This window comes from Pangasianodon hypophthalmus, chromosome 23 (assembly GCF_027358585.1).
Source record: "Pangasianodon hypophthalmus isolate fPanHyp1 chromosome 23, fPanHyp1.pri, whole genome shotgun sequence".
In the NCBI taxonomy this organism is placed as follows: domain Eukaryota; kingdom Metazoa; phylum Chordata; class Actinopteri; order Siluriformes; family Pangasiidae; genus Pangasianodon; species Pangasianodon hypophthalmus.
This window is the reverse complement of record NC_069732.1, coordinates 5,573,274-5,645,362: the sequence shown is the minus strand read 5'-3', so window position 1 is coordinate 5,645,362 and position 72,089 is coordinate 5,573,274. Positions and strand designations below refer to the sequence as shown.

At 38.5% G+C, this 72,089-nt stretch overlaps 1 protein-coding gene across 2 annotated transcripts; it reads left to right on the top strand.

The window, feature by feature from the left end:
- Positions 1-38,321: 38,321 nt before the first annotated feature.
- s1pr2 (sphingosine-1-phosphate receptor 2) lies at positions 38,322-67,758 on the top strand. Of its 2 annotated transcripts, XM_053228428.1 has the most exons (3): positions 38,322-38,900; positions 59,159-59,286; positions 64,681-67,758. In XM_053228428.1, exon 3 carries the CDS (start codon positions 64,788-64,790, stop codon positions 65,889-65,891), a length of 1,104 nt encoding a protein of 367 aa, XP_053084403.1. In that variant the 5' UTR covers positions 38,322-38,900; positions 59,159-59,286; positions 64,681-64,787; the 3' UTR covers positions 65,892-67,758. The 2 variants fall into 2 exon arrangements, with proteins under 2 accessions (XP_053084403.1, XP_026785704.1); XM_026929903.3 differs by lacking the exon at positions 59,159-59,286 and having other exon boundaries at positions 38,327-38,900.
- The last annotated feature ends 4,331 nt before the right edge of the window (positions 67,759-72,089 follow it).

Below are 72,089 nucleotides of genomic sequence, written 5' to 3'. Positions count from 1 at the left end.
GTCCAGAATGGTGTTGCAAACTGGGCACAAAGAAGAAAGCTTGAAGAGAGGTCACATGATTTCTGGTAAGAACCCATCTTTCAGCTTGGAGTCGAGTCATGGGAAATTTCCCCCTCTTGCTCCCTCTGCGCTAGAGAAAAAAGTCCCTTCACACAGGCGAGACACAAACTACAAAATGTATAATACATAATTACATATAACCACAAAGTGAGAGTAATGGCTTGCTGTTTAGCCAGGAAACTGGTGTGATGAGGGAAAAAGATGGCAGGGGTGACAAAACACTGGGTTTCAGCAGAACGGTGAACACAGAGAAACAGAAACCAACACAAAATAATGACACAGACAACCTGTAAACAGCAACAACTTATGCTATTAAAACACAGACAGTAAAAACCACACAGTGATGCTAGCATTAAAAAATTCTAATTCAGATTTTATTTGTCACACACATAACCATACACAGTAGTACGGATGTGTAGTGAAATGCTTTTTATGACTGTCCATGACAAAAAAAAAACAGAATTTACACAGAGTTAGTAAATCAGAAAGTATTAAAAGAAAAAGTCTAAAAATATAATATAGGGATTTAAAGATGGGTGGCAGCAACAGGCTGATACAGTGCAGATATGTGCAGTTGTTTTGTGCAGTAAAATGCTTTGCAACATTATTATATTGCACAAAACCAGCTTCACGTATCTGCGCTTTATCAGACGTTTGCTGCCACCCATCTTTAAATCCTACAATACAGAAATAATGTACTTTTTACTCTACTACCTTTTGCAGCATATCAATCAATTCTGATCACACTGAAGTAAGAGAATACTAGATTGGCTAGAACACTGAAGCAAACCAAACATACTGCGGTACACCTTTTAAACGGCTGAGAAAGCTAGCTGTCTATTTACAGCAGCATGTCTAGTTGTATTTTTTTCAGCAGCATCCAATAACACACAATTCCACTCAGTGATTTTTTTTGACACTCCCTTCATAGACAGTTATGTGTCTTCATAGATATACACGTAGCGTGCTATCTTGTTTTGGTCTGAAGTCAGAGAGGTCTCTCGAAGCTGATCATCAAAATACTTTATTTTGACTCTTAAGTACAGTTAAAAGCTTTTATAGATGTCTTCTCCTTTTACTCTGAAGGTATCTCTACTTTCAAGTACAGGATTTTTGTACTTTCTGCACACTAATGATATCTATTGCTAACACTATGTATGTCTCTCAGAAATCATTAAAAATATGAAGGATCAATTAATTGCTCTGTTTTTGGTAACAAATATTAACCTGTGCTTATATTTTTTACTCCATTGTGTTAGCAAGTACTTAAAGGGATACTCCAGTGTTTTCAAACCTAATCTGTCACATCCATACCTTAGAGATGATGTTTGCCCGAGACCAGAACTGAAAATCTATTTTGGGAACATGGGAAGTTGTCAGGGCAGCAACAGACATTTATGTGAAACATTTTTGTAAACCGCTTCCATAATCTTTTTGTGCCAAAGGTATTGGTAAATTGCAAATGATTAATTTGTGGTAATATTTTACCAACATACAGTGTTAATTAATGGGATTAATTAACCAATTGTTAAGTTTTTGTGTTTTGTCTGTGATTTGGTTTCACATTCTGTTAAGTAAACTCTGCACTTGGACTATACACTCAAGTTGTGTGATTATCAAAAATTGCATATTTTAAATGTTTAGTAAAAACTGCCCTTAGTCTTCCATTGTGTGAGGTTAAAGTAAAGAGTTTTTCTTTTCCTTTCAGAGAAAGCTCAGAGAAATGTATCAAAGTTCTTGTCAGAGATGGTCAGTTTTGAGATTAGATTGAAAAATGTCGGAGTATTTCTTTAACACAAGTAGATGAGTGAATTTTATGGTGACTAATAAAGGATATTACCGGTTATATGAAACATTTTTCACAAAGTTTTTGCAACATGTTGTGTAGAAATGAGTCATGATACTACGTGTGCACTTCCCCATGACGCATCAGTGAGACATTTGAAAGTCTACTGCAACCATGAACGGTTCACAGCCTTAATGCTGCTCAAATTCTCTAGCTCTAGAGAAGCTCTAAAATTGACTGGACCAGTGTGTAAGCATCAATGTACAGCATGTCACCACACAAAGTATTTTTTAACACAGTGCTCCCCAGAATTATTGGCACCCTTTTTGAAATTACTAAATAAAAAGAATAACACATGAAATAAGGGCTATTATATTGAGCTCAAACACACAAGGGCATTTTTTAAAAAAAAAAATTTTTCCATAAAACACTGGTTTCCAAATTATCACTAGTCCAGAATAACAGCACTGGGTCTCTGGCTGTAGAGGGATCTTGATTCACTCCTGCATGCACAACATTTTAAGCTCCTTTATGTTCTCAGGTTTGTGCATGTGTACTTCCCTCTTCACTTCAGATCACAGGATTTCAGTGGAGTTTAAATCAGCTTATTCAGAGCTATTGCAAAATGCTGACTTTGTGTTTCTTCAACCATTTCTGTGTTGATTTGGGGGTCTACTTGGCTCATCAACTTTGAAAGCTGTGTCTATGGCCAAAATCTGAATCTCCTGTCAGAGGCAACCAGGATTTGCCATGAAAAATTCAAGTAAATAGCAGAATTCATGATGCCATCAATCTTCACAAGGGCCCTGAATCACCAGCCGCAGAACGTCAGAGATCCACCTCCATATTTTACAGTGGTGTATCAGGTGCTTTTTCTTGTATGCAGTCCCTTTTTTTTTGCCAAATACTGTGATGTTGTGCACAACCAATAAGCTTAATTTTGGTCTCATCTAACCATAAATCATGATGCCAGTCGGAGTTATAATGGTGCTTGGTGAAGTTCTTGATGCTCTGAAGAACAGCTTCATATTTACAACACTTTTAAACAGCATATTTTTATGAAAGTGGTGTTTATCAGTCGATTTTAAAACTTAACCAACCACAGGAATTATCTAAACTGTGATCTTTTCCACCAGATATCTCACTGTGTGAGCAGACAGTATGCTCTTGGGTTCAATTTCCCACCGTTTCAAATGAGTGAGACTTTCTGTCATGGCAATTAATTAATTAATGGTTTTTATTTTTATTTTATTTTTCTAATGAATGGTATTTATTTTTTCATATTTATACCCCAAGTAAACAGGACGGTTAAAGGTAACAGTAAAGGAGTAAAGGAGAAAATGAGAAATAATATCATTTTTTGTCAGGCACAGACAGGATTCAGATGCAAATGCATACAAAATCAAAGTCGAAAAGTATCAGGACCAAATAGTGCTGGAAAAAAAATGTGTATGCAAACACAAGGTTTAGTAATATCACTAGAGGAATGCTAAGAATGGGACTTTGCAAAGACTCATGGAAAGTCCAGGATATTTATGAGGAAAAGTGCTGATTGAAAACAGGTGGTTGTGAATAGACGTTCTGGGAACTAGACAGAGGTAGTGGATCATGTGATGGTCATGTGACTAGGTTTGTCTTTTGCTGTATGTCTGAAGATTCTGGTACATGGAGTAGAAGTGACATTTTTCAAGAATGACAATTTGTTTGCTTTTATTTAAAATATATCTCAGGGGTCTCAATAATTTCAGAGAAAATAATATGGTTCAAAAATATTTCAAATGAGAATGATTTTTGTTGGAACAAAGATTAACAATTTCTCCTATTGTTTGAGTGGAATTTTTGAATCATTGTGTATAACGTTTATTTTAGACAATCATTTCTGCTCATTTCTATGATATGGCACTCTGTGTATTTTCAATAAATGTCTACAGAGAAATGCAGCAAATCTCTGCATTACCTCACTACCCTAACCTACATATTCTATTTTTCTACTTGAATGACTTCATCCATCTGCTAATCAGCAGAGCCCTCCTGTTGACATGAGTGTATTAGAACAATGGAAAACACTAAAATATCCAGGAAGAAGGGACTTCGAAACCGGACGTAGAAAGTCGTGTGCTAGAGGAGATGAAAGCTTTTGTCCTGTAGTGTTCGGAATGTAAGGGTAATTCTCCAATGACTCGTTCTCCCTAGTGTGCATATTATTAGCAGAAATCATGTGACCTCTCAGAAGGCATGCTGATGTGTGCTCAGGCTATTCCACACCACTCCAGCCATAGTAAAAATCAACTCCAGAAAAGGAGATGTGTGGGTGATAGGGAAACAGAAGTGAACCATTATTGCAGTCATTCAGAAACTTATGATTTTTAGGGCAAAAATGTCTAAATTGGTTTCAATCAGGGAAAGTAAGTTTATCTTTTACAAGGTAAAACAAATTAACTGAAAACAAAAGACCCCATATTATAACTGTGTTGTTTCGGTGGGATACGTTTTGTTTTGATGTGCAGTTCCCGTTTCCTTGTTCACACGCTACATGATCTAAACAGATTTTTCCTGTGAACATGGACAGCATGCCACACTGGATTGTATAGCAGAGTCAATGTTCATTTGGGGATTTTCCTCAAATTCTCAGTATACAAAACTTGATCCTAGATCATTACGAACAGGACTGATCCAGAGGTAATAAATTACACAACTTCACAACTTATAAAGAGCATTTTAAACCTGAATCTTGATAGGAGTGGTGAAATATTGCTTCTCATACGGTAGCTTATTAAATGTGCCCCAGCCATCATGCTTTTACTGCTGACCTCTGGATTTGTAGAGGTACCAAAATTTATGGTTTAGCCATAGCATTTCTGATTTTTGGCTCCTTGCTATGGGGATACACTAGACACTTGAAAATGATGCATTTCTACATTTTTGGCTAAAGCAGCAGTCAGACCAAATACAAACAATGTTCCCCCAGTGGAAATGTCAACTTACTAAAAGGGAAAGGACATGGGATCTGAAAGAGGGTTATTTTTGCTTCATGCTGACTTTATCTAGGTAACCTTTGACCTGTGGCTTCATGAACATCAGGCTTATGAGGCAACAGAAAACAACTGGACAGGATTGTGGTTTCTGTGGTTGCTAAAATAGAGGAGCTGATCATTACGAAGTACTGGTAACTATTTGGCTTGCTGGTTTCATACTGACATAGCTGTTTCGACCTAACCACCAATATACATGAATCCTTTTTTTTCTCTCTTGTTAGCACCTCGGGGTTGGCACCTCTGGGTTTGGAGTAGTGTAAATGCAGATTTAAATAATGTGAGTCAGATTCCCTGTGTATATAACTTTACATCAAAGGTGCTTAGTCAGTGAACAATAACTCAATAATAACATTTTGACAGTAGCTGTAATGAACCTTATAACGCTCTTAACAGTATTCCACCCCAAAAAAAATTGAATAAATGAGTATTAGACTTAATAAAACCAGACAAAAACAGTTTCAAAATATAAATTTGACATATATGTACCTACAGAAAGAAAAAAAAAAAAAACAAGTGATTTAAAACAGTGTTTTCAGGCTTGGAGCAAACAAGTGGAGACATACACAAGCTAAATAATATAACAATGAGGTTTATTAGAAAAGAAAAACTAATAAACATCATGCAAACACATCTAAAAGCTGAAGTTAATCAATGAAAAATTGTAATCTTTAGCAAAATGTTGAGGCATAAGAGGAATAAAACACTTCGAGATGTGTTGTTACTTGAAAATAATCAACTTCGGGCAAGGCCACATCACATCACTTTGCCGTTGATTATATTCCAATAACAACATGCCCTGTAATGTTTTATTCTTTACTTGTTAAGTTTTGTAATTACATCAGTAACAAATAGAAGCATTGTACACTGATGTTAACTTGTGGGTATTTATTCTTGCCGTCTGTGCCAAGAGCACATCAGATAAAAACGTTTTATATTTTCTGTCCTCTCGCTGCAGTCAGGACAATGTAACTGTAGAGCACATACAGTCCCAGGGTATCATGATAACAGTAGCACTATAGAGAAAGAACACAAGACCACTGTTATTTTCTAACATTCTTGTTAAATATCAAGCAGTTCAATTACTATGAAGTCTGAATAGAAAAATACAGCAAGATCACAAGTCATGACTGTTGCCAGATTGGGAAGATTCCTCCCATATATATATAAATCGCATTAAGCCACAAAAGGGTTGTATTGCAACAACTTTTGCACATGTTCTGCAAAACAAATAAAAAATCTATTTATTTTAACATACACAGCAAGTCACCAACTAAAAAGAGATTTCTTATCAGGCTTTTCCTTTCTTCACTTGGTCCCCATTTTGGGAGCAGAGTATTCTGGGGAGGAGGGGTGTTGGGTGGGTCCTGCTTTCTCTCAGCCTGAAGATTCACTATACACAGTGTAACATATACTAATATTTACTTAATGCTTACCAAAGACCCCCTTACCTCATTACTTGGCAATGTTCCTACAAAGAACCAGATGTGTGTGAATGTGTTTTGTGTGTAATGTCTTATAAAACCCCATATCTGTATATTTCTTGTGTCTTGTAGCTCAAATGTGTCCTGATCAGATTTTAATCACATTCAGTTACACATGGAGCCAAAAGAGCCTCAGTTGGCTGAAATCTGACAGCTGCATACGTTTATAGATATGTCACACGAACCTCAGGGGTTGTTTTTAGACCCTTCATGTGTTATGATTCACACATTTACGGAATATATTGGACTTTTCACATGTAGTGCATGTGGTTTCATCTGTCATGACTTTTTTTTTCTCATGATTAGTTCTTTTTCCACATGTGATCACATATTATTCACATGTGTATTTAAGTGCAATTTCAAGTAGGCTTTGTTGTCATTTCTTCTACCACACGTAGATTTTAGTAATGAGCTAGAGTTCCCCCAGAATCACAGTGTTACACATAACAGGAAATGATGTCAGAAAAAAGGTGCGTAACACAGTGACAATGTAACATCAGAAAATACCAATACAGACAATAGACTATGCTTTAATAAACTTTTAACTAAAATATAGTATAATATAGACTATACAATAAAACCTCCATACAATAAACAGTAAACACAGTACTACTGATATATTACAGGGCATAACATTGTGAAATATACCTTTATATGTTTGTTTTTCACATGTGATCACAAATTACTCACAATCACATGTAAAAAACTTACAATCACATGAAATGTATGTGAGATTTTTTTGTAAGGGGTGTGTTAATATGCAAATCAGCTCATTCCTTTCTAACACTAACACCAAGTGCTCTTGATTTTTAGTTAGTTTTATTGATAATATGGTTACTGCTTCAAAATTTGTGAATTTCTGCACCATTTTCAAAAAAGCACCTACAAATGTTTCATTGTCACATGTGGCTTGGAGATACATATGCATTTAACATTGATATAAAATATGGCTAAAATGTGTTGTACACCTCCTGAAGTGTTTTAACTGAATTTAAATCTGCTGTAAATGTGCCTTTGGTGCATTTACGCTTTCATTTTTGATCCTGATACTCAAGGCATGTGACTACACTGTGCCAGTTACAAGCTGATCCCAGCAGACACACACTATACACACAATGCACTCATATGCCTTCAAAACAATGGTGTAGTTCAAGGACTCCTCCTAGTGGATAACAGTTGCATAAATGAATGGAGAGAAAGCAACTCATCTTGACACATCATGTTTTCCAATTCCAAGATAAATAACCCTGATTTAGGTTTAACATCAAGGTTTGTATAATATTTATACATACTTAATAGGTGATCACTTGGAAGAATGTGGATAGGATACCTTCAAGCATAAAGGTGAGCAAATTCAGGGTTAAGGTTAAGCGTGGGTGTCAGAAACTTTTAGTATCCAATGCAGAACATTCATGACGAATCTACCACTGATTCACAGTGAGACTGAGATATACCAGTGGATTAAAGGAAAACCAGTCACATGTTTTTTTTATATGTTGTATAAGTACCCAGCATATACACTGCCTGGTCAAAAAAAAAGGTCGCTGTTTGGGTTTAAATAAGCAAATTCTTAAGAGCCTATGATTGGATCATTACTGCAGTGATTAATATGTTTCAGCTGGCAACAATTCTTTTAACCTTAACTGATGCAGTGTGTAGCTTCTCATTTCTTAAACAACCATGGCAGATTACGTATCCCATGGTCGTGGAAAAGATGTTACTGAAGGGGAAAATTGTTGGCCTGCATCAAGCAAAGAAAACAACTAAGGAGATTGCTGAAATCACTGGAACTGGGTTATGAAATGTCCAGTGCATTATTAAAGCCTGGATAGTGGTGAACCGTCAACTTTACAGCAGAAATGTAGTCGGAAAAAAATCTTGATTGTGATTGGAGATCTTTAAAAATCTTGGTGATGTCACATTGTAAAAAAATCGACAGGAGAACTCACGGCTATGTTTAATAGTGAAAGTAAGAGCATTTCCACACCCACAATGTGATGAGAACTTAGAGGATTGGGACTAAACAGCTGTGTGGCCACAAGAAAGCCATTTGTTAGTGAGGCTAATTGGAAAAAATGACTTCAATTTGCTAGGGAACATAAAGTCTGGACTGTGGAGCAATGGAAAAAGGTCATGTGGTCTGATAAAATCAGATTTACCCTATTCCAAAGCAATGGGCGTGTCAGGGTAAGAAGGGAAATGCATGAAGTGATTCACCCGTCATGTATAGTGCCTACTGTACAAGCCTCTGGAGGCAGTGTTATGATCTGGGGTTGCATCAGCTGGTCAGGTCGAGGCTCAGCCTCATTGTGTGGCAATAAATTGAAGTCAGCTGAGCACCTGAATGTACTGAATGACCAGGTTATCCCGTCAATGGACTTTTTCTTCCCTGACGGCACAGGCATATTCCAGGATGAAAATGCTAAGATTCATCAGGCTTAACTTGTGAAAGAGTCATTCAGGGAGCTTGAGGAATCATTTTCACACATGAATTGGCCACCACAGAGTCCTGACCTTAACCCCAGTGAAAGTCTTTGGGATATGCTGGAGAAGACTTTACGGAGTGGTTAGACTCTCCTGTCCTCAATGCAAGATCTCAGCCAAAAATTAATGCAACTCTGGATGGAAATAAATGTTGTGAAGTTGCATAAGGTTGTTGAAACAATGCCAGGACGAATGCGTGCCGTAATCAAAGCTAAATGCAGTGCAACAAAATAGTAGATTGTGCGACTTTTTTTGGCCAGGCAGTGTATGTTTAAACCTATATTTAAACCTACTTTTGACTTAAGTATTTACCACACAAGTCTGAAAGGAAGATAATCAACAATGCGGTGTGGTGATGCGGAGTTACTGTTACTATCACAAAGGTGATTATTTTTCAGTAACTGCACTTCCTGAACAGTTTTATTCCTCTCACACCAATACAATCTGACAACAATTAATTTTTTATTATTATTTATTAAAGAGCATTTATAGTAACAATTAATGTTGTGGAACATCAGTAAGTTCCTGTTATCACTTACATTATAGCAGCTATAAACAGTCATTCCCTCACCACCTTGTTTTTTCCTCTTTTAGTTGATAAGACAGTAAAGCTTTGAGTTTAGTTAATAAACAGAAAAGCACAAAGCCTTCTGTCCTGAAGAGTTTCCTGTGTGGGAAAACTTACTGGCTGTTACAAAGTGCTCACACTGGAAACTCCGTCCATAAATGTTAAAAGTCTACATCATCATATCAACAATTGTGTGTTCTTCATTGATAAATAACACAATTTAAAAATCTATTTATTATTAAGCTTAGATCATTGTGGAGTATCTGCCACATAGGTCCCTATGTAAGTTGTTACTGTAGAAGCAATAAAATATTAGAAATGAACTATTGTTAGACGTACTGTTATAGAAAATTAATCAGAAACAGAATCACCTTTATTGCCAAGTACCATGGGTTTACATATACAAGGGATTTGTCTTGGTGTACTGGTGCTTAGTATTAACAGTAAAATACAAGAAATAAAAATAATATTAATAAGGTAAACATTCTAATGTAAGATAAGAAAGTAAAAGAGAGAAGAGAAAGTTATGAAATAAGAAGCATAAATATATAGAAACTATAAAGCTATGAAAACTATGAGGGTAAATATAAAAATATAAAAATTATCCAAAGTTTGCAAATATAAAAAAAAAAATATATAAACATTATCCAATGCTTGCAATTTGCAAAGAACAATGAGTCTTGCATTTTTATCCACTTTCCCCTACATTTGATGTTGTGGAAACATGTTAGTTTCTGTTATCACTTACGTTATTGCAGCGCCAGTCCTTGATAATATTAATAATACAAAAAATTGTACAGCTTGTCATTTTGTATCAGAGAAACTACTCTGTCCTGAAGACTTTTCCATGGTAGAAAACTTAGCTACAGCTTTACCTGTTACAAATCTCTAACTAAAAAATATTAAATCAAGTCAAGTCAATAAATAAATATCTCCTAACAGAAACTTCACCATATCAACAATTACACATTATTTAACCATCTGTTTACGTGGAACATCCATCATACAATATTTTTGGATGGATCCATCAACACCTTCTGATCAACATTAATTGAAAATTCAACAGCATTGCGATAAAACAGACTTTTACAGACAATTACAGATTGACAACACAAGATGGCAGTCTCACAGTAAAGGAGCATCATCTAGCTGCAGTCTAACTGCTGAAAAGTGACTCCCGGATTACAGGGCTCCTTCATCGCTGAAACCTGAGCTCTGTGCTGTTTGAAATGTTTGGCTGGTGCTGACAGATGGCCCGTCCAGTCAGGATCAGGCTGATCCAAGCAGCCAGTAGTCTCCAGTTTCTTGCGGATTTGGGAAACTAAACCACAGAAACCTCAGGAAGCCATTTTGAGGGTGAGCATGTGGCAAGGCTCACACGGCTGTGAGTAAACTGAGCTACTGCTATGCTCTCTGATGTGGAGGGCTCATGTTCCTGCAGCCCACCTTAGAGATGGAATGCTCGTGAAATTTCACTTCTACCCTAACAAGCATATCAGGGTTTTATAAAACCATTGAAGGAATCAAAGGGTAATCTTCCTTTCTATGGTCTAAGAATGAACCAGATAAGTGTTTGGCACAAACTCTAAAGCACTGGCTAATTTTGTGTATATGCACCAAGATTAACTAGATGCTAGACAGCTTCTAGCAATTAAGTGATTTACGCTTTGTGATTTTGTGCTGTCCAAACACAGAAGAAATGGGTCGTCTTTTGGTGTTAAAAGCTGGTAAGTACCATGAAGGTTGTACTCAATTTCATCTTCAAAAACAGAAAATTACATAATAAAGTACCTCATAATTGTATAATTATTTGGAGTAACAAGGTGGTAAGTAGAAACATGTTTAACATACTAAATTACACGGTAATACAAGCTGTTTAAGCAGTAAACTGTACAAAAACGCACCAGCAAGTTTGTACCACACACTTAATTAATCTTAGGGGGCTGTAAAAGGAGGGGATACCAATTAAACAACAGATGCTTGATGTACCTAAATGCTACAACCAGGAAAACCAACAAACAACAGTGGGGTAATTGGTGGTGTGATGCAACCCAAGAGTTGAAGCTGATTTTTTTCCAATAGCGGTACATCAATAAGTGCTTTTCCCCCATTATACCACAGCAATTTGCCAACTTTTTTTTTTTAATTAAAGAACAATGCATTCACTTTCCACTACATTTAATGTCTTGGAAACAAGTTACTTTCTGTTTCTTTTATCACTTACGTTATAGCAGCACCAGTCATTTCCTTTCTCTTGTAATTAATAATACAAAAAATTTTATAGCTTGTTATTGTGTATCATAACACTAAAAAATTGTACAGCTTGTCATTTTGTATCAGAGAAACTACTCTGTCCTGAAGACTTTTCCATGTCAGAAAACTTAGCTAGAGCTTTACCTGTTACAAATCTCTAACACTGGAGACTCCTTCTAAAAATATTAAATCAAGTCAAGTCAATAAATAAATATCTCCTCACAGAAACTTCACCATATCAACAATTACACACTATTTAAACATCTGTTTACGTGGAACATCCATCATACAATTGTAAAATTATGGTAAGTTGCTAGTATACAACTGATAACGTCTTAGAACGAGCACATCACTATTAAGGCATCACTTGGCTTGCAGGCAGCACTATTGTCAGAGCTGCTGTCGTAGAAAATTAATCCACACCTTCTCACCAGCCACATTTGAGTGGTGCTATGCTATTATATACAATAAAGCATGAAACACTGAAAACAGAAAAGTTTTCTGCAAGCAACACCTCTTCTTTTGCTTCTGTTTGGAGTTCATGTAATCAGAAGCATTTTGCAAGGCCTTTTGGTTCATGTGGTGACAAGTGAAACTGGTAACTGTGCTCAGAGGTAAATCTCTGATAACAGGATGTTAGTCATCAAAATTCATCAAAAATTTGTAGATCACTGGGCTAACTAGCTGTGATACAATCAGTCTAAAATGTTTCCGTTTTACTTCAGTAGCATATTAAGCAAATAAGAGAAATATGATGTTCTAGTTTTGAGAGCAGGTACATAGTAGGTATCAGTTAATTCATTTTTTAATACATGCAATGTTTTTTTGTGAATTCATTTTATCTAAGGAATTAGACTGCACAAAGGTTTCCGGGGTGAGATTATGCAGCTGCAGTTTCTCAGTGTGTCCTGTTATAAGTTGTTTAAAAAAAAACATTGTTTTTTTTTATGGATGATGTTAAAGGGCTATCAATCATAGACAAAAGATATGTGCTTGGTTTGTTGACATCATTGTGCTGATATATGATCCTCTTGAAAGTAAGTTCAAACTAATACCTGTGCTGTCATTCTAATAACATTTGTGATTCTGATGCATTCAAAGATTTGTCATTAAGTATTATCTTTAGTTCTTGAATCTGATTGGTTATAGTTCTTGAATCTGATTGGTTCGAAGGTGTTGATTGATTTTCTGTAAAAACAGCTCTGACAGGTAGTGCAGCTCCAAGACAAATGACAGGTTTATATTAATGTTCTAATATGTTATATGTTTTTGTACAGTAACAGCTAGATCATAGCAACTTGTATGGCAGAGATTCCACACAAACAGGTTTCATATGGAGAAGCTTTATATGAGAAGATCTTTATTTAGAAGGAGTCCCCAGTGTCAGCATTTTGTAAAAGTCAAGTAAAATTAGAAAATAAAAGTAAAGCTTATAGTTACATTTACATTTATAGTTACATTTCAGATATGAGATGTTGTCAGGTCAATGGTGGTTTCTCAGTAATATGCTGTATTTTTGTGTTATTAACTTCAAAAGAGAAAAAAGTGAGACTGGTAAATGAACAATTTGAATTGTTTGTCTATGATTTGTTTATAGCTGTTATAATGTAAGAGACAAAAGGAACAAACAAAATTTTGTGGACATGCCACAACATAAAATGTAACTGTAAATGAATAAAAAGCACGACGTGTCGTTCTGTAATTAATTAATTTAACGGTGACAAATTGCAGTGGTAGAAGAGAAATAAAATACCTCAGGACTTGATGATGCAAGAAAATAATCAACTTCATGGTGGTAACAGTAACTCTGCTTCTTGTCTGGCAAGTCATGCCACCCCGTAGTGTGCAACACTACAACAACACTTCCCTAAGTGTTTCATTCCTTACATAGCAAATTTAGGCATATTTTACATTAATAAAGAAAATCTTAGAGGATCTTAGAGGAAATTCCAATCGAATGTCAACGTGTTTTATGAACATGTTAAAAACTACTGGCGTCAATAACATTACCAGACAAAGTGTAGGATTAAATATAACCAGATGTTTACTTCCTTCCAAGCTTCACATCTGCATGCTGTAATTGTGGACGACTTGCTGTGTCTGAATATCCTAAATATGTTAATCCAGTGTGTTTTACCACTTTAAACATAAAGGAGGGCTATCTTTCTGTCGTGGAGTGGTATAATTTTAGCATGTTTGTTTTGGGTTAGATCCAGCCTATGTGTGTGTGTGTGTGTGTTATAGATGGACACATTCTCACAGAGGCGCTCCATCCTCTGGCTGTTCCCATTCCTGATTTGGACTCCTGCACTCATGCCCCTTCACCCATGACTGGGTTTCTAGCCAAAGCAGTTTTTATTTTTAATGTGATCTAACCCTGATGCCCCACTGCCCTAGATGTGTTCATTGTTTTTACTTGAGACGAGAATACTTTTTAATGAGTCTCACTAGTGTTGTCCATTGAGATACCAGGCTATGAGGTTATGTGACGAGCAAGTATTTTTCACCATTATTTCATTATTTCTTAGTTCGAGATTCTTTTGCCTCCCCTAAGCCATCACCTTCATCTCTGTCTGTATTTCATTACTTTCTTTTCTCATCATTTTTAACAATGCCATCTCTTTTTCTTTCTCTGTCTCTATCCCTTTGGTCTTCCCCCTCTCACACCCTCTCACTTTGTCTTATTTTCACATTTTCTGTCTCACTTCCCCCCTTCTTCTTCTCACCCTCTCTCAGACTGTCTTTCACCCTGTCTCCCTTTTCATCCCGCTCGCCTTCTCTCTGCATTAAAGAGTAGTTTGCAGCCAGGGTGGTTTTTCTCAAACTCCCAGATTGCAGCCCACCCTCCATTTTCCATGTGAGAACTTCATGTCTCAGACATTTGAGTCTCAGAGGGGAGATTTGAAGTCAGTCCAGTTCTGCACTACACTCTGTCCCTCAGAGGAGGACTCTGCTTGGCTCTCGCTACAGCAAAAAAGCACAGAGTGCCATGTGGATGGCACCCAGTTGTGGATGCAAGATGGATCAGCTTGTGGTTGTGGGCAATTAAAAGTGTTTATATAAAGCTTCTGGAGCTGGAGCTGGAGGACGAGGAGACAAGAGGATAGTGTCAAAGCTCTGAAAACTGAGCCGCTGGTGTCTAAATGCTCTGCATGATTCCTTCATTTCCTCTCCTGCTGGAGTTAACAACAGCTTTGCTTCACCAGTCCTAAGGCCTTAATAAAACAAACAGGGCCACATGAGTGTCATGAAGTCCCATGATACTTGATTTCAGGGATCATCAGTACATACATAACAGTCAAGCCATTTAAGAGCTAAGCATATAGAATAAATGTTGAACCAGATGGACGAGAAAGCCACGCTTGAATTCCTTTGACTTTCAGTAATACTGATTGGAGATCAGTGGCTGAGGAATGGATGTGTAAAGACAGTGTAAGTGAAGAGGGAAAGAGAAAAGGTGGTAGGGGTTATACGCTGAAGTCTTCCCCCATCAGAGGCCCTTGGGTCTGGTTAAGGCTACTAAGTCAGGGGCAGTTTTAGTGTTGGGCAAGGCCAGTAAATACAGCATCTGGAAAACATTAGTCTGTTGCTGCCCAGGGGTGAGAGAGAAGAAGGATGGTGGGTTCAGAGAGAGGGGGGACTGTGTTGGGGACTCGGCAGCCATTAGAGGGCCTGCATGTTTGATGCATGTATAGTATGTTTGTGCAAGGGCTTCATGACCATTCAAACTGAGAGGGGAACATGCCCCACTAGCTTTTCTTAGCTCTATGATTTAGGCATTTTCCTAAGTAAGAAGTTTAAGGTAAACTCTAGTTTAATGGTATTATTATATTAGAAAGTAAACAAAATTGGAAGATAATCTAAATTTCTTCTGTGTGCTGTAATGAAATGGCTTTGAGGGTTGCTGAATTTCTTTGATCAGAATGAGTGCCAGAACAATGGAACAGATTCTAATAAAGAACTGGTAAAAGCTATGTCAGGGAAAAAGCATTGCTGTAGCTCCTGGAGGATACTAGAGATATGCTATTCTAACACTGCTTTGAGTGTTTGTGTGTTTGAGATACTGTAGGAAAGAAAAGAAACTTTAAATCAGCAAGAATTAAATACTGCCAATATTGCCTTTCATTATATTATAATGGCTTTACCACAAACCTTATGAGCATGTCAAAGAAGACCTTATTGACAAAGGCCTGAAGCAGATGGGGCATTGCTGAGACCATATGGCATGATGTGATATTTGTAGTGTCCACAGTTTAGAGAGAAGACTGTTATCCACTTGTGTCCAACTCAGACAGAAATGAAGTTGCACTCTAGCTACTCCAGCACAGCAAGCACCAAAGATAGGATATACTGGTACTTGACCACCTAATGGAAGTTAGAAAAACTTAGCTTTTATCAGAGGGAAGCAGAGGTGACTACAAAGTTGTTTTTTTCTGTATTATGGATGGTCAGGCAATCTGTGTGTTGACTGTGGAGCTTCCCAAATCCACAAAAACATGCATTAAAGATATGGGGTGTCATAACCTCTAAATGACTTGATTATATTAACAACAAAAAAATCAAATTGCAATCATATCCTGAGATGCCTTTGTTTCAGGTACAATTGATTCATACTTGGAAGAAAGCTTTATTATGTACCTGCCCCTTGACTTCTTAGATCTAAATCTTGTTTTAAACCATGCTGCCTACCTCTGCACAGTCATGCCTTGGAAGGCAGCCCTTGGGGACTTGAGGAGCATCACCCACTAACCTAAGAACTGAAGCACATCATATGCAGACTTTCTGTAGATGCAAAAGCACAACCCCTTCTTCTCATACCACAGAGAGATCATAGCATAGTCCCCAGTATGTAAGGGCTGCTGTCTCTGTGAAGACTATTAGGCAATGGGTAACTCACCGTTGCTGAAGCACTATTGTCTCACCTGCAGACCTTTTCTCAATAGGCTTGTAGCTCCCCTCACAAAATTGTCAAGTGGCAGTAATGAGGGCATGATTGTTCCAGAAGAGTGCAGTAAATGAGTGCATAGTGCATGTTCTGAATTACCAGTACCCATTTCTGTAGCTCTAAAAACAATAAAGTGATAACAAAAGATACCTTTTAGCTTAGGTTTGACATCATGTCTATCTGGCTAGGCTACTTTGGAGTCACAGGAAACAACAGATAGATTTAGGCTTGCCTCCCCACACAAAGGCAGCTGGTGATTAAGTTTGTTGATGTCTGCTACTGTTGTTGCTGTAATAGAATTTGTTGTTTAATCTGATGTTGCTGGTTTAAAAATATCTGCTCCAAGCTGACCATCATTGTGGGTAAAGTGTGTCCTCCCTTGCAGGATCCATATTAAAGGCTAATTAAACCTTAGATTAAAGGCTTTGGCTTTAATCCTTGGAAGTTTTACAAATATTTGTATGGATGCAAATGTACATTGGTCAGAGACCGTAAGCCACTTTTGTCTATTTTAGGTCAGCTGTGCCACTCCTGTTAGCAACCAGGATCCTGGACACTTGTTCTATCAACTTACTGTTATAGTATTGAGTATGGCCGCTCAACTGACAACAAAAAGATGCACTGTCCCATTAATCCTAGGGACATGAAGAAAAAGGAGAAATCTCAAGAGGCAGATTCTGAGAAGTGCATAAACTAGCAAAGAGACCATCAAGGTTTTTACCAAAATCCTAGATGTTACTGCCTATAGGTGGCCTGGATATGTAGACAGCGAGGACCAAGAAGCAAGATACTATAGATGTTGGCCAAGACTGGTCATATATGGTAGCCAAGAAGTCAGATAGTTGCCTGGTTGCTCTGCTCGAAACAGTTATGCCTCAGAAGTTTCTAAAGAATGACCAATAAGAATTTCTGGTGCTCTCTTATAGTCAAAGTCAAAGGTACAAGCTATGTTATCACTCTCAACAACCAACACTACAGACTCTATGAAAGCAGCTTTCAGCTTATTGCCTTCAGGAGGAGATATTTCTGATAATGGGGGCCCCAGTCTGATCAAAAAAAGACACCAAAGCTCCTTGTCTGGGTACAAGATTTCAGAGAAACAGGGTTCAAGGGGATGATGGAAAAAAAATAGGCCCCCACCCTTTTGGTGTAAGAGTGGTTGAAGGCTCCTCATTGGCTCTTGTTTATTTGTACCCTAGAGCTAACTATAAGTTAGCTCTAAATTTGCTTTTCTAGCAAGCAAGCTACATAACTAATATTCCAGCCAGGCTATAGGGTAGTCTGCTGCTAAAACGGAGTGGTTTATGCAATCAGGCATGAAATAACATAAATTATCCAAGTTGAAAATGCCAGATGGTGTAAATGATGCCACTTCCCTTTATTATGCCTGTTTGCATTTGTGTATTGTTTTTGTGGAATAAATAATTTAATGACTCATGTTTGTATCCTCTTTAAAAGTTATTGCTACATGACACCTCAATATGTATGCCAATATTCCTACATTCACATGTTGTAGTGTATATATATGTCCACATACTGTATGTGTGGAGTATGAGTTGGTTTGTGCAAGATGCCTCAGAGTCAGTATGTGTGTGAAAGAGATAAAGAGATCCACTGAGTGGAGAAAGAGATTGTAGCACTGTAGGTCTCTTTGTTCATGAGCCTTGTTTGAGGACTGGCCTTTGCAGTCTCCGGCAGGAAGTTATGATCGGCACCCTTGGCAACAGATTCCTACCATCTGGCCCATGGAGTCTAACAACATGGCTTTGTGTGTGCAAGTCATGCACAAGTCGCAAAGGCCAGACGCAGACTCTAAATGTCGGGAGGTCTCCCTTCTAACCCAAGACATTAGACCAGCTGCAGCCGGCCAACTACACAAGTTGCTCACAGCAGCACCACATAGTATGTACCATTCACCAGTGGCATTCATGTTGGACTTTGTGTGGTTTTGGCTGGAGAAAAAGTGCTTTCAGGATCATAAAATCCCACAAAGTCCTGACTTAGTCTGGAGGAGCAAAGCAGCTCTGATCCCTATCTCTGCTCATCCATCAGCCATATAGATGCATATCTCTGCTCATATATCAGCAACACAGAACCTCCCCTCCAGAAATTCTGCCAAAACAACCCCTCGCGTGGTCGTCTGTAGGAAATGAGGATCTCAGCACATGACAGTCTTCCTTGCTCTGTTTCATAAGATATTCTTCACTTGTCTAGCACTCCACCCTCCTCCCCTCCATCCATATGGTTTAACAGAGCAGAGAGTCTCCATAACTTGAACTCATGCCGGGCATGTGCAAAGTGCCTGGGGTACGGTGGAGCTCTGGCAAGTCCCTCGACCATCTGCCCCTCCTTTTTTGCTCTCTTTCGACCCCTCTGTCTCCATCTTTTGCTGCTTACTCCCTCCATTCCACTCTTGCCTTCCATCTACCAATCTCCCTTCCAACCCCCACTCCACTACTCTCCAGATCTCTCTCAGCACCACCCTGACCCTGGCATTTCACAGACTCTCCCTCAGAGACTGGTGACCTCATCACTAGGCAGGAAGTTGGGAGGGGGTTCAAGTTCTCCTTGTGAAAGTAATCCCACACTTCCCTAAATATTTCATATGGGGAGAAAGAGCGAATGAGAGAGGTGGGGGTGTGGAGGCCCCAAGCTTACTTGTTTCTAATTCATGCCACATCATCAGCGCTCGGATGAACTAGTTCTCTCCTTTTTCCTTCATTAATAAAAAATCAGTGTTTGAGTAGTTCAAAATAAGCCGTGTGCAGAAGCCAAATGCTTTACCACACTGGTGGTAAAGTGGCAGTTGGAGATCATCTGTATGGTCTATGAAAGGTCCAGTAAGAGGAGAATGATAAAGAAAGACCTTCAGATGACATGGTGTGATGAAGTAATGGAGCATTATTCTCCACGAGTGTAGTTCAGTAGGCGTCATAATCAGCATGAGTGTACTCGGTGTTGGAGCAGCGTGCATGCTAAAACAGGTCTCTGATGAGAAAAACAGAGAGAATAAGTCACCGTTCCTGTGCAGTTCAGTGAACTGGATATTTTATCTGTCTTCCTGCATGGAAAAAAAGGGATGAGTCAAACATTTAGTTGACACTGAAGCAACCTCAATCCAGCTGTTCCTCTTTAGACTCAAGCACACCTATCTGGACCAGAGGCTGATTGAGAAAAGGGAGTAGAGGTTCTCACAGGCCTACATATCCCTAGAGATCTCTTTGTATAAAACACACACACACACACACATACACACATGCAGCCACACACACAAAAAAACTTAAAGACAGACACAGTATTACACAGTTTGGAAGGAAGAGGGAATTTTATGCCAGAGCCTGGAAGAGACCTTTCCTTGGCAAATTGAATGGAATCTAATTTGAGAGGACTGAGTGCAGCCCCTGACTCAAATATTAATGTTTACCAGACGGTCATGCGAGCTATAGTTTATCATGTACTCATCTATGCCGACTTAGTCCTTGTTTCAGTTCAGTTCTAATCATTTACAGATTCCTGTAAAGCTTATTTTCCAAGCCCAAAGAACAAAGAGGCTTCAAGGAAAGAGCTGACGAGAAATTATTAACTTTGTACTGTATACACCACAGTGCTAAATTCTGAAAGATCAGACGGTGTTGCTTAATTTAGTAGTTCTAACTGCAAGACTCATTCTAATAGGTTACTACATATTAGAAGCTACTACATATATATATATATTTATATATTACTGACTATATATATATATATATATTTATATATTACTGACTATATATATATATATATATATATATATATATATATATATATATATATATATAAATAAATGTAATGCATGTAAATGTAATCGTTGGTAAATTCGCTGTAGGATAAAAGGAATAAAACATTTCAAGATATGTTGTTATTGGAAACTAATCAACTTTGTGGTGGTAACAGTCACTCCACATCAAACAACACCGTTGTTGATTATTTTCCTATAATAGCATGGCCCCAAATGTTTTATTCCTTCCATACATTTGTTCTAAATCTAAAACAACATCAAGGTGAATGATGGAATAATGAAAGCTGACAGAGCATGAAATGCAGAGGAGGAGAAGTATTATTGATTTAAACCTATTTTCCAGCCACTCCGGAGGTAGATGGTTGAGTTCTGAGATGGATTGATGAGACATGAGACAGCTGGTACCAAGATCCTCAGGCAATTTTTTCCAGTCTCACCCCAAAGCTTTTCATGCACAAGCAAACTGAGCAAAATGCAAGACAGGCGTCTGACGCACCTGCCCTGTTTTTAGAGGATTAGCTCAATATTTCTGCTGACACTGCATAAAGAACCACACTGTCTATCTCTCTGTCTCTTTCTATGTCTGTTTTTGTCTCTCTCTCACATGCCAGGTTTCAGACTCACTCACATTCGTGCACACACAACAAGACTTTCCTCCAGAGGGGTGCGCCTAAGCTCAGCCACTCCTGCCAAACACGACACAAAAGAAAAAAAGCCTGCCAGAAAACCACACACACACACACACACACACACACACACACACACAGACACAGAGTCTTTTCTTGTATTGCTATCCTTGTGTGGTATTTCTAGTGACTTTTAATCAGTATTACTGACTAGTACCTACACCTAAGCTGAACCTTGAACTAGATACTGTCTTTGTATCTTTTTTCCAAATGAAAGCTGCATTAAAAAATGTTCATGAGCACTAGCCAAATGTGTCCAAGGTTAAAACTGTCACATGTTGTTATCATTGTGGGGACATTTAGTTCCCATAGTGAGATAAATACATGCCCACACACACTCACACTCACTCACAGAGATAAAGGAAAGCCTGCTAGCGAGGCAATGGGAATCTGGTGTACAGCATATTGACACTAAATACCCAATAATGACTTCTGTACCTCATCATGGTTTAGAAATAATTGACAGTTTATTCTACAAACCACTGAAAGACTGACACAAATACATGCACGTGCCTCAAAAACACTGCAAACTTTGTAAAACTAAAGTGACAAAAAATTTGATCTTTAGACCGGCAGGCTATAAAAGAGCATGGACCAATTAGTACGTTCAGTGGGTTGATGGCCAATCTCAGTGTCATTGCAGCACATAAAGACTTTCTTTGTTAAAGAAAAAAGAGAAAAAGCTCCTTCTATGTGGGTAGAGCTACAAATGTCGATGCTCACTGTGTTTTTTTGAACACTCTTCCTGCAAAAAAACTTGGTTTCCTCTGTGAAGTTATTCACGCTACGCTGTGGTGAATCAAAGCTTTAAAATTATGTATTAAATAAGGACTGGGTGAGAGATAAGCAGTAAAAGACAACAAAGAGAACTTTGAGTATGGCTACTTTCCCTAGTGATATGCACCCTTGAGGTTAATAAAATGTTTTTTTGGACATGGTATGAGAGCTTGGCTAATTACCTACAAATGGTTGTTTTTGAAAAAAATAAATAAATACAGTTTATAACAATTATAAATCAAATTATTAACTGGAAAAAAATTCTTGACCACAGTGTCACCTATAAAACAGCAGTTTAAGCAGGAAAAAGAAAGTGCAAAGTATGGGGAAAGACAAAGAATGGAAATAAGTGAGAGAAGATGACACAAACACATTTGAAGGTTAAAAAAAAAGATGTGGTCAGACAAACAAGATTGATACGTGCACATGTGCATGTGTGTGGATGTTTGTGGATGTGTGCGCATGTGAAACAGGAAGAGCAGTTGGTTAGGTATCCATATGATAGCATATTCTCCTTAAGGTGGAAGAGATGGAAATCCATCAGGCTTCTGTATGAGACAGAAGGAAAGGAAGAGGGAATAGTGTCAGGTCTGTTTGCAGTAATTAAAGTGCCTCACTCAGCTGGAGAACACAATGCATGTGTGTGACTGCATGCATGCCTGCGTGCATGTGTTTGTTTGTTAGTGCCTGTGCATATGTGTGTTTATACATGTGTGTTTGCCAGAGCAGGTCTGGTTCCCATTAGCCTAAAGGTCCAGGAATCGGTATGCTTTGAGAAGCCAGGCTGATCCCATAGGAGAGAAGAAACAGGCTGAAGTCACTCCACCCATTTTTAAAGGGTTGATAGAAAGTCAGCTGGAAAAGCTCATGCTCTTGTCCTTGTTTGCTTGGAAGGATGTGAGTCCCAAACTCAGAGTGTTTATGTATGTGCACTGTTTGGATTAGGATGGAAAAAGAGTCACCTAAAAAGGTTGTGTGCTCTGATGGATGTGCCATTCCCCTTCTGAACCTTGCACCACCGTTAATTGCCTATGTTGTGTTTAATGTGCAAGTACAGACAGGTTTTTGAGTCACATGGGCTTGGTGCTTACAAAGCAGTTACCAATTCGCCTAAAGCACAGACACACATCTGTTAATCACACTGCCTCAAGGCAATTAAAGAAAACGGTGCAGATCACAATAAAGCTACACATGTCAAGCAATTTAGTCATACTTGTCCACAGTATATATTTAGTCCATGTAGTCTGTGAGCTTGCTCGCCCCTCCTTCTTGTCAATGCTCTGAGACAGACCAGAGCCTTAGTAGGAACCGTTTCTCTCTCTTTTTTTTATTTTGATTGCAGGCAGTAAAGTGGGAATAGCACTGTGAGCCGCATGCATGCGGGCTCTAATGGCGAACGTTTGAAGTAGCTGAACGCTGACACCGCCATAGCCGTAAAGCCTCTCAGCACGATCTGAGACAGTGCAAGCCGAGAGGACACCTGGGGAAAACTCTCTGGGAGCGTCTAATGCATTTATCCCCCCCCACCACTTGCAGCATTGTGCAAAGAGAGAACGATGGAGGGACTCTCTGTCTCCGTTCACTCGACCCAAGGGGCGGCTGATTTATAGAACCCGAGTACTCCACTCCAGCTTTCCTGGAATCTCAAGCTTTTTCAAGGAGCTTAAGGAACTGGAGAGGGACTCGTTGGGAGACTATAGTCCGAGGACAGCGAAAAGGCCATATTTCACTGCAGCCATTAAATCAATTGACTTCCAGATGTACCAAGAGTTGGAGGTCTATTGACCTGCACAATAGCCTCGTGCGTTTGAGTTACATACCTGGTCTCTGTCGAAAGATTCATTTTCCTCACTGAGTTAAGCTCTGGAGAGTTAAAAGAGTGTTACATGATAGCAGAGGGCCTGAGTGCAAACTCATGCCTCTGGCATTGACCCACGGCACAGCAGGAGCCTGGAGGGGTCAAGCAGTCCTCTTTAGGCTGGATAGTTTGTGTGTTTAGAGACAGATTAAAGATTCCCTTGGCTTAGAGTCAGTTATTTCTAGAGCTCTCGAGTTGAGGAGATAAGAACGAGAGACAGCTTTAGCTAGAGGATGCAGTAAAGTGTTCAGTAGGGAGCCGATTAATGATATGACTGCGATCATATGACTACATCTGTCTCTTTTCTATTTAAGTTCAAAAGTAATTGTCAGCACTCAGAGCACAAGATGCCATTCTTAATGACTAACCCTCACGGGTTTTCCAGTGCTTCACTGTTTCACCATCGAGTGTTGGTCCATTAGGCGCAATCTGCTTTCAGTTAGCACCCCCACACACCAGCGTTTCAGGACTCATGTAAGCTGATGATTAAAAGCATCTTCCTCTCTCTCTCTCTCTCTTTCTCTTTCTCTTTCTGTCTTGCACCCTGGCCTTTTGTTCAGCTATGTTCATCGTTTTCTGGAGCATTCTTCCTCGCAGCTGCATCATTGCCAAACTTTGACTTTAAAAGATAAACTCTGGAATTTCTCCAGTTTAGCTCTTAGGTTCATAGCCATAAAAAAAAGGATTTGTACTCCCAATAGTTTTCCACACCAAAACACACACAGACACACTACAAACTACATATTTGCTTGTTGGGGAGACCCTGCATTCGTGGTATCTGACAGCATTACAATGTCAAAAGCAGCTTTAATCCTTTGTTTTCCTCCACCCACCCTCAGGCCTACAATAAGGGAAATTCCCATGATTCCTTGGGAGGCAATTTCTCAGTGCAATTTCTTAGCCTCAGGACAATTTCTCCTATTCTCCCAATGTACTTAGTACCTTATGTAAGCAATGTCATTTACAAGAGGCGTGCCACGAATTCCTGGGCCCCGTGGGCCTTCTTTGCATCCTATGAAAATGCAAACGTTTTAGTTTCAGGACCACCAGGTAAAAACTCTGCTATACACCTAGATTCGTGAGGATGGTGGCGCAGCTGGTAGCATTGCGCCCCAGGGTCTCACAGCTCCAGGGTCTATGGTTCGATCCTGAGCTTGATTTACTGTCTTTGTGATGCTTCACATATTCTACATGTATCCATGTAGGTTTCTTCCAAGTTCTCTGGTTTCCTCCCACTGTCCAAAAACATGCCTGTAGGTGGTAAATTACCCCAGGTATGAAAGAGGGTGTGCATGGAGCCCTGTGATGGACTTGCATCCCATCTAGTGTGTATTCCCTCCTTATGCCCAGTGTTCCCAGGACAGGCTCAGGATCTACAATCACCCTGACCAGAATAAAGCAATTATTGAAAATTAACGAATGAATGTATGAATACTGTTGGAAAAGAAAAAGTGTATTTAAGTGTACTTTTAAAATAGTACAATAGATATGAATAGCACATACATACATTAGTGTGAACACTTTTGCACGTATTTTAAGACATTCTAAATATATCATTTTGGAGAAACTCATGATAATTTAAGGGCATTTAAATTGTAATGAAGCTAATAATACACCTACAGTACAAAGTTGACAAGACAATTGCTTGCAAAACTTACATTTACACTTCAGTAAATTTCAATTTTGAAATCTACAGAAAGGGATCTTTTAGGTTTACGTATTTCCAGAAAGTACATGAAATAAAAAAACTTGAAAGATACTATTTATGCACTTCAGTGTGCTTAGTTTTCACAAGGGTATGGATAAAATCTAGTTTAAAAAAAACCCATAGGGAACTTTAATCTCTGTCACCTCAATATCTTTTTAATCTTGTGCACGATATATGAGTGGGAAAGACCCGTTTAACTCACATCGCCTGGTGTGGCTTCCATGCCGATTACCATCTCACAGCTGGATTCTGATCAGTATTTTGAGAGCCCCAGTCATGCGTTATTTCTCTACTTTGATTGCATGGTTCAACACACACAACTTCCTGCAATCTGCAGGCACATGCCATTCCAGCTGACAGACTAGTGGATAAGAACTGTGTACTTGTTATCTTCCAAAAACCTCAGTCACAGACAAGGACGTTTGGGGCAGCCATCTCCGCTTGACACTGTGGCTCATAGCAAATCCTCAAGTGGACGGGCCAAAGGACGACCACATGCTTAAGCCATCCGTCATCGTCTGTCCAAGATGCCTAAATGTGGCTGCAGTCTTGAGTGAGGGGGAGAAAAGTGCTCTGGAAATCAAGCCATGTTAAACCACCAAGCTGTGTGCCTCAATTCATTCTTGGCATTTGTGTTTCTTGGCATGCCGTTTAACTCGTTTCTGAGTGTCAAGCTGGTCACAAATGCCAAATGTTCGGATATTAAACTCTCGTCTCAATCACTGTCTATAATTCCTCCTTTAATCACTAGCATTATTGCACTCTTGATTGGCTCTGACTACCGTGTTATTTCAGTTTTGATTGGCTGTAGCCGATGAGGTCATACTGCAGCTGTATCAACATTTACAGCAAACTTTTCCAGAGCTCCTTCCACACCCTATTATACAGAATTCAATGCCAGTATGACACCCCCTCTCCTTCCAGAGAACTGTAAACCATATACAAACCTGTGCTCTGTAATCAAAAGCCATCAGCGAAACAGAAGAAAACAGATACGCGTCAAAACAAAACTCTCATTTAAACAGTCTGGGTGATTTTAACAGATAAAGCAAAAAAAAAAAACTGTGAAAAAGGGAAATGGTATCACATTTTTAATCAGAAAAAAACACTCCGTGCGATTAGCACCCCCACCGTGACGAAAGGTGTCATGGGAAGCAGTGGGAAATTCGAGGAGGCGCTCTATTGCAGAACAATGTAAGCAAATGTAGATTTTAGGTCTCCACAGAGAGGATAAAATGGAAAATGGAAATTCAGCGTGTGGTGCAATATCTCCAATTTCAAACTTCTGCCTTCATGACTAGAAAATTCACATGTACTTCACGTGTGTAATCCTTTGATTCACTTGTTAATTTTAGACAGTTACATTTTACACACTGAGGTCATGCGATCTTGTGATTTTTCTCACAAGATTAATTTCATTTCCACAGGTTTATTTTTCACATATAGGGGCATGTGGTTTTATTTTTATGTACTGTAGGTCATGTGTCATTTAATTTCCATGTCTGATTTACTAGCAAGATTGATTTATATTCACATGTAGGGCATGTGGCTTTATTTTTCACATGTGGTCATGTGCACTGCTGACATGCACCTTCACATAGTTTTTTTTTTCAAGTGAGCACATATTACTCAGATAAGCACACATGAAATGATTTTTCACCTGAATTTTTTTTTCTGTAAGAACCAAAAACAATGTAATATGACAAAACCAAGATATGAGTTGTAATAATTTTATTGGAATCATTGGAAACATCTGCACTTGTGTGCCAACGTGTCTTAAGCAATCACTTTTTTTTTTATCTTACATCACATGACAGCTAGGTGCTTCCCATTTGTGAAAAAAAAGCAGTGGTCTTTGTGGGAAATTTCACATTCTCACATATCTAATATAAATTGACAGGAAATAAAGCAGACAAAACTGAAGTCCACAAAGTCTCATTTCCCTGTCTGGTTGTCTGGCCCCGGGGATCCTAAATGTGTGTATTAGAAAAGTGTGACATTTAGAGCCTATTTGCCATCCTGTCATCTCCTGCCTCAGCCCCTTTGTTATTTTATGATACTAACAAAACGGCCTATTCAGGCTGAGTCTGTTTTTCAGAAAAAGGAGTCGCAATACTCTCAGGGTCATCACAGCTGCGCCAAAATATAATAAGGCTTGATCTGTAGACACTTCCCTCCTCACCTTATCATTAATTTCCTCTCCCTCCCTTAAGATCCATGGACCACTGCGTGACATCAGGTTGCCATCTGGTACCCAGACACACACACACACACACACACACACACCATGTTTGGGGCCTTTTCACCCTCTGTGTTCATCAATCTTCACATTGCTTTTCCACGTGCGCTTTGCGTGTCTGCATGTACGCAGCGGGCGAGAGATGGGTTATGTTAGCAGGTGGACACATGAAAGCCCCCGCTGAAGGACGACCATATTCCATGTTATCAGATGACCCCTAATATTGACCTCTGAATCAGCACTCTGCCCCAAAAGAATGCAAGGAGTGACTGATAAAACACACAAGAGTGTTGAACACATAAGCCTTTCTTTGTGTGCTCATGAACAGATAGTTAAAACGTGAGGTTTTGAAAAGGAAGTCATACCTCCCAGCCACTTTCACACAGTGTTCACGCTAAATATGTTCACATGAGAAGCCAACAGCAGTCACTGTAGACTCCAATATTCACATGCATGACCTGCTCTTCTAAAGCTTGTTTCACCCTCGGTTGATCTACTTCACTGCACTTCCTCTTCTCCTCTCCTCTCCTCCCCCCTGCGCACACACATCCATCCGGCTCCTCGTTCCACAACCTTCATCCATTCCTCCCTCCATCACTCCCCCTTTCCTCCTGACTCTCCATAAGCTCTGTGACAATTTGTGTTGGGATTCTGTTTAATCTCAATACACGCTGCACTGAAACATCTGCGTGTGATTTTACCTAACAGCATAATCACTGACACCTTCACTGCTTAAAAAAGAATTTTTGAAAAATCTCATGTTTTTGCACCTGCACATTTAGTGGAAGTCAAACTTGGTGTGCATGAATCCTGGGCTTGAATAAAAATCAAGATACTACACAAGTATACCTGAATTAGACCTGGATGCATATAGCTATAGTCCAAAAGTACTTGGATTCATATGTATATATCAAAAGTTAGAGTTATTCTATTTACGTTATACCAGAGCACTGTTGAATTCTCGATTGTGATTGGTCAGAATGTGTAGATTAATTTTCTGCAAGAGCAGCTCCGACAGTTGTTCCTGCTGTAATTCAAATGATGGTTTATGTGGCAGATGCTCATAATTTAAGTGCAAAAATAAACAGATTTTAAAAGAAAAACCGTTGATACAGTGAAGTTTTCTGTGAGGAGAAATGTATTTAATATTTATTGAAGGAATCTCCAGTGACAGCACTTTGTACCAGTTAGCAAGTTTTCCACAATGGGGTAATCTTTAGGAGTCAGTAACATACGCTGCATTTTTTTAATTATTATTAACTTCAAGAGAACCTAGTGAGGAACAACTATTTATGGCTGTTATAATGCAACTAAAACAGGAACTAACTTGTTTTGCAGACAATGCACAGCATTAAATGTAACTATAAACTAATGATTTAGTACATTAGTACATTAGTACATTTTAGAAATTGTAATCATTGACAAATCACTGTGGTGTAAGAAGAATAAAACACTTTGGGATGTTCTCTTAATGGAAAATAATCAACTTGAGAGTGATAGCAGTAACTCCGCTTCATGTCAGGCTGCATCACACCACCCTGTCATTGATTATTTTCCTATAACAGCACACCCCAAAGTGTTATATTCCTTACTTACTGTATAAAATATAATAACTATGAGACAAGACATGTTTTCCTGCAGACATGAAAAATATGATACGAGTTACATTATAAAATATCATAATTAGCTACTATAGTTATTGCATTATATTATTTTGACAAATACTTCCTATTAAGGAGTCTTATCAAGCTTTAAAAGCAGGTTAAATTTTCAATGATATAAAAATCATAAAAAATAAATATATATAACAATATAAAAAATATTTCGGAAGTATCCTCTGTTTCAGTTTCACTGTGTCTTTGCATTGATTGTACAAGTCTCTGGAACTGTACAAGAGAGGTTTAACACAATTTTTCCAAAAAAATATTCCCTCAGTTGGTGTTTTGATGATGGTGGAGAGTGCTGCCTAGCACATCGCTCCAAAATCTCCCATACATGTTTACTTGCTTTGAAATCTGGAGTCTCTGAAGACCATAGCAGAAAATTTATATCATTTTTAATCTCGTCAAACCATTCAGTGAGTCCTCTTGCATTGTAGATGAGGGTGGAGTCATCCTGGAAGAGACCACACCCATCAGGATAGAAATGTTTCATCTTAGGATAAAGGTGATCAGTCATAAGTATCAGCGCATTATTGATTTGCAGTGATGTTTCTCTCTAAGGGGACAAGTGGAACCAAACTATACCATCAATATAAATAAATGCCCCCTTCAGCATAACAGAGACACCGGTTTTCCTTTAATTTGGCTATAGGTGGTCCATAACTGCTATTCTGTAACACTTTGTAACTGTAAAATTATACAAAATCAAACAAGTGAGAGCCATGTGGTTGGATTTTGGTACACATAATACAAACAAAGTCAAAACAAAATGTACAATAATCCATCATCTTAGCTTTTGTAAATTTTCAATTGAGTCTTGCCAATAGTTATGGACTGGTATGCGTGATACCATACCCATTATGATCATTATGTTTTTAAAAATTTGTTTACAAAATTAGATAATAAACTAAGTCCAATTTTCATGCAATTTGCAAAAGATGCTGCTAAGTCTTTCAGCATTTGGTTGAGTGTCAACCATCATGAAAATCCGTGGGAAAGAAGTCTGACGTGACCAATTTGAAGACATCCTAATCCTATTTTACTAAAACGTCCTGTACACCCACACATGAAGACTGAACGCAGGTACTCGTCTTTGATCTGACACCAGTCACGCGATTAACGTCTGTCAGTGTTAGGTTTCCAAGTCAGTCAGGATGGCTGCCATATGGTTTCAGGTCAAAACAGCAGATTTCAAATTTGCCCCCTTCTGAGTTTTCCAAGATTAAATATCAGCAGCAGTTATGGAGTCACTTCACCCCGCCCATATGTCTATTGTTCTTGCTCAAATTTTTCTTTCAACAAGACAAGGGGTATTTTGAAGTGGCTTTTGGTAGAAGAAGCTCCTTGACTTCATTAAACACATGTTTGAAATCCCAACTTAAGTGAGCCGATCACATGTCAGTGGAAACTGAGATTTCCAGTTCGTGTTAAAACACGTTACAGGTCAGGGTCGGATTGCTGTGCAAAATTACCACACTGTAATAGATATTGATATGCAAGGAAGCAATGAGGGATGCACGCGTTAGGACATGTTTTGTTAAGGACTCTTCAAATCTGCTCTGTAAATAAAAGCCTAATCTCCAGGAAGTCACAGAACTCATGTCCTCCTGCCCATCCTGTGTCTCATTAAGGAGTGCTCTTTGGGGTCTCAAGCTACCCTCTATCTCTCTCACACACACAAATTCTCTGCCTGAACAGGAGGATTGGGGTTTCCAGAATGAAACCCAACACTAAGAACACACATACATAGCAATCAGAACGAAGACACAAATACACACATTAGAGCATGGGAACAGCTTTTTTCTGCCCTCACAGTAATTTGGGAACACTAAAGCCTCGTGAGAGGGACGAACCTCTAAAAATGCCAATAATTTAGCCACAATTCTCTTAAGAGACACTCAAATCTAAACCTAAGCAGACTCGTGAAGAATTGATAAACATCTTCTAGGAAGAGTTCGCTTGCTCTCGTTGACAAATAAACCTCCAGTCAGAGGTCACAGTCATGCCGGGGATGAGAATGTCCAGACGACACTTAAATTGAGAAAGCCGGACTTCAGACGAGGAAAGGAAGAGGTGATTATAGGTAAGACGCAGTAGGTGTGGATGGGGTCACCTCTGGAAAATTACCTGCAAGCTTTTCGAGATATGTGGCAGGACCGACACTTAAGCCACTAATGGGTGATTAGTGAGGAACAGAGATCAGCCATCCTGACTCCAGACACCTCTGTTTAATCTCTCAGGAAAGGGTGAAAAGTCTGGAATAACACTACAACTCCAAGCAAACACTCCACCCTCCACCACCACCGTCATCACTACCGTCATCACCACCATCACCCCTATCACCAACAGAGCAGTAACTTCAGTTGACTGAGCATATGCTGTAGATTAGTATCAAGTGTAAGCTGAGACTCAGAGTGGTAATGTGAGATTTATATAAGCTAGACTGTATAAAAATACTGTGCAGAAGTACTAAGCGCTGCAGTGATCTCCAAAATTATTGGCACCCTTCAAGAGAAACAATTGGCGTGGAGAAATGAATTTCTTATCCAAGCAATTGAAACTGTATCTCTAAGATTGATTCTCCTAGCAAGTTCTTTTTTGACCCTTTAAAACCTCAGCTAATTAATTACCTATTCATCTCAGACTATATTATTCATTAACTACAGTGGAACTGAAAAGAAATGTACAGTGGGGTCAAAAAGTCCGAGATCATTAGTGAAATCGCTTTTAGTTTGCATACTTTTTTTATTAGAACACTTTTATTAGGAATTCCAAGTTAAAATAAAAGGTTGGGCCCAGTTGTAAATGTGCCATAAGGAAAATGAATGGACTTAGGTTTTCCACGGGAGGCTTTACCTCATATAAATAGTAACAGTGCTGATAATAGAGTTTTAAGCTCAAAAGATGCATTGCTTATTTGTTTTCATATTCATGAAAAGTACCAATAATTAAGGAGCTTACCCTTTTTTCTGGTAGAATTACTCCCACTGTTCAGGGAAAATACTATTTCAATTTAACAACTTAACAATTGCAGGAGTTGTATCACGTCAGTGACTTTTGTTCCTAATAACGAGGCAAAGGGGTGAACAGACATGTAAATGACATTTTATCTTCATGGAAAGGGCGTGTCCTCATCACTGTGTAGGTGTAAATTATAACTGAAAAACAAACACTGGGATCATGTGACACAAACGCACCTCTGCTGCTTGTAACAGGATAAATGAATGTGAACAGTTCAGGCCTTTGTTTAAGCTCGTATCAAATTCATGGGCATACAGTAACAGTTTAAAAACATCTGCTCGTACATTTATACACTGACTTGAAAGAACTTGACTTCAGAAAGCTCAAAAAGGTTGCTCCAGCATCATTTACTCATTCTGACAATATAAGAATTTAAAAAAAAACTGTGAACTGGCTTCGATTAAATCACATGATAGCAAAGCACATGATACTGGAGAATTCACGAAATGTTCTAAAAATGTATTTGCGTGGCAGAAAGAGGAACGCTGTTTGTGCTTTTGCTCCACTTTCTTCTGAGAGGAAATGATCAGTGATTTAGTTCCTCTGCTTTTAAACTGCACAACTGATATGTCTGCGTGATATATCAGGTATCAGTGTACATATATCCTCATTCCCTTATGAGTTATAATGTTCATTTCCCAGAAATGTCCAAAGTTGAAATGTAGTGTGTTATCAAAATAATGACTTGAATGGATGGGGGTTTTTTTCTTCAGAAAACTGTATCTTCCACTGTTGGAATTGGGTACCAGTTTGGGCATGTACTGTGTAAGAAAAAGCTGTTCAGCTAAGGATGGGAGACTACTTATACAGAGCATGAGAAAATCATGGGTCAGTGCTATAATAATTCCCAGAGTGTACACAAAGTATATTAAAAGTAGGCACAGTCATTCTCATCTATTTTAGTCTTCAGGACACTGTAAAAAAAAAAATCCTGTAAAGTAGAGTTAGACCATAGTATTTACAGCATTCTTACTGTAATGATACTGTAAAAAAAAAATTCATTTAAAAGTTTTATTCTTAAAAGTTTTCATTTTTAAAATGTATTCATCCTAAAAATCCTAAAAAAAAAATTTTTAAAAAGAATCTTAAATGTGTTTATTCAAGCATTTCATTTCCGTTCACATAAGAACAGTAAATTACACAGCTGCTAAAATGAACAACAGGAAGAGAATCAGCCGCAGTCCTGAAAACCATGAAGAAAGTAAGCTATTTAAAAAATCAGGCTAGCTAGCAAATATTAGCTACCTAGCACTGCCTAGGTTTAGCTCCAGTTGCACTTAAACTGCTTTGTTAAAAAAAAAAGTGACGCTACGTATGTTTTTTTTATTTAAATCATATTTTAAGATGACAAAAAATGGAAGAAATGAAAAGTGAAAAAAATAGCCAGGGGAAGTTCCTGTGCTGCTTCAGGTAAATGTTTTTGTTGGATAGTTTTACAGTAAAGATAATGACACTGTTTGTTTCTCTGTGTTATTACAAGACTCACATTTAGAGCATTTGGCAGATGCCCTTATCCAGAGCAACTTACATTTGTCTCATATTTTATGCAACTGAGCAGTTAAGGATTAAGGGCCTTGCTCAAGGGCCCTGCTCAAGGGCCCAGCAGTGGCAGTTTGGTAGAGCTGGAACTTGAACTCACAACCTTCCAACTAGAAGTCAGACAGTTTAACCACTGAGCTACTACTGTCCAACACAGAAGTGAAAGGACAGTACATCGGGATAATATAGTCACAGCATTGTTACTGTAGCTCTACAATGCAATATGATCTGCCAGTGCTGTAAATATTTTACCAAACTGTAAAACACATGTAAAGTATCATACTGTTTTATTGTACAAATGACAGAAATTCTTTAGGAAACTGTAAATCAGCACCCTTTTCCTTATATTGTTTTCATTATGTACAAAGAGCACATATTATGTGCAATAGCTCAGATCTCATCTACTTACCATTAATATGGTGTTGCACTCATCCAGCCACAGGACAGTCTGAGCCTCTGCTCCGCCCACAGACTGTCTGATGTATATTAAACACTTAGCAGGCCACAACTGTCTAAATCCTGCCAGTTATCTGACAGAATCTTGGAAACAAACTTTTAAACATCATGACAACAATGACCTTTCATAAGCAAGGTGTAGTCACTGAAAGGTAAAACTTTCACAGCCTTCTCATTTCAGCCTCAGATGCTTGTAAAGTTGTGAAAATTCCACCTCCTACATGTTACATCATGGCATTTCAGTCTAGTGGCCGCTTCCTGTGAACACAAGAGATTACTGGCTACTGTGAGTGCTGAAAACTACTAGACTGTAGCTGAAAGTCTATTTTGTGAATCTAGACACAGTCTGACACTTTTTCTTTTTTTTTTTTTGATCTGCACTCTTTGTTTCGTACAGTCACATGCTCTAAGTATGTTGAATGTAATGCATGAATTATACTGCAATATGTTGTGGAACATCTGTGAAACAAGTTGGCTCCTGTTAGCCCTTAGCTTATAGCAGCTATAAATAGCTCCTTCATCATAACTACTCTTATACAATTGCTGTTATAGAAAATGAATAAATTCTGACCAAAATTGAAATTTCAAAATAAAGAACTAAATAAATAAAGTAAAAATAATTAAAAACATCTATGACATTGTGTATGTGGTCATATAGTTTCTAATGCTTTTTCTCTTTACCCTGTACATAAAGAGTGTCCAATTCTGATTTAAGTGATGGAATATGATCTTATTTGCTTTAAAAAAAAAAAAAAAAAAAAAACATTTTTCAAATACTATATGATATGTATGTAGAAAAAAGCAGAAACAAGCAGACTGGTGTTTAGAAACTTACGTCAGACTAAGCCACATCTAAAATTGGCTTTAAACTGATTTTAAAATGACTGGTTTACAGGTTGTTTCCCCATTTTAAGGGGACCATGCAATGCCAGCCACACCGTGAATCTTGATGAATCTTTGCTGCGTGGAGGACGGCACGACAAGGAAAGCAAAAGCCACATAAAACAAGGCTATGTGCAGTTAGAGGAAGCCTGGTGGTGGAAACCAATCTGCGGCAGACCGACCATGTTCATAACAGCCCCTCACTGTACAGGTGACAACTTCACTGGAATTTCCATCAAGTTAATACGTATGTACGTTACAGAAAATGGCTCTAAATGGAAGTATGTTTCCTGTAGAGAGCACCCAGTACATTAGGGACCTTCCTTCCTGACGATTGAAATGGCTGGTCCTCAAAACAGCTGCCAGATGTGTGGGTGTCCCAGAAGCCCTAACACATTCTCACAGACAATGCCGTGCCTGTGGGAGACGCGCTAACAGGAAGTGAGGTCATGCTTCCTGACCCCCTCCTTCAAGCTGAGAGAAATGCGGGGTTTGAATGAGAAGCAAACCAGAGCAGGATGGTCTGTTTGTCATAACATTTACTTGTGGAAGCTCCGGATCTACATAAAATAAGTCACACTGCTACACTCTCTAAAGCAGACTGAAGAGAAACCCCGACGTGATCTTTGGATCTCACTTAGTCATAGATATGACATCATCTCTGTTGAAAGTTTTACCAGAATGATTGCTCAACCCATGAACACACACCTACCAAGTTACAGTTAACTATTTTGGCACACTTGTCATCTCACATGTTGACCATCAGATCACGATCATAAGTCAGAGTGAGACAAATATCAAGGTCCTTCCCCTCAGAACACGCATCTGACTTTGATTAACGGAGCCTTGTCACGAGTGTATGGTTAGATTTTACTGTGTACTTGCAAGATTCATGGCCTGCTTCTTCATGACAGAGCACGATGTAACATAACCCTAATGAGAAACAAGCCCGGGCCGACCTGATCACACCTGAGGCCAAGCGGAGCCAAAAACAAAAAAAAAAAAAGAAAAGAAAACACAAAAGATTACGATTGCATAAAGATACCGAAGTGACTGCTTTGGCACATAAGAAAATATAAACACTGAAACAAAAACATATGAACACATGTGTACATACTTTACAAAAACACAAAAGGAGAGATCAGTTTGTCATCTTTTTATCATATCATTATCATTTATCATAAGATCAAACCTGAATTTATGACTAATTAAGGTGGGTGGATTTGGTTCGATTTCACTTGGATGAAAGCAAATGAAATAACTATTCCCATCCCTAACCCTAACCTTAACATTTGTAACTTTTCATATGAATACTGAGAATTATTATGAACAATGTGTGTGTCAACACAATCTTCCTTTGTGGTTCTCCTTAATTTTCGGGACAGTCCCAGGCAGACAGTCATAATCTAAAATGACATAACTGAAAATGAATAATGAGGTCTTCAAAGATAAAGATTACAATCCTTATAGCTGAAACCTTTGCTGAAAATGTTACTGTTTATGCAGTTTATGTTGCAATTATTTGTGTGGTAATGAAAGTCCCAAAACATCCCAGCATAGCTTGTGCTTTTTCAAAATTTGTAAGAAGCTGGGGGAATTTCAGACTGTACTGGCATATAGAAAACCACAAACACTGAAACAGAAATTTATGGACATGTACATCAGAAACAAGAGGCAGTATCTAACTGCTTTGAACTGTCTCATTTACAGATCTAAACTCAGATTAATGAGTATGAATGTGATTTAAAGGCAAAACGAAATGGATGATGTTCATTCATTCATTCGTTCATTCGTTCATTCATTCATTCAACTTTAGTAACTGCTTTATCCTGTTCACGGTCATGGTGGATATGAACAGACAAGCAGACGTTTTATAATGTAAAAAATTTATATTGAGGAAAAAGGTGGTCCTTCAGGGTTGGTCTCAGGGTTTCAATTCCAAATCTTGCATGTTCTCCTTGGGCTTGGGGGGGGTAGTCCAGTTTCCTCCAAAGACATGCAATCCTTTCCAAATTGTCTGTATTGTGTGATGGTATGGCACCCTGTCCAGGGTGTGCCCCACCTTGTGCCCCTATGCCCTGGCATAGGCTCCAGGTTACCCTCCAACCCTGTGTAGGATAAGCAGTATCAGATGGACAGATGGTAGTCATTCAATTTCATTCGCCTTTGCCTTGCTCAGGGGTCTCACCTCAGTCGTGGTATTGAGGGTGGAAGAGAGCGCTGGTCATTCACTCCCCCCACCTACATTCCCTGCCAGACCTGACACTCGAACCCACAACCTTCGGGTTACAGGTCCGACTCTCTAACCATTAGGGCACGACTGCCCCCATGTATATTGAGTCTATCCCAAGAACACTGGACATGAGATGGGAATACACCCTGGATGGGATGCCGGTCCACCGCAGGGCACCACACACACTCATTCCATGAATCCACCTGGCATGTTTTTGGGAGGTGGGAGGAAACTGGAGAACCCCGGGGAAACCCAAACAGACACGGAGACAACACGTACAGACACTCCAGGATACCTGGCAGCAGCGCTACCCGCCGCTCCGCCATGCCGCCCCAGAGATATTATGTAATGTTGAATTTCTGGCTTGAATGTTGTAAAGGTGAAGGTCACACAGTGATGAAGGCTGGTTTATGAACAACATGTTGCTTATAGCTGTATTTTTTTATGCAATTTATAATTTAAATCTGATTTATACTCTGTATGAGTGACTTGGATCTTCTTATTTGATTGAGATGAGATACCCTACCAGAAGATCTCCAGTGTTTATACCCAACAGCAGCTCTTTCCTCTGCTGCTTTGTGTTTCATTGATTTTTGTATACTTTCTTTTTTAAGCCTAGAAAACCTCCACACATCTGGGAGCTTCTTGAGAAACCAATTTTAACGTGTGAGACGCTACAGCACTTTCAGCAAGGAAACGAGCAAAGGGAGGAAGTGAGGAGGAGGTGGTGGAGGAACAAAAAAAAAAAAAAAAGAAAGAAGAAAAACATCTGGAGCTCATTTGAACCCTGGGGGAAAAAGAGAGAGCGAGAAAATAAAAACCCAGCAGTAAAAAGCGTTTTAAAAACGACATTTTAAACCTTTTACTTGGTTGATTAAAAACAACATATTCTAATGGCAAAAATTTTGGCACCCCATGGTTATTTGTCTGAACATAGACAGTTCAGGTAGCAGCTCGCGGCAGCTGGAGGTGTGTGCGGGGCGTGTACTTGTGTGTGTGTGTGAGTGTGTGTGTGTGTGTTTGCGCCTCCCTGATGTCTAGCTGACCGACTGTTCTCAGAGTAGGCTGCAGTAAAGCTCTCACTCTCCTGGTCCGTGGAGTTTCACCTAAGAAAATCTGTTTTACACGCGGAATTGTAACTTTTTTCTTTAAAGGAAGGACAATAGACGAATCTTCTTCAAGAGATTTTGTTTATTTGCACATTTTTACGCAAGGCCTGCTGTTGTAACCCCTGGCGGCTGTTCCTGTACGTGTCTAAACCCCAGTGCTCGGCTGTGCTGAACTTTTTGTAGTGTTATTGCTTTTTGTTCTATGATTCATTGACTGAGTGGCTGTCTGGAATCAGGAAATCACTAGGACTGAAATCACTCACTGACTGAATTTTGCAGAAGAGGAGTGTGTATCGTTTTACTGGCTCACTCTGTTCTTCTCTGCGCCAGGCATCTCACATGGGGTGAGTCTTTTTTCTATCATAAAGGGTTAGAATATAATAATAGTACGCATGAGAGCTTTACTTCTTATAGCAGGAATCATTTATGCAAAACAATATTTCAGTCGCTTCATGGGGTTTCAGTGTTGACAAACATCTGTTATGTGGAAAATATCCTCTGTCTCTTGCATTAGAATGTATAATATACACATTCATTAAATAATTATATAGAGAATTATTTATATAGAGAATAAGATATACTTAAATATAGACCCATATATAAGATATACATAAATATATACCCATATATTACCCATAAAATATATACCCATATACCCATAAACACATCTGTGTTATATCACCTGATCTGTTAGATTGCTTAAGATCACATCTGTCACTTTTATTTATTATAACCAGAGCGCGCAATTTGAGGTCCAGCTGCGTGAACGCGCGGGATTTAATGTGTAACGCGCCTGCGGTTAAACATCAACCGTCTAAAGGGGATCTTTCTAATGTCCTTTACTACAAACTGTTTATTGTAGTCATTCATTTGTCAACAGGAGGAACTGCGCTTGCCCATACATACATACATACATACATACATACATACATCCATCCATCCATCCATCCACACATAGCAGGGTGCTGCTCTACATTGTGCAGTCTGTGAAAGATGCCCCCCTTCATCCCTTCATCCTTCATTGGGAGTTTCGGGGGATTTTCTCATCTGCAATGGTTGCATTGTTCCTAAAGGATGTATTAATAAGACAAAGGATCTATTATACCTTTGTGTTAGGGTTAGAATGTGCTCACAGAGTGCTCCAGTGCCCCCATAGCTCTTTCCATGCATGCAAAAAAAAAAGTTAAATGTTGTTTTTTAGGCACGCAGAAATCCTTTCCCTAAAGATGTTCCCAATTTTGGTACAGCTGAGAGCTCTGGGTGTTGGCTGATACCTGATACTAATCTAAATCAGACATCTTAATAACATTCTGATGGTTTACTTCACATTTAGACATGCTCATATGGCTGATGCTTTTATCCAGAACGACATAGCAGATGAGCTTTTAGGGTCTTGTTCATTGACCCAGCCGTGGCAGCTTGGTGATGCTGGGATTTGAACTCACAGCCTTTCAATCAGTAGCCCAAACCACTGAGTATCACCACTTCTACCACTTCTTATAATTTGGTGGAATAAATTGCAAGATCCTTGTCATAAAATATCCTAAAATCAGCAGATCAGTTTGGAAAATCAGATCCGATACCCAGTCCAGCGTTTCAGTATCAGATCAGTAGGCTACATCTCTATTTTTTATCCATTTTCCCAAGGAGCAGCAGCAAAACCACAGCTTATGCTCTATGAATGTTGATTACAGAAGTGATCCAGACTCAGACAGATCCTCTGTGTGCTGTTTTGACGCGGACGAGAATTGAATGTTGTGAAATGAGACGGTGGAATGTCGAAGCTTCTTTGAGAGATCAGGTGTCTCCGTCTCCCTTTTCACTCGTACTTATTTCCGAGGAAACTTGTGTATTGGCACAGTTGAGTAATGATCCGCAGGGTTGGATGAAAACACTTCCAAGAGCTGGACAAAACACGTGACCTTGGATACACAATGTTAATCCTTCTCCACTGGTACCCCGGCATGTCAGTGAGCAGGAGAGTGCAAGAGGGCAGAGGAAGAGAGGGGGAGGTGTTCTTTTGGTACGAGATTCCACTCTTTAGTTTACAGATAAGCTGATATGGAGGAGGAAATACTCATTGCATTGTTGAAAGGTGTTCATCCATCATTCCAGGCATTACTGATTCCGGAGGAGAATGTGCTTGTGTACGTGCTGAGTGTGCAGCCTTGCCTTTCTCGCTGTCATTTTTCTATAAAGATCCGCATATGATTTTTTTTAAACAATACACTTGAGTGCTTGCAATGTATAGAAGAGCAAATAATGAGATGTGATGATAAGAGGCGTTCGAAAAGCCAGCGGGACAGGAGAGGACAGATGAAGCAAGGCAGAAGTGTCAGGTGTTGAATGAGGCTCTATTGATGGCCAGAGTGTCGTATTCAGGCATTGGCAGGTCATTCTGTGGTGTATTCTTCAATTTAATATGTCAGGTCTACTGTCTGGAGTTGCCTCATGTCACTGCATGCTTCATTAGAGCTGAATAAAGCCGCAGATGCCGTCTCCGCTGACTGCTGACAGCGTTCTCTACACCCACATTCACAGATTTCGTTGACAGAAGCCCAGCTGTGGATTACTCTGTGGTGCGCCCTGTACTCAAACTCCCACCACCAATAATTCTTTCGTGTGATTGCGCTGAAACATCTGGGTTTTCAGACAGAAGGTCCTTATTCCAAAGCCACATATAGCATCATTCATGATATTACAGCATCATAATGACAGTGTGACTCAGTGTCTTACTGTAACATCATGACCTCTCCAGCTGTTCTGACACTCGTAGAAAAAAGATGAACTCTAGAACACTTACGGGACTTGAAGGAACCTCTGAAAGCGCTATGTAAAAAATCTATAACAGTGGTCTCTATAAGAATAGTAGAGTAAGTAAGTAGAACACTTTTAGTAAGCAAATAACCCTTCGCTATTAAAAGCAAAACAAAACAATTTTTCCTGTTTTTTTTTTTTCTATGAGGTCTTGGCTTCCTACAGGGAAATGTTGTAGGGTTCTACATAAAACCTCTAAAAGTTTTAGAGAACTGAAGAATGCTTAAGAGTAATAAAATTTACCTTTTTTTTCCGAACAGTGTTGGAAAAGGGGTTTCTTGGGGTGTTATTTGAATAGCTAAGGCTCTTAGAAACCTAAAGATGGTCTTTGTGTAACCCTGCCTGACATCTAAGGGTTCTCTAAGGGTTCCCTCAAAGAAACAAACTGAAGAACCCTAAATTTAAAGTGTTGAAACATGTTTAAAATTTTAATAGTTTATTTGAATAATTAAGAGTTCTTAGCTTTCTACAGGGTTTCTACTTGTATCGCTGTCTGATAAGAAACCACTCTGCTGTAGGGTTCCACATGGAACCCTTAAGGATTCCTGCAAAAGAACAAACTGAGGAACCGTCAAGGGTTTTTAATTTAAGGAGACCCCTTGAAGAACCCTTAACTACTGCTAAATTCAAATTTGTGAACTAATAGACAGTTAAAACTGTTGCAGCAATTAAAAGTTTAAACAGCCGCTTTGCTACTGTTTACTGGTCCTGTTCGTTAGATTGATCCTTAGAGGAAACAGAGTGTTCTATTTGTCTTCTGTTCTTTTGTATACTGTCCTTTTGTCTGCTAATTTGTCATGTAACAGCTCTTACGCTAAGTAAATTTGTCATAACAAATGTGAGGAATGCTTGCTGCTCTCATCCATATCAAGGTCATCGATGTTGAGTTTCCTGTAGATTTTGATCGCAGTATTGTACGGCTGCAGATGGTGAAATAAAATGTCACACTGTCGGACAAAGTTTAGCTCTTTGATTAATAGGTGAGGCAAAAAACATCATGTAACACTTGAATAAATGCAACGTCTTATAAAATAATTTATCACAATATTATATTATTATTTACACCACAGCACTGTTGATTGGTTAGAAGGTATTGATTAATATTCTATACCAGCAGCTCTGACAATAGTTACGGCTGTGCTCGTTTCTGTATTAGCAACTCTTTTACAGGGAATTGTATGGTAGGCGATCCACGTAAACACATTTGAAAAAAAATGTGTTAAACCTTAAAACGTGTTATTGGTGGTGAGGTTTTCAGTGAGGAGGTTCATTTAGCATTTTTGAAAGTAGTCTCCTGTGTCAGAGGTAAAGCTGTAAGTTTCCTGATACGTGACAGTCTTCAGAATGCTTAGTGGTCTCTCTGCGATATGAAAAGCTGCATTTTTTTTTGAGAGAGGAAAAAAGAGAGGCTGTTGAGGGAACCGCTAGAACAGCATTTCTAGCTACTATAATGTAAGTGATAACAGAAACCTGTTTCATGGATGTTCCACAACATTAAATAGAACTATAAAAGGAGGAAAAGAATGATTTATTGTTTCTGAATAAATAAATATTGTGATCATTATGTAAGAAGAATAAAAACTCCAGCGTCAGGGTGGTAACAGTAAAGTTGTTGGTTATTTACCTATAGCAGCATGCCCTGTCTTGTTTTATTTCATTCCATAACTGAGCCCTAATGATCACTTTATGAACTACTAGTTATGTTGCACCTTAAGTGTCTGTGTTCTAACCTAACTACTCTCAACACTCAGGATTTAGGACAACTTAAAACAACTTTTCACACTGACCTAAGGGTGTAGTTCATGCCTTCTTTGGTTACTAATTAAAGATTTCTTGTTAAGGATTTCCCTGAATTTGTGTCACTGGGTCAACACCAGGGTTGAGATAGCTATGTTTGGTTAAGGTAAAGAAAGGTAAATGAGAAAAATGATTAGCCAAGAGTAAACAGCATCCTGTCGACATTTGCTCTTAGTGGCAGATATTTGTTGGGTGTATGCTGTGTGTGACATGGATAGTCTGTTTCCGAGAATTATGCTATACATTTAAGTCAAACTAAACACTCTACAGATTTCTGGTCACATTCTGAATCACAGTTACTGAAAGCGGTAAATGTAAATGATCACAAAAGTTTAGTAACCTGCGTTTCAACTCTTCTCTGACGGCACGCAGTTCAAGAGGGAAATTTGGTTCTTGTGATCAGGTCTGCCCAAGGTCACATGGTGTAACCAGACCACTTATTTTTCTGAAAAATCCCTACAACCAGTGCATGAGAAAGGAAGCTAAATAAACAGGCGAATAAATAAACATACGTACGAGTGAACGGAAGGATAAACAAATGGAGGAGGCGTGCAGTGGTGGGAACTGGAAGTGTGGGATTTTTGGGCTTGGTCACACGAGAGGTTAAGGGCGGGGTAATATAGTGGGCGGAGCTATCCTCTCTCTCCTCTCTCCCCTTTCTTTCTCTCTCTCTCTCTCTCTCTCTCTCTTTGTCTGTCTTGCAGAGTTCAGATCCAAAATTCTCAGTCAGTCCTGTGAGAATTTTGGAAACAAAAGAAAGTCATAAATCCTGAATGTGATGGAAAAAAAGGCTGTGTCTCCAAGCAAGGGAATAACATATTACTGTCTGAAGATGTTTATGCTTGTTTCTAGTGTGCATAATGCAATGACTGCAGTTATACTGTAAGCACTTTGGTCACTGTCCACTATATAATGATATCTGATATTCTGTGAAGCTGCAGGAATCTGTAAAAGCATGGCAGCTATAACATTCATCACATCGCTACGCACCATTTCTGACAGCGACGATGGTCCTTTGTCTGATATTAATTGTCAGCAATAGTGTGAGAACCATTAGGCTTTTACCACTTTGATGGTTTTGAGCCAGCATGCATGTCTGGACTGAGAAACACTTTTTTCACTGGGTGTGGCAGCTGCAGCGAAATAAACGCCTTCTGTTTCGTGAGGCTGCTCCTCAGCAAGTTACAACTCACAGCCGGCAGCGTGGCGCTCTCAAACCTCTGTGCCAAGGAATGGGTGTGTCCCAGAAACGCCAGAAACAGCCTCACCTCAAGCACCGTTCCCTCACAAAAACACACACGGCCTGTCTCTCCTTATCAGTCTCCTGCTGCCCCTCTGACGCGCCTGTCTTATAAACAGTAGCATGCTCTCATTTAGCAAGGGGACCATTTAAAACACGTCCCGAAATTTATGCTGTATACAGTACAGACACCCAGAACAATTTGTCTGGCTTCCACAGACAGATGTAGTCCAGGCTCCGTGGGGAAAACTTTATAAATATTTACTGAGCAGGGATCCAGCTAAGGAAAGACTTTAGCCATTTTAGGACAGGCCACATTTTCAACTCATGAGAAAAAGGGGAGAGCCTTCAATCGTCCCGCTTTCAAAGGTCTCTCTGGCTCTTCTGTTCATCGTATTTATACACTAGTTAAATTATTCTTGCCTAAAAACTTTGATCATGTAATCCATCTGGGCTTCCTACAGTGGTTCTATTTGTAACCTTCACTGATAAGGAAACACTTGCTGCAGGGTTGTACGTGGAACCATTATAGATTCCCCGAAGGAACAAACTAAACAACCTTTTTATTCTAAGAATGTTGAAAAATGGTTTGTTAAGGGTTCTTTGGATAATTAAGCATTCTTAGATACCTAAAGGGGTTCTACTTGTAACCTTCTCTGAAAAGGAAACACTTTCTGTAGGGTTCTACTTGCAACCCTTAAGGATTCCTCTAAAGTAACAAACCGAAGAGCCTTTGTTGAAAAAGGGTTCCTTAAGGGTTCTTTGGATAGGTTCTTGTCAACCCAAAGGGGTGCTACTTCTAACCCTGTCTGATATGGAACCTCACTATTGTAGTTCCTCCAAATAAAAAAAAAAAACTGAAGAAGTCTTAAGGATTCAAAAAACTGAAGAAAGCTTAAGAACAAGAGTTGTTCGGATGAGTTCTTGGCCACTGAAATGGGTTCTACTTGTATCTGTCTCATACCATCATTTTTTATATGGTTCTACATAAAACAGAAGAAAGGAAAGGAACAAACTGAAGAAGATTTAAGGGTTCAAAATTTAACTCTTTTTTTTTTAACAGTATAGAAACCTAAACCTAAGGCCGTTATACTTGTAACTGTGACTGATCTCTGTTGTAGGGTTCTAGGTTCGTTATTTAACTCCTTTTTTAAATTTGATAAGAGTGTTGAAATTGAAGGGTTCCTGATGTGTAATGTAAAATAACGGCTTGAGCTTCTGTTAAATTTCGTAATAGAAACAGAAGTCTCATGCTGTGCCACATGGACAGATTCAAATGTTGTGTTTTTTACTTTGTGGACATTTTTTGACTGAGTCATCACAAGTGAATGTCAAATGCTCGCAGTTCTCTTTTTTTTTTAGAATAAAAATGCTCAAGACATTCAACACTTTGTGTTAAAAAGTTAAACATCATGCATCGTGACAGCTTGCCATCTGTGTGACCACAGTTTTACAGTTTGAGGGAAGGAAAAACAGGTGCAATCTTTAAACTAGCATATAAATGCTTCATGTCTGGTTCTTTCCCACACTGTGATAATGTGCTCCACTTTCCTGGCCGCAAAGAGTCTTGGAAACCGTCTCTGGTGTTGCTGAAGCATGAAAACATAAAGCATTTTCTGATGAATTTGTGGCTGTATGTGCTCTATCTGACCCTGGCGTTTGTGGTTTTAAGGCTCTCTGCAGCTTTGAGGAACTAGTGCAGCAGTCTGGCTGCAGAGAGCCTGAAAGGCCCAAGCAGGTAAAGCAGTACAAGTGGAAAGGGGAACACACAGGGTCTGCATGTGCCCCTCCTCCTTTCTTCTCAGTGCATTGTTTCTGCTCCCTGCTTTTGTTTGTGCAGCTGGAGAAGCTAGTGCAGATCCCTCCTGTTGGGATGCAGAAAGAGAAGAAAAAGTTGGATGGTTCATGAAACGTTCCTGAGAGAGTCGGGGGTTTTTCCAGAGCAGAGACTTTCTTTCTGATCTGTCTCTGTCGAGCCCGTCCTTTCAGTTCAGCCCTCTGTGATGGGATTAGACCCATCCGCATGGTAATGAGAAGTCATGAATGTCCATGAGGGGCAGTTGAAGATGGATCCTGTGCTTTTTAACATGAGAATGCCTGGACTCTCGGTTTTGTGTTCTTCTGGGACATTGCTGCCGTTGACTTGTGTGGCTTAATCGTTGCATAGTCGCATGTTGAAACAGGAGATTGAAGATTACGCAATGTTTTTTGTGGGGCCTTTGCAGAAGACAGATGAGACTACAATGAATTTGCATAAAATCGTTTTAATGCTTTTGAATAAACTGTTTCAGTGTGGAAATATGCACACCTATATATTAATAAGAATAAAGACTTTTTAATTTAACTGTCTCTCTAGGCTCTAGTAATTTACCAGTAAATGGATTGATGGTGTTGTGTGTGTTTTGGTGTGGGTGATTCAGCTTTCTTGTGAAAAAGTGGGTAGTGGCAAACACATGGGTCACTGATAAGATGTACGCACAGTGATAAGAACCAAAAATACACATGTGCATGGATGTGAACGGGTATAGACAATAGGATTCTGCTGCTTCTTAAACATACAGCGAGGCATTCGTTAAATTCCAACATTTTAAAGCTCCTTTTTAAAATTCCAGCTGGTTCATTTGCTTACATTTTAGTGAGTCGCCACTTAAACTCCCAGGACCTGTTGATGGGTCCAGAATTAACATTCTTCACTCTTTTATGTGCATGTCGTTTCTATTAGTTTTACTGCAGTTGCTAAAAAATATACAGCAGGGGTTCTGCAGCCAGGGACCCCTTTAACTGTTAATTAAAATTCCACGGACCCCCTTAGTACAGATTTATTTAATTAAATGTGTACAATTAGTATATTTTTTCCCATTTATTAGAGCAATAGAGCTTTCAGTTCCTGAATTTTCCACTGACAGAACGCATTAGATTCATCAATATGTCAACTTGTTTTTTGAGTTAGTGAGGTTTTGATTAAACCTATTCGGTCAAATAGGCGAATAACGGTAAGAACTCAATAATAAATATAATAACTTTGATAAAGTGGGTTCACCACTGCCATTGCCATTGGTTTTAATTCCCAATTATGTCCAAGTGTTCTCTGTTTAGCTCTTCGTCAGTTTGTCTATTTATACCCTCATGTTCCTATGTCTACTTAGGAAGTCTTACCGTCCAATTAATTTATTAAATCCAAGCTTTGTTTCCATGTTTCTGTATTTCCTGCTTATCCCTTTATAATGTTGCCTGCATGTGTGTTGACCCCGGCTATTAGGATTTGTTGATTACCTTAATTAATGAACACACCTCTGCATCCCGCCTCTGATCGAACGTTACACTAAATACTGATTAAAAAAAAGGTTAATATCTGAATAATATGAGCTAGAAGTTTATAGGGTTACAAGTTGTTCCTATTGTTCTAGGCCTCTTTTCTACCATAAAATAGCACCATTGCATCTTTGTGTCTAAACAGACGTCCATGGGGAATTTCCCAGCAGCTCGTCAGACTCATATACAAAGTTAACTATACACGTTTCTGAGCTCATTCTTGCACTGACGATACAATATATTTGCTGGAACAGCCACATATCTTCTTGTTCTGATTATATGGTTACAATGTCTTTCTCAGGGGCCTATTTTGTTCACCAGTATCACTCAGCTGGTTCTCAGCTGACTTTTTTAAAGCACTCTACTGATAAGATCTACAGACCGAGATCTGCGTGGTTCTCAATCTACCTTCTTATTATACTCTTTGTGTTAAAACCAGTCTCAGTAAAGCAGGACTGTCTGAATTTGATCTGCTTTCAGATCAATAGCATGAACTGAATCCTGCTCTAACCACACCCAGTGTGAAAGTTAAAGGCAATCATGGGAGCGTTTGAGGAAGGACACAATGGTTCCCAAATCCTTTCAGTTTCCTCTGGGGAGCATGGTCTGTATTACTCACTAACAACATAAAGATCAGTGTAGGTGTGCGTCATTAAAGCGTTTTAAAGCTCACTCCCTTCTTTGAGGTAAAACATCGAACCTGAAAACAGATGATAAAGGAGAACATCTAAACACAACTCTATGACAAAGATATAACCTCAGATGACGATAAGTTGTTTGTATTATTAACCGCACGATGAACACTATTGTGTTTTGTGGTTTCTGTTTGGCCAATTTGCCCGCAATTTAAACTTCCAAGGCCTGTGGATCAGGATTCTGATAAATTGTCAGAATGCTCGTTTCTGAGATATTGTGGGTATCATTGAAATAATTTTTTTAATGTTTATTTAATAATAGTCAAAAAATCTGATAGTAAGCAGGTGTTTTATACTGTTTTGACCCTTTAAACAAGTTTAATGTTAAAGGTTAGGTTTAGGGCTATGATCATAAATTCTTTTTATGCCAAATAGCTGTTGAATTCTCAATTCTGGTTGGTCAGAAATCAGCAGTTTATATTAATGTGCTCGTAACGTTATCATTTCTGTAGGGACCTGTATGGTGGATACTCCATATAAAACTTTTTAAAGTCAGTTTATTATTAGACTTAGATTATTTAAGATAGAAAAATTATATAATCATATAATCGTTGCTATGGTGAAATTTTCTGTGAGGAAATGTTTATTTGTGGAATGTCTATTGATTTTTGAGTTTGTGTCATTAAGAATACATGTCACAGCAAGCAAAGGAAAAAAAACCCTCATATGTCTCCCCTGAAAGAGATAAGCGAGCTGCATTTTAGTTTCGCATCAATTTTTAGCGAAGTATGAGAGATATAATGCATGCTGTTATCAGGAGCTCAGAAGAAATGGGTGCTTTTTTATACTTTCAACTATGTGGGTGTCTGTATATGAGTGTCTCTTCTTCTTTCTCACACTGATAAGGCAGGAGAATATGACAGAGCATAGGTTTAGCATTATGGAGGCGATATAGAACTAGAATATGGCTGTCAAACAAGCCTGACCCTGACATTAACGGATGTGCCAGTTTGTGAGGGTGTGAGTGTGAGAAAGCCACAGTGGAGGAAATTTGAGAGGTGCCTAAAAATATTCACCAATAGACATAGCTCAGTTTTAGTGCTCTATATCGCAGGGACAAACCACCAAGATACGACATTATGAGTCTGACTGTGAGCTTTGAGCTCCTGTTGGCTGATGTATATCTACAGAGAGTGCTCAGCCTCAGATGTCACTACTGGCACAGGAAAGAGCGGCCTTGTCTAGACGTACTTAAATCAAGACATGGAGTAATGAGGTAATGTGACTTTAGCAGGTAATGGGATGATGTTGTGTTGGGTCAAGGGCTTCAGCTCTGTCTCCACCCTGCATCAATCCTTGCATCATGATGTGTTTAAATCGGTTCTTTGTGGTTGTCGGCTTTGATCTCAGCATTGACGTTTAATGTTGGATGAGTGTGTGTGTTTGTGTGTGTGGGTGGGTGTGTAGTGGAGAGTGGAGAGTGTAGTGGTCCTCGCAAGCGAATGAAAAAGAATGAAAAGCTACATTGACTGCCTCCCATCCCACGGGGCATATTGGAGGAACTGTCAATCACCATGGCCGCTGTCCATCGTTACACACCCATGTCTCTTTGTTCCTATTTCCTCTCACCCACATGCTAAGAACCTGGCACCAAATAAACAACAGCAATAAACAAACCATAAATATCACGAGTGGGTGCCCAAGTGTGTATGCATTCATGTATGAAAACCAGCAGCTAGTGCAAAAGATTTTACACCCTTACCACAGAATGAGAAATGTAATCGATAGTAAGAAGATTTGGTCAGGTTTCACAAATAATCAAATAACGTACAGTAAGATAAAAAGGATGTCACTTCAAAAGTCTGCATCCTTCTTTCTGATTGTGATGTAAATATACTCTAATAATTCTTCACTATCTCAGACCTTTTTTTTTATAACCGTCATTATCAAACCTCTTTCATATCCTCTAAAAAGCTTTCAAATCCTCTCCATTGTAATGTACAACCTCCAGTTCTTTATTTCTTGTACATAAATAGTAAAATGTAAGATTCTTCATTCTTTACTCAACCATAAAACCATGAAGGGTGAAGACTTTTGCAACCGACTGTATCTTAGAAGTACAATGTCATGAATAAAGCATTGTTTTCTCTCACCACTTATTTACTAGTAAGTCTAAGAGGAAACTGACGCTAAACTGAAACTTCCAACTTCACCACCGCTGAAAAAGCTGAAGAGTAAAATTAACGGTATACAATTTCAAAACTTTGGAGAATTACCACTAGTGAATTTGACCATAAAGTTTCAGGACATGGTGCCACTGCCTCTTTCCATGGTTTAGCAACATTAGGGGTAGTCTACGTAATATCAGTCCAAAGTATACAGTCCTTGGGGGATTAATTAATTCATGTGAAAATATATGTGTGGTGCAAGCTTGAGCAAGTTTTCACCTAAAGCCACAAACACATTTTTTTTTCAGATATTTTTTGGTTTCCTTATACTGCCATTTGTAGTTATCTCACAAAGATCACAGCTTTGAAAAATCATGTGTAGCAGATCTTCTACATCACGCACCACAAGAGTTGGTTTGCTTATAGTCTTGTCTTTTTCTCATCTTGCTACTCCTCTCTCTAGCTCTGCGCTCACCTTATTAAAGACATTATTACCATGGTGCAGAATCATAGCATGGATTTAAATTTTTACAATAAGCACAATAATGTAATCCTGTGATTTTGTCAGGACTGCTATTATTTAAAAAAAAACAAAAAACTTTTGACCTAAAACGTTCTCACCAAAACTAACCAATCAGATTCATGCAGTGTTGTGGTACTTGATAACCAGCAAGGAAAAGTGGTCAAAAGTGGTAGCTGTAAGTGTGAGCACACTTATAAACACATACACACACACACACCCAAACGTAGTAGCAGTGATGTTATCAAAGTCTTTGTGTCTCCGTAAATATCTATAAATAATGTTCTGGTATTGTCTGTGGCTTCTTCTAATACACTGTTAAACATTCTTTTTAACAATTATTATATGCCAGATGCATTTGTATTTGCTTTTGTGTGTGTAAGTGTGTGTGGCAGTGTTAATATTTGCAGTCTCTGATTCCTCTTTCAGTTTGTACGAGTGTGTGTACAGTATGTGAGAGTTTGTCTGCATGTGTTTGTGTTTGTGTGTTTGTGTTTGTGTGTGTGTGAGTGTGTGTATGTGTTTGTGTGAGCTCAGCTCTTAAGCCTGTGTGTATTATCAGCGTGTGTGGTAGCTCTTAACCGTGCCTTCCTGATAAGAGACGATAAAAGTGAAGAGAAGAGTAAAAGAGGAATGTTGTCTTTTGTTGTTGCTCTTATTTGTTAGAGTTTCCATTATCTAAATACTTTTTCTCCAACTTTCCAACTCCCTCTGTCTTCCACAAACGAGTCAAATCTGGGGAAATTATGTCGTTTATATGCAGTACGATGAAATGGAGGAAAACGCTGCACGATAGCGTGCATATAAAATACATCAAGTGTAAAACAAGAACAATACACAACGTTCCAGTAAACCAAACGCACCACAATACAGGAAATACATAGGAGAGCAGCAATACATACACAACCTGCACAGAGGGAGTCGAGTATGAATAGAGCATGCTGATTATCTCACGGAATATTGTACGAAATAATCAGATAACTGCAAAAAGTATAATAAAATAAAATCAGATTTTATCCAACATCTTTACTTGCACTTAGGATAAGTGATGATAACGAACTTCAAGCCATGACATGTTAGATAAGGAAAAGCAGAAGGATAAAAGATTCATCAGATTAACATTACACATGCACGGAAAAACCTGATTACTGAGCTACAATCCAATAATGGCTTTAATTAGATATCAGCTATGGTAGTATGTTGATTTTAGAAATATGTTAAACACTAGGTTTACATGCAGTTACCTCACTGAACAAAAGCTGATGTTTTTATTCAAAGTGACTTAGAGCTGAGACAGGATGCAGCTGATCAGACAGACTGCTCAAAAGCGGTAGCTTGGTGGTGCTGGGATCTGAACTCACGACTTTCCGTAGTCCAATGTCTTGACCACTGAGTTACCACATGCACTTGTGTAATGCAGTTATAACTAATTCTTAATACAAGTGTGTACCGCTACACATTGTGTACACATTGTTTACATTTTCTTGATTTGCATTCTTTCCTAGGGCATGTGGAAGGGGAAGTGGCCTAGTGTAAACGTGCCTTCTTTAAACACACAACAACCTCAAATATTTGGAGGTTTCTCTTCTAAACACACATATGTCCACCTCTGTGGTTAATTTGCACATGCTAAAAAACCTACTGAAGTAGAAAGATGGGATGTAAAAAACACATTTTTAACATTTGTAAGTTGGTTTACTGGTTAGAAGCATTTATTTTTGCTGAATTTGCCAAAAAAAAGGGGTTTCACAGTGATGTACATCATGATACACTTCATGAGAACATCACTCTCAAACCCCAGCATTACTGTAATAATAAATGAGTAATATTAAAAATGTAATTCAACACGTGGGAGGGAAAGTGGCTTAGGGTGAGCCCACCTTCTTAAACACACACCTCACACTGCAAATATGAGGAGATTTGTTTTGTAAATTCACAATATGGCTCAAGCAGGATTCTGTCTAAGTGGGTGTCAAGTTTTTAATTTCTAGTTTTTTTGTTTGCATGTTTGCATGGATTTTTTTTTTACATTTCAAGGTTTTTGTGGGTAAAAATTAATTTGAGAATTTGCTTTAAATAAAAAAGATGCTTTGTCACCATTTCTGAGATTTTGCAGTGATGAAATAAGTCTAACACCTCCAGAGATTCTGCAGTGTTTACGGAAAAATAGATTTTTTTTTTTTTTTTTTGATGCCACAGTTTTGCTGAAACTTTGTTATGCATGTGAATACTTACTGTGTATGATGACAATGCCTTTAATAAGTGCTATGTAGTTTCACAAGCCAGATTTATATTTTTTGTTAGAGAGGCTGGTACATTTTGTTACTAAACAAGGCCGAGATCCGCCTACACTCACAGGAAGAGGTGTTTGACATTGTAAACATCCAACCATTACCTTTGTTTTTCTAACAAAACTCGTTTGGACGTGATGCCGTCCAGTGATCATATGTTGCTCTGAAAGAGCTCATTGTATCACAGTGTTCAAAAGTTTGTATCCCCATTGGGAAAGCAGTGTATGGAAGTCCAACTATCCAATCAGATTGCATTGATTTACATTCTCATGTTGCATTACAGACACTTTTTAACTCATATACAGACTTATGTTGAGTCTAGCTATCATGCATCATATATATTAGCAGACTAGGAAAAGCAGAATATATCAGATTACTAGAATACATGCACTGAATAACCTGATTACTGAGCTAAAATCCAGCTGTCTTGAAATGCAATAATCGCTTAAATTGGATATCAGATATCTCAGTGTGTTTTTTTAATGAGCGTTTGACCAATGGTAACTGCTGAAATCAGATATGTAAGCCTAATGTATTATTAGTGAGCTGACCGTGGCCCCCCTGTGGCGTCAGTCAGGCAGAAGTGAACGAGCACTCACTGCAACCCTTTACACTATTTGAGCTCTTCTCTAACAGACTGATATAAATAGGCAAAGGTTAAAGGTCATTGCAAAATGCTGCTTCTTTTTGCCTATTGCATCACAGCTTCAAGGCTAGTCCATGCACAGCCATAATGTTGAGATGTGTTTTCGTGTGCGTGTGCGTGCGTGTGCGTGCGTGTGCGTGCGTGCGTGCGTGTGTGCATGGCTAATGAACGAACGGCGAGATGCAGCACGCACGCATCAACGGCTGTTGCTGCTCTGCTAAGTGTGCTAGACAAACACAGCGGATGGGAAAGAGACACTAAGCTAAACAACTCATTCTGTGGCCAATTTGCTGTGCATGTTGTGCATTTCTTTCTCTGCACACGTCCTGTCTCTCTACCTGTTCACTTTTCTGCTAATGACTCTCCATATTTTTTCAACCCAGCCTCCATGTCTTTTGATGTGTATTTGCTGGCTTCTTCATTACATTACATTTGATGGGAAGGACTGCAAATTGACATTAAAAACACATCTGAAAATCATTTTTTATTAATATTTCAATTACACTCGGCATTTAATATCTACACAATGAATGCTTACCCCAATAATATATTTAGAAAATGTTTAGAACTGCACTGATCCCATTTATCACATTTCTATATGATTTAAAACACAATAAACATGTAATTTTTGACCCCATCACCATGAACAAGCAAGGTGCTATTTCTCACCTAAGCCTCTCTACTCTCTTATTACCCGAGTTAACACACCATAAACAGTTAAAATTACGAGTCTGTAGACAAACATTGCATATTGCAGTTGCTACACAATGAAACTTCAATATGCCTTGGAGTACATTATGAAAGGAATAAAACACTTAATATAATCAGTGATGGGGTGGTGTGATGCAGCCCAGCGGGAAGTCGAGTTGCTGTTACCAAATTGAAGTTGATTCAGTTCCAGCACAGGACATCCTGAAGTGCTTTCTCTTATACCATAGCAACTGGAGAACGATTACACTTTTATCAATTAAAGAATGCCATCATACTTTTTTTAAATAATAAGTTTACGGTTACATTTAAAGTTAGTTCCTGTTATGACTTACATTAGAACAGCTGTAAACATTTCTTCCTTCACTTCTCTTTTTTCTTTTTCTTGAAGTTAACAACATCCTCTGTGCTGAAGAAAACATGCTGACTGTTACAAAGCACTGACACCGAAGACTATATACATATAGTCTATATACATATAGGGTGTTCCCAGTATGCAGTGGTTAGTGGCTATCAAAAGCGGTCCAAGGAAGGATAACCGGTGACAGGGTCATGGGTGCCCAAGGCTCATTGATGTGTGTGGCGAGCAAAGGCTAGCCCATCCGGTCCAATCTCACAGAAGAGCTAATGTAGCACAAACTGCTGAAAAAGTTAATGCTGGCTCTGACAGAAAGGTGTCAGAACACACAGTGCATCGCAGCTTGCTGCATATGGGGCTGCTTAGCTGCAGACGGGTCAGAGTAGCTAGAGTATATATATATATATGTATATATATATATATATATATATATATATATATATATATATATATATATATATATACATGTAATGCTGGCTATGACAGAAAGGTGTCAGAACACACAGACGAGTCAGAGTAGCTATCAAGGAATATATATATATATACACACACAGACACACACACACACACGCACATATATATATATACACACACACACACATAATATACACGTAATGCTGGCTATGACAGAGGGGTGTCAGAACACACAGATGGGTCAGAGTCGCTGTCAAGGAATATATATATATATATATATATATATATATATGTGTGTGTGTACAAACACACACACACACACACACATATATATATATATATATATATATATATATATATATATATATATATATATATATATATATATATATATATATTTTTTTTTTTTCAAGTCATGGCCTAATATATCCTACCCCTTGACAGGTGCCACTGTGACAAGATAATGTTATTCGCTTCACCTGCCTGTGGTTTTAATGGCTGATCATTGTGTGTGTGTGTGTGTATGTGTGTGCGTGTGTATGTATTTACAAGTCCCTGTGCATTAGAGGTTACTATAGCTATAGAAATGATTATTCATTAGAACAAGTGTCAGAGTTGCTGTTATAGAAAAGTAATCAACCCTTTCTGACCAATCAGATTTGAGATTTTGTCAGAAACACTCTGTGATGGTCCAAAGGTTTGCAGGTCATCAGAAAATCAAAGGTCATCATTAGTGTGCTCATGCTTTGGCAATATTAGTTAAAATACATCATTCTTGTATTGTATTATTTTGTACTGTGGGGCAGAATCAGTAGTGAGGGAAAGTATTTGGGGCAGTTCAGTAGGGAGGTGTGAATGAATGACAGTGGCCTGATAGTGTGCTGATAACGTGATAGTGTTTAGCCTTGGAGCATGAGAGAAAGTTCTATGATCTATCAGCTCAGCTGAGGTCACAAAAATTCACCCATGACTCCCTCTGTGGCCTTGTCCTTCACATGAAATTTTTTTCCTCTCTCTATCTCTATCTCTCTCTCTCTCTCTCTCTTTCGCGCTCTATCCCTCCCCCATGCTCTCAGCGCCCATATCACTTACATTACGTAGCTCCAGTCAATATCATTACGTTTGACAGTGTACAGTACAGCAGAGTATGAGAGCTTGGATTTATAGCTGCTTCAATCTTCTGTTAAACTGTCTGTTACATTCGCTCGTGTAACGTAGCCTTGAGTTTGCCTGTCGCATAAGTCAGGACATAAATCTCAGTTTGAAGGTGCTAAATTTAGTATAGCAAACATTTTTTTTTTCTGTGTGTGAGATTTGTGGCTGTTTGTTCTTTTAGTCTTGCTGCATACGTGACGGCAGTCGTGTTGAGTTTTGTGGCTTTGCAAAAGGTAATGAGGTGAAAAGGATGTGAGCCTGAAGTGAGTGATTACAGCATTGAGAGAGGATGAAGGTATACTTTTCACACCATAAAGGGCTGAAACAGCACACACTAACAGGTCCATTAGCGTGAGATAAATCATTGCACAACTGCATATAGTATAGACGGCTGAGTAGGAGAAATGGCTGTCTGAAAGGTGTGCATGTACATACATGCACACGCCCACACATCAAGGCTGTTAGAGCTTAGTTCGCACTAAATATGAATATTTCATATTTAAATACTCAAAGGCAAAAAAAACCACATTCAAGTGATTCTACTTTTACTTTAAATCTTCACAGTATAACTAGATGAAACTTGTAGAAAAAAAATCTTAATATTGTCCTAATAAATGAATTAATGTGATTTGTGAAAATGTGATTTATGGCTGATGTTCTTTCAAAATTATGTATCAAATGTCCTAAAAGTGATATTATTTGTAAGTAGTTAATTTCTAACATGCGTTTTTTCAAATCTCCAATGGTGTTTTATTGGGAATATTGTGCGCCACATATACCGTATGTAGTGAGCACATACAGTGAAAACTGCACAGTGTATTTAAAAAAAAAACAACTTGTACTGTTTTCTTTGCTGTACATGGACTCCTAAGTAACAGGGTATTAGCCTTATGGTATTCTTGGACCACAAACTATTTGCACTTGTGTGAGTTTATTGCATATTGTTCATTAACTATTCTTCAATGACTTCTTTATCCTGGTCAGGGTCACAGTAGATCCAGTCCATCGAAGGGCACCATGCAGACACACATTCACACCTAGGGACAGTTTAGCAAAGCCAGTCCTCCTAATGTCATGTTTTTGGTAGGTGGGACTAAACTGGAGAACTCGGAGAAAACCCGTGTAGACACGTAAAGAACATGCAGAACTCTGCACAGGCAGTAACCTGAGCTCAGTTTATGATAAAGTTACGATAATGCTTCCTTGTGATTTTCTAAACATGGCCTCACACTTTCAAATTTGTATGAAAAGTTACATGGGTTAGAGTTAGGGGCGGGGTTAGTGTTTGTTCCTTTCCTTACAGCTTGACTTGTGTGAAATTGAACAAAAACAAACCATATTGGCCTTGTTCTTTCAAATTCATATGAACTTCTCAAAGATCAGGTTGGATTTTATTTGCTTGCGTGTTTTTTGTGACATGAATGTATAATATAGCATTATTAAAAAAAAGTGCAGTAATGTTTTCCTTTTTTATGTATGCATGTATTGCTAAAGGGTGAATGTGAAGTTACAGCCGTTGTTTGGTGTAGCCATATATATATACACAACAGCTTGCTGTGGGTTTCACAGGTGAAAGGCCACATATGTGCATCAGGGTCACATTTACTCATGAGGGAGCTAATTGGGGCTTATCAGGTGTTGCTGCGTTGCACAAACAAGCACCCAAGGCTTTTGTGAAGTTGTCAGGGGACTGCGTGTAAAGTACCATCTGTACCGAGGCCCTCGATTCAGGTTTCACAGCTTGTTGGTCTCCAGTCACCTTAACAGGTAAGACAGATACGGTTCCTGTGCTGTAGCTGTGTATTACGTAATATGGCGCCTGTCTGGCTCACATTCTCAATTCTCAAAAATCAGTAGCACAGGGAACAGACCACAGAAGTGAAAAAGTTTGCCATGATGTGGTTTTTCTACACGTTAGAGGGAGTTTTTTTTTTTTTTTAAACTTTTTTTGAACTTCTGCTGAAAGTTGTTTCCTGCCCCATACCTGGAAGACTCTGAGAGAGCGTCTTCCCGTCTGTCGCTCTCTCTCTCTCCTCTCTCTCTTTCTCTCTGCAGTATAACAGGATGTTAGTGCTGTGAGCAGGCTGACTTCCTTTGGCCTTTTTATAGTTCTGGTGGCAAGTTTAGCTCATGCACACATACCGAGATGGAGAATGCATGTTTGCAAATCTAAAAAAGGAAAACAGAAAATGATTAAATCATCTGTTCGCAAGAATAGGGAGTATTAATGTTATTTTCCTTTATTTGTACATGTTGTCTCATTGAAATCAAGATCTTTGTTTCAAAAGAGACCTGTTACGATAAAAACCAATAATATTGGCATAGACACAAGCACAACTACATAGACAAAACAGACAAGAATAAACAAGCAGGTATAACATGTACAAAACACTATTAAAAAGATAAAAGTTAGAAATTTTAGGTTTAACATCATTAAATGAGATAAATATATAAATGGTGTGTCAGACAGGCCACAAAGACAGGCAAAGAAAAGGCTGAGGGGTGTGTGTGTGTGTGTGTGTGTGTGTGTGTGTGGTTTAGGGTCTGCTGTCAGGGCTGGAGATGTCAGCAGCCCCGCAGCCAAACCAGCCCATCAGGTTTCACACGCTGTCAAAAGCCGTTGTCGACACAGAGCTCTCTCTGCACAGTGATGTCGAGGCAACAAGACTGTAAGCCTGTGGTTAAGGTTCACTGAAACATAGTATATATCTAGAGGCCAGAGACATGAGAGCGAAAGTTTTCCAAATATATTGCTTGAAAGATCTCAGAATCACTGGTGAAACCAGTCCACATATGTACTTTTAAAAAATATTTAAAAGCAAGTTTACTGAGCAACAGCATGGCCAAGTTTCAAAACCTCTAGAGTATCATATCATATGCTGGTTTGCTTTTTTTTAATGATCAGCATCCACCTGTGGTTGAGAGAAACAAACCCCTATCCTCTGACCTAATTTCAAATGTAAAAATGCTGACCTGAAGTTAATTCAAACCACAATTTAGCAAAATATACTGTAGGTCTGGCTTAAAAATTCTCAGTTTGACATTTTAATTCACTGGAATGATAATATGGTGATTTGAACTCTACATTATTTAAATATTGATCAGCTCAAGGGGATTCAACTAAAATTTGTAAAAAGTCTTGTTACATAAAATTCCTAGCTTACAAAGGTTCGGATAAGCAACTAGCATGACTGAATGGCAACATAATTTTAATGCTACTAGTGAAAATATTAGTGATTATTTCATGGTTTCATAGTGGAGCTTCATGTTAGCTCCGTTGACTAGCAGACTCTGAACAGAGGAAACTGTTTTGAGACATACTTCTTTATCCATTCGTCTTTATACATTATGTATACAAAGTTTTTTTTTTTTTTTTTTTTTTTTTTTTTTTTTTTTAATAAACCATGTCGTCAGTTAGCTAATCAGATTATGAAGGGAACATAAAATGAAAAATCTTTGAAAATCTTGTCTCTAGCCCTCTAGCTAGTTTTTGCTTCAGTGAGCTGCCTTCGGCGAAATAATTTACATAAATGCATGTGATTAGCTGCAACAAGCAGAGGATCTGCTACAGAAATCACAATGGTTCATGTTTAAACTCACTGAACTGTGGACTTTTTCCCTAGGTTTATCATCTCAGCTATAGTTTTTCAAGTATTTCTGTCAGCTGAAATACTTTAGTTGGAACCACATCCGGACCACAGTCCACTTGATAACCCCTGATATAGAAAAATGTGACTATTGACAGCTAATTCTTTGTATATACTGTATATTGCCATGGGGAAGAGTGTACACTTGCTGATGGAAGTTAAAAAATGGAAGAGAGGCCTTTTTTTTCATCCAAATCCACATGAGGTTGTGAGAAATGAACTTCTTTTAAAATGCTAAAAGTGAATCTGAACTCAATTTCAACCATAATAAAGCACTATATAGACCCAGCCTACAAAGTCCTTATTTTACATCCCAATTCTTTGAATTCATTATGTAGCAGCTCATTGCACTAAAGTAGGGGAAAAAAAGGTGTAGGTGCAGGTAACCTACATAAGAAGACTAGCTTTCTCTTTTGTCCCTCTTTTCATTTTTTTAGACTTCATTTCACATTCGTGTGTGGAATTTGCTTTTTTTCACTTTGTGCTATTTATTGAAGTGTTGCTTCTGTTAATTTTAAAAGTGGGTGTGTAAAAGTCATCAGCACATCACTACTCTGAGGAATATGACTCTCCTCCTTGTTTTACGGTCCTAATGACTTTTTAGCAATAATTCAATTGTGGGATTGAGATCAGTTTACGAATTTGTTTACATAGAGCTTCGCTTGGTGCAGAAGTAGACCATTGTTCATTGTTCAATCTTGAGGAAATGGCTGTAGTGACTCTGGGCTGCAGATGTTGACAGACCTGAGTGCAGCTGCACCTTTTTGTCTGTTTGTCAATGCTTAAACCATGTGTCATGATGTGCTTACTTTAGTTAACCATGTGTGTGTGTGTGTACTTGACAGGTTAGCGTTCGTGTCGGTATGTGACGTGTGTGTGTGTGTGTGTGTGTGTGTGGGTTATGCAGATGTCTCAGATTCCTGTCTTTGTGTGAAGATGCCATTCCGCTTGACAGAGTCGTCTCTGCAGCATTGCTCCACTCAGTAAAGAGCTGCTTAAATGAATATTGACTTATCCTGAAAAATATGTTGCACTATTCCACAGCGCTGTTGAATTCTCAAATCCAATTTGACCAGAAGATGTTGGTTAATTTTTACAACAGCAGCTTTGACAGTAGTTTCCCATAATAAGGCATATCACAGGTTTCTATAGTAACAGCTTACACAAGGACTTGTATGGCGGACATGCCACGTAAACACATTTAAAAATGTGTGTAATGGTTGATATGTTGATGTTTTCTATGGAAAGAGTCTCCAGTGTCAGTGCTTTGTATCAGTCTGAGGTAAAGTTGTAACTTTGTTTTCCAACACAAGAACATCTTCAGGACAGGGGACTTTCTGGTTTTTTAGTAACGTGACAAGCTTCATTTTTTTGTTTTATTAACTTTAAAGAGAGAAAATAAAGAAAACCTGGTGAGGGAATGCCTGTTTATAGTTGCTATAATGTAATTTATAACTTGAATGCAACTATAAACAGATAAACACTACAATGTGTCATTCTTTAATAAATTAGAATTCTTAGCCCTGTCAAATTGCTATGGTTTAATAGGAATAAAAAATTTCAGGATGTGATGTTATTGGGAAATATTCCACTTCAGAGTGTTAGTAGTAACTCAGCTTTATGATTATTATTTTCCTATAGCAGCACACCCCACATGTTTTGTGCCTTACTTAGCAGATGTTGGAATATTAGAGGAAATTCCAATTGCATGTCATTGTGCATAATGAATGTATACGTGAAATTGTATCATGTCATCTAAAGAAATTATTCTGTATAACACACAAAACTCTAGTTATTTTTAACTCCAAATTAATTATACATTGATATAGATTATGTTGTTGATTTATCATCAACAACTGATTTTAAAGTAAATATACTGCCGTTGAGAAGAGTGCACTCTTGCTAACGGAGGGGAAGAGAAGTGAGATTAGAGCTGACAATAGCACTATGTTTCATTTTAGATAGTCAAACTTTCAACAACATCTGTAATGATTAGACAGATGTGTAGTTACTACATTCCACATGAGTCACTCTGAAACACTGACCGAAAAATAACTTATGATGCTGGCATTTAGCACAGTGCGAAGCAGCTATTTTAGGTTTCTTTTCTGAGTAATTTCACGTTATTTCATTTATTCTAAATAAGTGAAGCGATGTATTTAAATTTTCGGGCTGAAATTGAAACTGATATTCAGGACACACTGGCCTGAAAACCAGATACAGGATCTTTCTTTTTATTTGCCTGAATGAAAGCCTTTTTTTATTCAGGGTAATTTGGAGAGAAACTAATTATTTATAAAGTCAATTCTTTCAATAGGACGAAACTGAGCTGACAGTAAACAACCACTTAACATAAAATAAGCTTTCTAAAATGAATACACTGTGTTCTACTTATCTTTTAATTTTCAAATCAAATTTCAAAATGATTTGTAATTATTTGACACTTGCATGTAGGCCCAATTTTTTTCCTGAAATATTTCAAAAGTGTTGTTTTTCACCATTTTCGGCTGAAAATTTTTCAGTGTTTGAGCATCCCTATTAGTAGTGGGATGTTTGATACCTGGTAGTTGCGTGATTATGACTTATTTTATTATTACTGTCATCATGGAAAAAAGAGATGGAAAGTTCCTTCTGCTTACACGCCCACCAAAACTATACGTTCACAATGATCAGTTAAAGAGCCGTTATTTTTTTGCAATCTAGACGAGTAATATTCAAATGATTGACTTTGATATTCAAATCCAGTGGCTAACACAAGGGGGAAGTTGATTGCGTAGTTACCCTAACAGAGTTCAAATAATAGAGACAGGCTAGATTAGATAGCAGACCAGTAAATACTAGATAACAGCAGAGTTTAGCTGGCTATGGAGTTAAGATAGGGCGTGTAAGACTACTTGGCCGTGACACTGTTAATAGTAAACATATGTCGTTCGCAGATTTGCTGTGTTCTGTTTGTTTCTCCATTGTGAGAAATGAGCATGAAAGTGACAGAGAGGCGAGGTGTATAAGGCATCAGCAAACGATGAGGGAGGAAATCAGGATGAACACAGATTAGGTCTACTGATGGAGGAAAAGTTGAAGTCTTATTTCCTAGCATCTTGTGTTAGGTGTCTTTTGTCTGTCTGTCACCTTGCTTCTATACTCATTACTAGATAAATGGGGATTTCTGACCAGAGGAAAGTTTGTAATCTATCAGCATGCTAAATGACTACCACCATTATTCATCTCCTTTTTTGTTCAACATAAATTGAACTGCCTGGGTTTTTTTTTTTTTTGGTTGACTTTTTTCACACTTCGCACATAGATCACAGATTTATATCACAGCTCATACATAGTTCAACTTTGATTTTCCTACTCTGCCTACAACATGTGGGTGAACCATCTGTGACAAGTAAGTTGGTACACTCAAGTGTGTGTGTGTGTGTGTGTGTGTGTAGCATGGGTTTTGGCTTGGTGAATGTTTTCTCAAAGGGGAAATTCCAGAGCTCCACTGGAGCTATTTTTGAATCTCCAACATGTGTGTGATCCACACAAGTCTGCAACAAATGAAATGAAAATTCATCATACTTGCTGAACATCATCTCTGTTAGACACTTACGATTACAGCTTCAAGTGGGATGGAATGTGAAAATGCATTTAAACTATATCTCAAAGCCTGGTTTATTTGGAAAACTTTCAAATATGGCATTATTTAGAAAGGAATAAAACACTATGGCATGTGCAGTTCAAGGAAAATAATCAACAACAGCCTGGTGTGGTGTGGCCTGATGTGAAATGGAGCTACTGTTACCACCCCAATTAATTTGCTATAACAGCATGTCCTGAAATGTTTTATTCGTCTTTAAGCACAGCAATTGTATTTATTTTTTAATTAATGTTTTAAAAAAAAAACTGTATCCTTTTACAGTTACTTTTAATGTTGTGGAACGTGAGATAAGGTTGTTCCTGTTATCAGTTAGCAGGTACACTCACTCACAAGCCACTTTTTTTTTCTTGCTTGAAGTTAATAAGACAAACAAAACCACAGCTAATGTTACAGAGAAACTGCAAAACTCAGTGCCCTCTGTCCTAAAAAACTTACCGACTGTTTCAAAGCACTGACAATGGAGAAGCCTTCCATAAATATTAAATAAATGACTATTAAATAAATGAAATAAATTGAAATGAAGTAATGAAATAAAGTAAACTTCATCATGTCAGTGATTATACTTTTATACTTTGTTGATTAACAGTGCATTTTTTATCAATTTATTATTAGTGTTAGATTATGTGGAGTGTCGAAACAAGTCCCAGTGAATAAGTTACTATAGAAATGACTACTGTGAGAGCTGCTGTCAATCAGCATGGTGGTATAAATATTGTTTAATTTGCTGCTGTATGTTTATTCACTGTCTATGCTCTTGTGTCATTCTGCAGGAAACCCAGAGGGACTTCCTGGGCCACTGAGACGTGACTCCAGGCTAGGTGCAGTCTCCTAGACCCAAAATCTCAGACAGACAACTGGGTGAACATCAACAGAGACTATGGATACCCCAACAAAATGCATTGTAGACCCAACAAAGAGCAAGTACTCTCAGTACTACAACTCAAGCCTCATCAAATTGCACTATGTCTGTGCCAAGAACTTGAGCCAGCAGGACTTACTCGAGCGCGAAAGGCTCAGAGATGGACCCAGCTCACTAAACATCATCTTCATAATCATCTGCAGCATCATAATTCTGGAGAACCTGATGGTACTCACTGCTGTTTTCCGAAACAAAAAGTTCCACTCAGCCATGTTCTTCTTCATTGGGAATCTAGCGTTCTCAGATCTGCTGGCTGGCTCGGCTTACATAGCCAATATATTTCTATCTGGCCCAAGGACTTTTGAGCTAAAGCCTGTGCAGTGGTTCATAAGAGAAGGGACTGTTTTTATTGCATTGTCTGCATCAGTGTTCAGTCTGCTTGCCATTGCTATAGAGCGTTACATTGCCATAACTAAAGTCAAGGTTTACGGCTCCAATAAGACCTGCCGCATGTTCCTGCTTATTGGAGCATGCTGGGTTACCTCGATCCTTCTTGGAGGACTTCCCATTTTAGGCTGGAACTGCATCAACAATCTGACCGAGTGCTCGGCTGTCCTGCCTCTCAACTCTAGGCGCTACATCTGCTTTGTGGTGACCATCTTCAGTGTCATCCTGCTCTCCATTGTCATCCTGTATGTCCGCATCTACCTGATCGTCCGTTCCAGCCACCAGGAAACCACTAACTCGGCTTCCTACGCCCTGCTCAAGACTGTCACAATTGTCTTAGGTGTGTTTATTGTGTGCTGGCTGCCCGCCTTCAGCATCCTGCTCCTTGATACCTCGTGCAGCATGTCCTCCTGCCCCATCCTCAACCAGGCCGACATCTTCTTCGGGATCGCCACCTTGAACTCAGCACTGAACCCGCTGATCTACACGCTGCGCAGTAAGGACATGCGGCGGGAGTTCTTGCGCGTGCTGTGCTGCTGGGGGCTCCTCCAGAGCGGCCGGCCCGCGGAACGCTGCTTGATACAGCTCAAGAGCTCAAGCTCGATGGACCACTGCACCAGCAAACATGAACATCAGACCACTCCCATCATGCAGGACTGTACAACTTGTGTTTGAGCTTGGGGAAAGCACCCATGCTGCATTGGTAAAGGTCTCTGAGTAGGTTTAGGTCCGGAAGGAAGTTGAGGTATTTGTGTTCACGGATTAGGCACGCGATCAAAAGATGCCTGAAGTATCGTTCTGCCATATCGGCATTACGTGATCAAAAGTAGTGACAGAGGTTTGGCATGTGACTTTTTACAAGCATTCAGACCTGTGTGAATTTTTTCTAATCTTTTTCTATGGACTCCTAGGAGCTAAAAACAAGTATTGTGGTATGGACACAATCATGTGTTGTCAATTTTTTTATTTGTGTCAAAGTTTTATGACCTCCACTGAATGATTTTTACTTGTATTGATACCGTTATTATTCACAATGTCATATTTACCTGTTTGGCAGTGACCAAAAACATCTTTTTTTTCTTAAATCAAAGTCTAAGATAATGCACTTTCAAGCATATCTGTGATCGTATGTATTTGTGACTGACTTGTGAGTTCAGTCAAACTAACAAAGTCAACGTTGCATGACCATGAAAAGGTGAGTCTTGGAGTGACTCACCAGACCTAATTCACAAAGAAAAGGGAGGTACTGAATAGGTACACTCCACAGTGCACTCCTCATGAGCCATGGGTGCACAACCATGTTATGTATTCCATTATATTCCCTTTAATTAACTACAATAAAAACAATAAAATGTACTACACTTCATTATATTGCATGTACAATAACCTGTGTACAATCTAATCTATGGCGTATTCATGTACAATTTCATCATTAACCCTTTTCTCTCAGCCTCTCTGGCCTTTGCTTATGTTTGTCCGTGTGTGTATACGTGTGCGTGAGTGTGTGTGTGTGTGTGTGTGTGTGGCTTTTTTACGATAAGTGTTTCCCTTAAGGAAGACACAAACAGAAAGTACATTTCCTTAAGTGAATTGGCACTGACATGTTTCACCCAGCCTGCAGTAATCCCCTGGACTTGTCTTGACAACGTTGTAGCGTCGCTGCAGCAGCGTGTGCTTTCTGTTTTTGTGCTCTCCTGAAACTGAATGTATGCATGAAGTGTTTGGAGCGAAATGCTTCTCCTTGTGACAGTATTACTGAACACTGATTGTTTTTCGTCTTGTTGAGTACTGAGCTGTCGGAGACAATAAAGAGGGATAGGGTCACTGTGAAGTCTTGAAAACGATCACCACATTTTAACTTGCTGGTGACACACAATGGGTTGCAGAGATAGAAACTCATGACGTTGGGATAAAATAAACAGGTCACCTCTTTTTTTTGTTGTTTTGTGTCATGGCCTCTAAACTCACACTTCAGATGGATGAGGGGGAGGAGGCTGCACTCTTATGTCAAAGGTCAGAGGCTAATTGTTCTGCTTAAAACCACACTTCCTGCAATGACAGGAAGTTCAGTGTTTCCTATAGTACTTTGTTGTTCAGGACTGACCTCATCTTTCATGATTATTCTTACATACCACTCAAGCAAGCAAACGCAAAAATTTGATCCCAAAATGTCTTGCTGTCTTTTCTTCTATTGATCATCAGAGAAAGCACTTTGGCAGCTCTTCGTAAATCGTTCAATTTTTTTTTTTTTGCTCATTGTTTTGCTTTTTTGTTATATGAAGACTGTGCAAGCATGCCTATCACTTCCATTCTGTGTAAAACCCTGTGCAAAAAAAGTTTTGTATTATGCATTTATGACAATGTATGTATTGTATTTATGTCTAATATGTGTATATGTATGAAATGTCTTGTGTGCAATAGCATTGTGTGTCTAGTAGCAAGCTACCTGTGTTAAATCGGTACAATCCTAAACACTAATATTGGTACATAAACGTTTTTGTTCATTACTTTTATATAAAATAAATTAGATACAAAATGCAAATGTATATTCAAGTCTCCTTTTATTAACTTTGAACAAAAGTGGATCCTGTATATTGTCATTTTATGATGGTACTAGTCAACTTTTGGGTACTTTAATGCCAAAATTGCTCTTTCATAATATAACACCATGGACCCGTATTTATTTTATGGTTTATCTAAAAAGGTGTTTTGTACTCCGACCTGGTACACATGAGTGTGATGTCCTTACTTGAACGATAGCTTCCCTGGAAATTAAATTACACCCAACATGCACTGACAAGGATGAGGCCAGGCTCGCTAGGACATGAAAAGACATTTGCCTATAACCATTGGCTCTGCCTATTTACACACCACTGCCTGCCAGTTACAGGGGTGTATCAGCTTGTTATATGTCACAGGCCTGGTATTGAAGTGAGGTAAGAGGGTGATGCGAGGTAAAAGATAATGGAATTACGAAAAACACTGTGCTTCAACCTCAGGTGGGGATTTTGGCTCATAAGGACAGTTTGGATCTTGGAGGAATAGTAATAATACGGCCTTGTTAAACATAAATGTACAAAACATGATTCAGAAATTTAGTGTGGTTATAAATATATATTTTTTTCAAATATTTTGTATTTTAAATACATCTCTATCAACTATACTTGAATTCATACATCCAAAACATTCAAATCTGCATTTATACATCACTGGATACATTTTGCATTGCATTCCTAAAGCTCCAATTTCACAAACAATGTTTTGTGTTTCATTCATCTTCAGCCTGTTAAGTACGCTTTCCATTTCAGTCAGTCATGTTCACGTCTCTACATTCAAGCCTATGCATGAGGTCATCACACAGTGCTGTTTTTCTGCAGCCTGGCTTTAAAGGTGCAGTTTATAATGTTTAAACGTTTGACAAAGCACTTTGCTCAGCTGAGGCAGGCATATTTTAGCCCGAAGCTTGATGATGACTCATAGCGAAGCTGGTGGAAGATATTTTTCTTACAATCCCACTAAACTCTGGAATAGTGTTTATCGGGAACTCAAATCTAGATTAAAAAATAAATATAAATGCTTGTTAAACACAGCCTGTTATTAGTCTTGGGATTTTATTAAAAATACTTTCCCTGAGTCACAGGAATGCTCATAGATTTCTACTTAATTCATTACTGATTTGCGTGAATGTGGTTTGTCATTCAATGCCTTGTTCTGACCTTTTAATCTTTTATATGTGAAGCAGTTTGGAAACTCAACATGAGAAGTGCTGTATATGTTAAATAATAATATAACTATAATACATAACCTAGTATAATGTTACAATATGTTAATTGTCCAAACTTTTTGTCGTAGCATACTATACAAGATACAAGAGACTATTTTCTAGTATGAAAAGATTTTCTGCTTTGAATATCCATAAGAAGTATAATTTGTGGTAGACAGCCTACTGGCCACCTTTTGTTCTACATTGAGGGGAACTACTAGAACAATTAGACAACTAGGGTGAACCTTTTTAAAAATGTAGTAGTATTGATGGGGAGAGACAAAGTTCTCTTTGGTGATGCTGAATAAATAATACACCAACAGACAAGACAGAGATGTGACATGATTTTATTATTATTATTAGTAGTAGTAGTAGTAGTATGTACGTATGTAAGTATTAGTATTATATAACATTGTGTCTTGTTCCATTCTTCTGACATTAGGAAAGGCCTACTTATTCACACATTAATCTTCAGTAACCCCTTTATCTTGGTCAGGGTTATGGTGAATCTAAAGCCTATCCTGGGAACACTGGGTCCAAGGCAGGAATAGGACCTTGAAAAGTTGCCAGTCCATCAAAGGGCACTACATACACACACCCTTTTTCTAGACTCAGACACTCATTTACAGTTAGGAGCAAATTAGAGTAGCCAGCCCATTTACCGTCACTTTCTGGCAGGTGGGAGGAAACTGAAGAACCTAGAAGAAAACCACATGTACGAACATGTGAAACTCTGCAGAGACAGTAACCCGAGCTCAGGATCGAACCCCGGACACTGGAGCTGAAATGAGAGGCACCAACACTCCCGGCTGCACCGAATGATTGGCTGGGGATTCAGGGAAGGAAGCAAAGAACCCATAACTATCCAAAAAACCTTTAAGGAGCCTTTTTTCAAAGAGTATACATATGTAATTATTGTTTTGTGAATGTATGTTAAACAGATTTTAAAGAATAAGTCTACAGTTGGAGAGAAGTCTGGCCCGGTTTACTGTCAGACGATTCCTGGGTGGGAATGCTATACAGCCCCATGGGAGACCACGCTGCTGGGAAAAAGGCCAGTAACTGTCAGCAGGAAATGACATCAGGTTTAACAAACGACTGTACAGCAGCTGCAATCTTAGAACTGAGCTAGTAACCGGAATTCTGTATATCCCATTTTTCTATTTCATAAACTCCTGTTCCACCCACTACACAATTCTTCTGGGAACTCCATGTTTAATGATTTAACCTTGATCAAACTTGATCCAGCTCAGGAAATATTTAATCATTAGTTGATGAGTGAAGGGTGGGTTAGACTGGAAAAAAGAATACGTGCAAGGCTCTCAAACTTGAATCTGAGCCTATAGAAAACACCACCATCTTGTGGTTAGAGCTATAAAGGCCGATGGCAGGATTCATTTTGTGTATGTACTTTCACACTTTTGAAACTATAGCTCCCTCTGTTCAACTGGCCTTGTACTGCAGAGTGAATGGAGGTCTTCTTAATAAATCAGGATTCCATGGTTCATAAGACTGTGAGAAAAATAGTGGTTATATTAAATTTTAAAAAATAATTTAAAAAGATAGATAGATAGATAGATAGATAGATAGATAGATAGATAGATAGATAGATAGATAGATCATAGCAAGTGTCAACCACGGTAACTTCAATTCAGTATAAGATGGTATAAGACAGAATAAAATAAAATAAAAACAACAAAATTAATAAACCAAATAGATTAAATAAGACAATAGGGAGACAGCAAAAAACAAAGACTATCAATAACAAGACAAAAACAGATAGCTGGATGATGGAGACATTATAAGGACTCAAATGTCTTAGCGCATAAATATGTTTTCAAATTGGATTTAAAAAAGTCTGTTGTGGGGGATGACTTTATAAACAATTGTAAAATATTCCACAGTCTTGGAGCAGAAACAGAAAAGGCCCAGTCACCTTTGAATTTCTTCTGTGAGTGTGGAATAGTTAAAAACAGCTGATCAGTAGATCTTAAGGTTCTGGAGGTAGAAATGGGGCAAAGAATATCAGAGAGGTACCTTAGTGCAATATCATGTAGAGCTTAAAAACAAAAAATAAAACCTTAAATTCAATTCTGTATTTAACTGGTAGCCAATGGAAGGAGGCCAGGATGGTGGGAGATGCTTTCGCTTTTCTTGGTACCTGTTAGAAGCCTAGCATCTGCATTTTGGTCCAGCTGCAGGCATAACAAGGTTGACTGACTGATCCCAAAATAATGATTATTGCAGTAGTCTATATGGGAAGAAATGAAAACATGAATGACACTTTCCTGATCTTTAAATGATAAGACGCTTTTTAGTTTAGTAATGGCTCAGAATTGGAAAAAGCTACCTCTCACAACTGAGTTTATTTGCTTGTCAAATCTTAGGGAAGAATCAAAGATGACACCTAGATTTTTTTTTACACAGCTACGTATATTAGCTGATAATGGACCCAGATTACCTGCTATAGCTGTAGTGGAAGCAGGATGACCAAATATAATAACTTCAGTCTTATCCTGGTTCAGCTGCATGAAGTTGCTTAACATCCAACATGTCCCTGAGACAGTCAAAAATGAGATTGAGACTTTATCACCTGGTTTCTGTGGAAGGTAAAACTGTGTATCCGTATACCAGTGATAAGAGATGTTATATTTCTGAAAGTTAAACAAGCAGAAGCATGTAAAAGGAAAACAAAATAGGGCCCAGCATAGAGCCCTGGGGTACCCCCGAGGTAATAGCAGTCAAAGAAGTAGAGAAGTTAGCAATCCTAACTGAGAAAGTCCTGTTATTAAGGTAAGAGGTAAACCACTTTACGCCACACTTTAAATCTTTTAGACGATCTTTCAGACAATCCAGAAGAATTCTCTGATCAACCATATCAAAGGCTGCACTAAGATCTAGCAAAATTAAACCAGCACACTTTCCAGTATCAACAGTCAGCAGTAAATTGTTAGCTACCTTGAGGATACCAGATTCTGTGCTATGTATAAGTAATAAATTACCAATCTATTTGAATAAACAGTTCACTTAAAGTTAGCCTACTTAAAGTCTCACGGGATACTTAAGGCAAATGATTAGTTTGAAGGGGTTCAGCTGACAAATAAGTTTGA

Excerpts from the sequence above, each read along its gene's own strand:
- s1pr2 (XM_053228428.1), top strand. The coding sequence starts at position 64,788 with ATGGATACCCCAACAAAATGCATTGTAGACCCAACAAAGAGCAAGTAC.